Below are 71456 nucleotides of genomic sequence, written 5' to 3' on the forward strand. Positions count from 1 at the left end.
TAAGCTTAGGCGTATTGCTAGCGGTTCTGTCGTTTCGGTAAGTATCGCTTTAAATAAGTTTTGTGATTTCCTTTAGAGATTGTTTAAGAGGGATTTTGGTTGTTGTTTAGGGAATATCCACGGCTCTGTAGATCAGTAATTGAGTTCTAAACTGTAAGGAAACACCGTTCTTCATTAAAGGTAAGTAGATCTCTCTTTAGGGATTTGGCAGTACTTAAGGATGTCGATTTAAGTGACTGATTTTGGGCTCGATATTGTCAATGTTAGGCTTTAGAGTGCTCGTGGTTGGATTATCAACAAAAACGAACCAGGTGTGTACTCTGATTACGCAGAAAACGAGTTTCAACGAAAGTCGAAAAGTATCCTGTCGAAGCCACAGGGGCGTGTCACTGACGAACCAGGCCGTACGCGCGCCACACGGGCGTGACGGATATGGGCGTGTGATGGTTTGTAGGCTATGTGCGAGGCACGGGCTAAGGCAAACGGGTCGTATGGGCCACACAGGTGTGTGGGCCCACACGGGTGAATCACACGAGCGTGTGGAAATTTGGGTCAGGCTGTGTGATCCACACGGGCAAGGCCAACTACGGCCGTGTGACCCACACGGGTAGGGCACATTGTAATGACCTGAATTTTACTGTTACCAGAAAAGTATATTTTCAGGTCTCCGTTTCAGAAAAACGGATTCGTAAATATTTAATAAATATTTACGAAGTAAAATGAGTGGTTAATTAGAGTTTAATTAAGTGAATTTAATTTAATTAAGAGTGATTAGGAAAAAATATTAAATTGAATATAATGTGAAAGTTTAAATATAAAATAAAGAAAATTGAATGGACTAAATAAGTAAATAAGCCAAAGTAAATGCCAAGTGTGTGATAAAAATAAAATACACGTGTAATAAATATTGTACATATATTTGTAATACATGTATGTATTTACTTATTATTTAAGTAAATATTATTATTTTATAATTAATTAATTAAAGTAAATAATTAAATAAAGACAAGTGTGCGGTAATAATAATTTATATGTGTACCAATGATATATATACATTTGTAATATACATGTATACTTACTTATTATTTAAGAATAATATTATATTATAATATAATTAAAACATAAAAGTAAATGAAATAAAAGAAATAAAGAAAAGAAAAAGAGAATGAAGGAAACAGAATGTTTAAACGAAAAGGGGAAGGAAAGGAGAAAGAAAGAAGAAAGGAAAAATTAAAGGTTTAAAGCTTGAAAGTTTAATAGGTAAGTTAATTTAGCCATTTTTACTTAATTTTAATGTTTTAGAAGCCTTGGAACAAGGTTTTGATGAAGTTAAGTTGATATTTTGAAATATAGTTAATTATTAGACATTGTTCATGTTGAATAAAAAGATGAATTAAGGGCTAAATTGATAGGAATTCAAGTTAGAATTGATTAAAGGATTGAATTGTAAAGTAATTCATAAGTTTTGAATAGTAGGGACTAAATTGAAAGAATTTCGAAATTATGGTTTTGTGCTGAAATTAGAGAGCTGAAATTAGTTTAAAGCGAAAATTGAATGAAAATATTAAGTTAAATGTGAAGAATAAAAGTTAGTCTCGGTTTGGGACTAAATTGGAATTTAGACAAAAGTTGAATAAAAATTGAAACATTCAATGTGAAAATTTTACTGTATTAATGATTATAAATTGTATTAATTTCGGAGCTAACGGGGTACCGGAAAATCCTCGGTTAAGAAAGGAAAAGACGAGGTCAATGAGGGTTAGCTCGAAAATCACGGTTTGTGTTTCTATAATCCGAACTTAATATTTAATTATTGAATTTTTTATTTAATGTATAGGGTGATGCATTGAAAAGTGAAATTTAATTGTTAATTATTATATTTTGATTGAATGTTATGGTAAGTAATTAAGGTAAGCATTATTGTGTTTTATGATTATTGAAATGAATCAAAATGTATATTGTATTGCAATTGAATTGCATGTAAATTGATATGGAAAAATGTAATAAATTGAATTGAAATTAAATTAAATTACGAATGAAATTGAAAATTTGAATGTTTACTGAATACCGTATTAACAGTGTAGGGCTAGTCAGATATAATTGGCATGCCATAGGATTGAAAGTGTTCAGGGATATTTCGACTGTGCGTCGATGAGACACTATATGTGTGACTACTGTGACTGTTCCAGATTTGTTCCGAAAAGGTACTCTGTACCTGACTGTTACTGTTACTGCTACTGTTACTGTTACTATTATGGTGTATTCCGGCTTCGGTCGATGAAACACTGTATACTATCTCCGGTATGTGGGTTGGATCCGTGTATCCGTCCAGGTCCGAGTCATGTTAATAGGGGCAAATAAAGGTACTGAAAAATTTACTGCTACCGAATATTTGACTGTTACTGAATAAATAAATGACTAATACTGAATAATAATGATTAAATGATTGTTATTGAAAAATATTGACTGTCATCGAATAATTGATTCATATTGAGTAAAGGATCGCTACTGAACGAGTAATCGTTACTGGATAACTAATTGTTATCGAATGACTAAATGTTACTGAAAGAAACTGATAAATTAATCGATACTGAAATATGTTTACTGATATTGAATAGTGAACAGAAACATAAGTAAGAAATATGAATAGAGAATATTATTGTTATGAATTAAATGGAAAAGCTAATTAAGTTATTAGATGATGAAGGTTGAATGAGTTGTAAAGAAATTATCTATGAAATGAATAAATGAATATTTATGATTATTATAGGATAATAAGTGTATGTTATGTTTTAAATGTTCGGATTATAGAAATACCACTGAGTTCATACTCAGCGTACGGTTTGTTTCAGTGCGCAGGTTAAGTTAAAGTTGGATCGTTGAATCAGCATCCCAAGCTGATCCCGAACTCAATAAGGTAAAGTATGTTAATTGTTGATAATGGCATGTACCTAGGATGTCTTAAGTGTGTTTAATCATGTTTGGACTGATGGAATAGAGAAATTTTGAAATGCTTGTTGTCTACAATTTGCAGGATTGGTAAATTTTAAAATACAAGGTTCATTTTGAGCTCACATGGTTTGTTACATGGGCGTGTGTCTTGGTTGCCACGGCCATGTCTTAAAGTCAGTTTAGTACACGGGCAGGCCACACGGACGTATGTCATGGCCGTGTTTAAAAGTCAGTGTTGCATACGGGTTGAGGACACGAGTGTGTCCTAAGCTGCACGAGCATGTTAAACTAGCCACACGGGTGTGTGGTACAGTTCAAAAGAAGAAAATTTAAAATTTTATGAAAAAAATTTATAAGCTTCCGATCGAATCTCGGTTTGTTTTAATTACACTTGTAAAGTACTGTGGACCCATTAAAGTTATATTTAGATACTTGTTTAATATGCAAATGTACTGTAATGACTGGTAATACTCTGTAATCCTGTTCCGGTAACAGGACGGGGTTAAGGGTGTTACACACACGGCGTGTGAGCCCAATTTTGCTGATTTGTTTTGTAAGGTTGCATGGGTCGCCTAAGTCGACTGTGACCTGACTGTAGGGGCAGTAAGCGTTACTTAGTCCCCATACTCTGATTGGTTACTATAAAGTATATTATTATAAGCATGTGTATCATTCTGATTCTGTAAATCTGCTTTGACATGATGTTGATTTGATCTGTTATCTGCATAATAGCATGCCATGATATTTATGATGCATTGCATAGGGTTGGGATTGTTGTGAAGAGAAGAAAGTCTGAGAGGCGATTAGCCTGTTATCTGGCAGCTAAGCTACATACTTATGATATGTGCTGCGATGCGGTACTTTATGGTGTGTAGGGTTGGACGGGTCGATTATATCCCCATATACAGTGTGCAGGGATGGGTGGGTCGATTTTATCCTTACATGGTGTGTTGGGCTGGACGAAGATGGTGTGCAGGGTTTGTGGGCATGTTTTCTGATATTTGATCTGTTATGCCTGCGATATCTGTATGGTTAAGGCCGAATAACTGTACTCTGCTATCTGTTTGTATGCATGTTGTTTGTGGGGATGTACACATTGAGTTTGCGAAAACTCACCCTTTTGTTTATTTTGTTTGTCAGGTAATCCCTAGCAGTAGATGGAACGGTGCAACGGAGGGCTCGATGGTGACCACTGGTAGACATGTAATGGATTTTATGAGTAATATTTATTTTCCTGTCTTACCTTAAAAGTTATTTTTGGGGATTGGATATGTATTCAGACTCAAACTGTTTTTGGGTATATTTTGGGATTTTAAATTGATAGATTATTGATTTAAGAATTAATGATGTTTTAGCTTCTGCGTTTATGAAATGTTTCCACTTGATATTTGGAATAGGGATTTCACGACCTAAGTAAAGATGACAAACTGGACAAATTTTCAACTCTCTGAGGTTTTCTAAAAAGTATTTACATGTAACGCCGTCAAATTCAGCCATAATGTCTAGGACTTATTTGGGGGTGTTATATTTAGTGGTATCAGAGCCAGGTTCAAAACTTGACTGTAAATTTTGAGTTTCAAAATTTGGTTTAAAGAAAATGATTTGTGAAACGATTCGAAATATTTTGATAGTAAGTATGTGGTACACTGAGCCTCCAGCACTGATCCTGTAAGTTTTTTGAAACTCTGATATGTACTGTTGGAGAGCATGTTTATACTGAAAATTTTGTCTATATCTATCTGAAATACTGTGTATGTGTTATGAAACACTTTAGGTAGTGTAAACTGAAAACCGTAGTTAGCTTACTACTCGCGATAACTGACTCTAAAACTCTGATACTATTTTGCATAAAACTTCTAAATATAGATTAATTCGATAATTATGATGAGCACACGTGGTACTCGTGGACGGGGTACTAGAGACTGAGGTAAAGGCCATAGAGGGATTCGAGCTAAGCCCTTCGCATCTTATACGATCCCTAATCTGGACACTAGCGAGACGCTGATGTTACCTGTTACTAAGACTGGTGCTGAGTCTCAGGACCGTGCAGTTGGGGACGACGCATTGTCCCAGGCCATGCTGTGAATCCTGGAGAGGATCGCTAGGGCTAATGTTGGATCTGGAGGCTGTGGGTCGGTTTCAAAATGACTCCGATCCAATGGGGCCGAGGTATTCAGGGGCATTGCTGGAGTTTCTCCTAATGTGGCTGAGTACTGAATGGAGGCCACGGAGCGTTCTGGATTTCACTGCTGAGCAGAAGCTCAAGGGAGCTGTTTCGTTGCTTAGCGATGAAGCGTATCAGTGGTGGCTGACGGTTAGGGATGACACTCAGCCTGATAGTCTGACGTGGGATTTGCTTAAGACGGCCTTCTAGAGCAAGTATGTGGGGCCCAGTTATATCAACGCTAGGAGGCATGAGTTTCTGAATCTTACTCAAGGAGATCGTTTAGTGGCTGAGTATGAGGTCGACTATCTTAGGCTGAGCCGTTATGCACGAGGCTTGGTGGTGACTGGGTATGAGCGCTGTGTTCGTTTTGAGGACGACCTTTGGGATAACTTGAGGGTCTTGATAGCTCTACAGAGGGAGCGTGAGTTTGCAGTGTTGGTCAAGAAGGCCAAGATTGCGGAGGAAGTCAAGCACGCTGAGCGCTAAAACCATGAGAAAGGAAAGGTTAAGAGGGATTCTAAGTCTTTTAGTACTGGGATGAGGCCTAGGAAAAAGGACAGATCTGATGGGCCCATGAGAGTTGGGCCTACTGTTACACCTGCTGGGGTGGCAATTTGTCAGCATTGCAACAGGACGCCATCCGGACGAGTGTTGGAGGTCTACTGGAGCTTGTCTGAGGTGTGGGTCAACTGAGCATCGGGTTAAAGATTGTCCACTGAGGGGTAACCAGATAGCTTCAGCTAATGAGACTGCATAGCCACCGAGGGTAGTTCAACAGCCATCTAAGGCCCGAGGCCAGGCTAGGGGTGGTAATGGTATGTGCCAAGGACAGAGAGCACCAGGCCGAGGTGCTGGGCCGACTGAGGTGAGGCAGCTTACACTTGTCTATGCTGCACGTCGTCGTGAGGATAGAGATGCTCTGGATGTCATCACGGGTACGTTCTTAATTGTTAATGTACCTTATGTTGCACTGATAGACATAGGCTCTACACGTTCCTTCGTTGCATGTTCGGTGTCTGAGACTTTGGGAATACGGTACGAGAGCACTTCTAGTGAGATTTCTATGGTGAGTCCGTTGGGGCAGTCTGTTAGGGTTAGTAAACTGTTCAGAGGCGTTCCGTTGGAAGTCTAAGGAATGGTATTTTTGGCTGATCTGATAGAATTTCCGTTTGGGGAGTTAGATTTAATTCTGGGTATAGATTGGCTGGTGAAGCATCGTGTAAGTCTGGATTATGCTGAAAGAGGGTGTTTCTAAGGACCGAGGAGGATAATGAGATAGCCGTGATTGGAGAACGACGAAATTATCTGAGTAATGTTATATCTGCGATGGCAGCAGAGAAGTTGGTGAGGAAAGGATGTAAGGCGTTTTTGGCCTACATCAGTGTCTCGAATTCTAGAGACTCTTGGGATAAGGACATTTGAATGGTGAGGGGCTTTTCAGATGTTTTCCCAGAGGAATTACCAAGATTACCTCCGAGCCGTGAGGTAGAATTTGGGATTGAGTTGATTCCTGGTACAGCTCCGGTGTCTATCGCTCCTTATTGAATGGCACTGAATGAACTAGCAGAACTGAATGCTCAGATTGTGGGTTTATTCGTCCTAGTGTGTCTCCGTGGGGAGCACCTGTTCTGTTTGTAAAGAAGAAGGATGGTACAATGAGGATGTGTATCGACTACCGTCAATTGACCAAGTTGACGATTAAGTATAAGTACCCATTTCTGAGGATAGATGATTTATTCGATCAGTTCAGAGGGGTTTTAGTTTTTTCTATAATTGATCTATGGTCAGGTTATCATCAGTTAAGGGTGAAAGAGGCGGATGTGCATAAGATGGCATTTGGGACTCGTTATGGGCATTACGAGTTTCTAGTCATGTTTTTTAGGTTGACTAATGCTCCAATGGCATTCATGGACTTGATGAACCGTGTGTTTTAGCCCTACTTGGATCAGTTTGTAGTAGTGTTCATCGATGACATTTTGGTGTATTCTAAGTCTAAGGACGAGTACGATGAGCATTTAAGAATAGTTCTACAGATCTTTTGTGAGAAACAGTTGTATGCGAAGTTCACGAAGTGTGAGTTCTAGCTTCGGGAAGTGACATTTCTAGGTCATGTAGTTTCTACTGAGGGGATTCGTGTAGATCTTCGAAAGATTGAAGCTGTGTTGGATTGGAAACAGCCAAAGAGTGTGTTAGAAATTTGCAGTTTTTTGGGACTAGCATGGTATTACCGACGTTTTATAGAGGGTTCACGTTGATCGCAGCGTCGTTGACTAAGTTGTTGGGCAAAAGAGTTCCTTTTGTTTGGACTGACGTATAACAGGAGAGCTTTGTGAAGCTCAAAACAGTTTTGAATCAAGCTCTAGTTCTGATATAACTTGAGCCTGGTAAGGACTTTGTGGTTTTTAGTGATGCGTCACACGTGGGTTTGGGTTGCGTCTTGATGCAAGACGGTAAGGTAGTTGCCTATGCGTATCGACTACTTAAGATTCACAAGGCTAATTATCCGACGCATGATTTGGAGTTGGTGGCAGTTGTCTTTGCATTGAAGATTTGGAGGCACTACCTGTACGGTGAGAAGTGTACCATCTACACTGATCATAAGAGTCTCAGGTATCTCCTCACTCAGAGGGAGTTAAATCTTAGGCAGCATCAATGGGTTGAGCTGCTCAAGGACTACGACTGCAATATTGAGTATCACCCCGGTAAGGCCAATGTGGTGGTCGATGCATTAAACTTTAGGGCTGTGACCGATCTGAGAGCAATGTTCATTCGATTGAGTCTTTATGACGAAGGAAGTCTTCTGGCAGAGCTACAAGTGAAGCCGACATGATTGAATAGATTAGAGCTAAGCAGTTAGAGGATAAGAATCTCGATATGCAATTTTGCCAGGTTGAGACTGGGACTACTATAGATTTTGGGCTGAATAATGATGGGGTATTGTGCTTTCAAGGTAGGATCTGTGTACCAATGATGAGGATTTGAGGCTGTCGATTTTGAGGGAAGCGCATAATAGTCTGTACGCTATGCATCCTGGTAGGAATAAGATGTGTAAAGATCTCCGAGAGTTGTACTGGTGGCCAGGGTTAAAGCGTGAAGTGACCGATTTTGTTGCTCGTTGTTTGACTTGTCAGCAGGTTGAGACTGAGCATCAGTTACCTTCGGGTTTGCTACAGCCAGTTAAGATACCAATGTGGAAATGGGAGCGAGTAACGATGGACTTCGTTAGTGGGTTGCCCCTAACACCCACTAAGAAGGACTTTGTTTGGGTCATTGTAGAACGATTGACCAAAACTGCACATTTCATTCCTGTTAGGACAGACTTCTCTTTACAGAAGTAGGCCAAGCTGTACATTTCTGAGATAGTGAAGCTGTATGGGGTACTTGTCTCGATCATATTTGATAGGGATACTCGTTTTACGTCTCGATTTTGGCAGAAGCTTCATGAGGCTTTGGGTTCTCGTCTTGACTTCAGCACTATTTTTCATCCTCAGACAGATGGTCAGTCAGAGAGGATGATTCAGATATTGGAGGATATGTTGAGAGGATGTTTATAGATTTCCGAGGAGGTTGGAAGGAGCACTTGCCTCTAGCAGAGTTCGCTTACAACAACATTTATCAGTCTAGTATATAGATAGCACCTTATGAGGCACTTTATGGTCATAAGTGTCGCACTCTTTTGTGCTGGACTGCGTTGGGTAAGCAGCGTGTTCTGGGTCCGGAGTTGGTTTTAGAGACTGAGGATAAGGTTCGCTTGATTCGGGATCGACTGAAAGTGGCTTTTGATAAACAGAAGTCCTATGCGGATTTAAAAAGGAAGGACATCGAGTATTTTGTGGGAGACATGGTTTTTCTTAAGGTTTCACTATGGAAGAATGTTTTGAGGTTCGGCCGTAAGGGCAAGCTGAGTCCTCGATTTGTTGGGTCGTACCAGATTTTGAAGCGAGTGGGGCCAGTCGCATATCAGTTGGAGCTACCTCTAAAGTTGGATCGCATACATGACGTGTTCCACGTCTCGATGTTGAGACGTTATCACTCTGATCTCACACACATTGTGCCTTTGGAGGTGATTGAGGTTAGACCAGATCTGACATTCGAGGAGGAGCCAATTCAGATTTTGGGTCGGGACGTTAAGGTTCTGTGTAGGAAATCTATTCCCTTGGTGAATGTGCTGTGGCGGAATCATAGCACTGAGGAAGCTATTTGGGAGCCAGAGGATGCAATTCGGCAGCAGTATTCTCACCTTTTCTAATCAGGTAAAATTCGAGGATGAATTTTCTTTAAGGAGGGTAGAGTTGTGACGCCCCAAATTTCTATGGTTTCGGCTTTTGTGCTTTTTGGTCGTGAAAATATTGGAACTTTTGCTTGGTTTTATTTTTTTCTTAAAAAAATATAGTGGTTTAAGTGATTAAGTGCTCTAAGGTGTGTTTGGGAGGTCCCAAGATCAAGTTTTAACTTGGGCTAAATTTTGGTTTTTATTTGAGTAAGCCTGACTCTAGGTTAGTGGACTTTTAAGGAATTGATGGTAAAAACCTAACAGAATGGGCCTGCTGGTCTAGTGGTTAAGATGTGTGTTGGTGTGTTAGAGGTCTGGAGTTCGATTCCCTGTAGTAGCGTTGGGATTATTTTTGTTGTAAGTTTTGGCTAAGAGATAGGCTTTATCAGGAATCTGAGTTGGAGTTTAGGGAAAATTAGGGCTTATTCCCTTCTTTTTAACAAAAGTTTTTTTCTGTCGTTTCTTTTTCCCAATTTCCCCTTGCTGCCGAAATTCCCTTTCTCTTTTTCTTCTTTCCCTTCTTTTTTCTTTTTTTTTTCTCGATAAGTTTAGGCTTATTGCTAGCAGTTCTGTCGTTTCGGTAAGTATCGCTTTAAATAAGTTTCGTGATTTCCTTTAGAGATTGTTTAAGAGGGATTTTGGTTGCTGTTTAGGGAATATCCAAGGCTCTGTAAATCAGTAATCGAGTTCTAAACAGCAAGGAAACATCATTCTTCGTTGAAGGTAAGTAGATCTCTCTTTTGAGATTTGACAGTACTTAAGTATGTCGATTTAACTGACTAATTTTGGGCTCGGTATTATCAATGTCAGGCTTTAGAGTACTCGTGGTTGGATTAGTAGCGAAAACGAACCAGGTGTGTACTCAGATGACGCAGCAAATGAGTTTCGGCGAAAGCCAAAAAGTGGCCTGTCGACGCCACACGGGCGTGTGGCCTGCCCGTGTGGTAGCCTGCGTCGCGAGCCATGGGTGCACCACTGACGAGCCAAGTCGTGCGCTCGTCATAAGGGTGCGACGGACATGGGTGTGTGACGGCTTGTAAGACGTGTGCAAGGCATGGGCTCTGGCAAATGGGTCATGTGGGCCACACGGGCGTGTGGGCCTATACGGGTGAATCACACAGGCATGTGAAAATCTGGGCCAGGCCATAAGATCCACACGGGCAAGGCCAACCTAGGGCGTGTGACCCACACAGGCGTGTGGGCCCATACGGGTAGGGCACACGGGCATGTGAGCCCAATTTTGTTGATTTGTTATGTAAGGTTACACGGGTCGCCTAAGTTGACTATGACCTGACTGTAGGGGCAGTATGCGTTACTTAGTCCCTATGCTCTGATTGGTTACTGAAAAGTATCTTATTATAAGCATGTGTGTCTGTCTGATTCTGTAAATCTACTTTGACATGATGTTGATATGATCTGTTATCTGCATAATAGCATGCCATGATATTTATGTGCATTGCATAGGGTTGGGATTATTGTGAAAAGAAGGAAGTCTGAGAGGCGATTAACCTGTTATCTGGCAGCTAAGCTGCATACTTATGATATGTGCTGCGATGCGGTACTTTATGGTGTGTAGGGTTAGATGGGTCGATTATATCCCCATATACAGTGTGCAGGGATGGGTGGGTCGATTTTATCCCCACATGGTGTGTTGGGTTGGACGGAGATGGTGTGCAAGGTTGGTGGGCATGTTTTCTGATATCTGATCTGTTATGCCTGCAATATCTGTATGGCTAAGGCCGAATAACTATACTATTCTATCTGTTTGTATGCAAGCTATTTGTGGGGATGTATACATTGAGTTTGTAAAAACTCACCCTTTTGTTTATTTTGTTTGTCAGGTAATCCCCAGCAGTAGATGGATCGGTGTGACGGAGGGCTCGATGGTGACCACTGGTAGACATTTAATGGATTTATGAGTAAAATTATTTTCCTGTTTTACCTTAAAAGTTGTTTTTGGGGATTGGATATGTATTCAGACTCGAATTGTTTTTGGGTATATTTTGGGATTTTAAATTGATAGATTATTGATTTAAGAATTAATGATGTTTTAGCTTCCTCGTTTATGAAATGTTTCCGCTTGATATTTGGAGTAGGGATTTCACGACCTAAGTAAAGATGACAATCTGGACAAATTTTCAACTCGCTAAGGTTTTCTAAAAAGCACTCACATGTGACACGGCCAAATTCGGCCATAACGTCTAGGACGGGTTTAGGGGTGTTACATTGTGGACAATTCGTAACACAGTGCACTGCAGACCCACTTCTTAGGCATGTTCCTGACTTTTTCAACACTCGCTTGAATAATGCTTATTACAAAACTTACAAAAAAAATTCTCGCTGATTGAATAGAAACTCCAGTATGAGCTTTTACAACATTCTGTTAAGGTTTGTCCTCTTTGGCTCACTTTAAATGTCGTGAATTTAGGCTAATATAAGTAGATTTCCTTTTATTCCTTTCTTCATTCTTTTCCTTTCTTTCATGTTCCAACTATTTACTCTTTTCTAAAATATTGTTCTTCTTAACTGTAGTATCAAAAAACTTTTTCTTCAATTTCCAGCATTGCTTGGAATATTGCATCATCTCTAGTCTCTTGACTTCTACCTTTAGCGGTAGACGCATTAAGGATGTAATTTGTCTCAGAGTTAGACACAAGTCCTTAAAAAGCTAATGACTAATCTTGAGCTACTTGATGTTGCGCTCTTCAAAATCACTTACCAATAGTCCATATACCTTGGGTTTTCATTTCGCTTATTACTAAATTTTATGAATTTTATCTGACAAATTTTAAAAACAAATTTTATGTTATCACTTGAGTGTTTTCAATCAGAGTCTGACTATCTAAAAGTATATTATCTTAAATCTAAGCTTTCATAATCTAAAGTTTAAGTAAAAAGAAAACTTATCTTGGATCAATTTCGGGAGTCTCAGAATTTCAAAGTTTTAAATCCTTAAATTGAATACAAAAAGGCTTTTCTAAAAATATTTTAAAATATGCATGTAGATCGATTTAAAATACACAGTCTAAATTTTGAATCGGACTCTGATACCACTAAAAGTAATACTCCAAACCCGGCTTAGACGTTATAGCCGAATCTCGGAGGTTACATTAATGATGCTAAAAAAAATTTACTTTTTGAAATTATTTAGGTTGGAGTTGTTTTGTAAAAACTTGCATTCTAGGTTGGAGTGCAATTCACAGAATCAAAATGGCCTACCACATGGTCGTGTGGTAGCCCGTTTGGCTCACACGACCGTGTGGAATGGTCCAGCCCATGTAGCTATTGTAACTCGCTCCGATTTTTTGATTTTCACTCATTTTTTGTTCCTTTTTCCCCAAATGCTCTCCTAAGTATAAAAGCATGGATTTAAAGGATTAGGAGCATAAAATTCAACATTAACATCGAATAATATCCCAAAAACGCATTAAGAATGAGGCTAAAATATGTTACTTTTAACACCTATCAAATATCCCCATACTTAAACGTTTGCTTGTCCTCAAGCAAAATCCTCAACCTACAATCAAGTTAACTCTCTCAATTTATTATTTCCACCGATAATGTCCTAGAATAATCTATAGATAATCATGAATTGGAAATTCACACTAAAATGACACTAAACAACATAAGCAATCCAAGCAGAGAATTTAAAGCTTTAAAAACATTAGGCATCTCCCCTATCTAAAAAATTACCTGAAATTCAAACTCAATAAGAAATAACATCCTCACTAAAGATTTACTCAAAACACTCACTCAAAGTGTTTAAGGTTCAAGTAATATGCACTCAATAGTCAAATGAAAAATGTTATTACCATAAGCTTGCTTGAAAATCAAATCTCCACCACTGTAGAATGAGATGACACACCAATTAAGAGGTCTTTACAAGGTTGTAATGGAGCTTAGGTTGAAGGTATGGAAAAGGTTAGAAAAGTTGGTTATAATCGAGGATCGAGTTGATAAGGTACCAAATTAGAAAAGAAACATTTGTTGAATTAAAAGAATTTTCATCAACAAGAAATAAAGAATAAAAATGAGCTTTTTAACACAGTATGAAGCTAATGATTCAAGCTCAATCAATTTTTTTTATTTTTTATTTTTTTCTATTTTTTTAAGAATAAAGTAAAATTCAGCAATGCAAATAATGAAACATAGTTTGGTAACTAACCAAATCAAATCTTGATAAAAAAGGAGTCAATAAAAGGGATAATTTAAAACATAAATACAAGTTACATGTTAATATTAACGGGTTAAACAAAAAAAATGTGATAGGATCAATGAGGTTCACTAAGGGTTAATACAACAAGTAAGCTGATTAAATGTTAGGTGAGTTAAATCCTAAGTGCTTCTATCATCTTAGTATATCAAATGAATAATGTGGTCTTGGCATGTATAACCGAAGTAAATTCTAGGATAATAGATCAAGTCGACATACTCACAACTAAAAATAAAATGAGCATGAGAAGATTTATGCACTATAGGCTCAAAAACTGAAAAAATTATGGTTTTGATGTCAAAGTTGTAAATTTAAAATTTCAGGATAGTTCTTCAATTCAGGGAGACAACCTAAAACAATAATTTCTGAAAAATGGCTTATCTTGCTTGAATCTCTTGTGTCTTAAAGTATAAATCACACAATTCACAAAAATCCACAAATAAATCCCAAAACAGAATCAATAAAAACTCTAGATTAAAAGAAATTACTTCAATGGTAGTTGTGAGAAAATTACTTAAAACAAAAAATAATTCAAGGATTTTATCACATTAGTATATAAACAACCTCTCCACACTTAAGTTATATTATCCTTAATGTACAAACAGATAGAAACAGAGTAAGAAAAATATCATAAGGGAGAGAGAGAACTGAAACTGCCCAGAATTTGGATTAATTTTCTAGAATAGTGAAAACCTAAATCGCAGGCGATTTTAAATGAAGTACATGTTTCAAAGAAAACTATTAAGAAAATAGACAAAAAAAGATAAAGAGATTACGAACTAGAAGAAAATAATTGAAAAAACATAAAAAAAAATGCATAATAAAAAAAGTAAAATAAAAGATATAAATCCAGAAAATAAACTAATAAATAAATATATATAAATTTAGAAAATAAAAAAATAAAATAAAAATAGGGATTGGTATAGGGAGGAACAAAGGAATAAAAAATAGCTTTAAAGAAGAAAAAAAAACAGTACATGGTCATGTGAGCCACACAGCCGTGTGGAATTAGTTAGTCCTTGTGTGATGAAAAATAGGTAAAAATAAGCCCAGTATCCATAGGCCTAAGACATGCCCGTGTGTCACACACGGCCGTGTGCAATGATCATTTGCTTCTCCCACGCACGTGTGCGAGGGTGTGTAGGTCACATGGTATACTGCATGCCCATGTTCTAGGCCGTTTGTCTCACACGGCCATTTCTCTAGGCTGTGTAACTCTCTGTGCCCGTGTGGGTTAAAATAAAATTGAAAAAATTAGCTTCAGTATGCACACGGCTGTGTGGATCACCCCAAATCGTGTGAACCTTTTTTTTAATTGTTTCAAAAGTTTTTTTTTTATTTTTTTATTTTAAAAAAATTCTTTTTCAAGAATTTTTTCTTTTCTTTTTTTCCAAAAGTTTTTTTTCTTTTCTTTTTCTTTTCAATTTTTTTTAAAATAACATGAAATTAAAATGAAGAAATAAGTAAAATAAAACACTCTAGTTACCTTGCGAGAAGCGCTTCTTAGAGTCTAAGTTTGACTTCCCTTTTTAAGCTAATTCTTAAGACGGATATTGGAGCCAAAGCTCATTTCTCTCGTTGTTAGTATTACCACCAAAATAAAATTTGAGACGAAAATTGTTTACCTTGAATGTGTTGTAATCAGGGTGTGTTACCTTAATGGTTTCGTATGGAAATACATTTTGTACCACAAATGAGTTCCACCCTCTTGACTTAAGCTCCGAAGGGAACATTCGTGGATTTGACTTGTCTAGCAGCACTTTATCCCTGACTTTGAATTGGTTCGTCCTCTTTGCATGCACATCATGGCGTTGCTTTATTACTTCCTTGTGTTTTCTCAGTTGCTCATTAGCCTTTGTTCGTCATTCATCTAGTTCATTAAGCTGCACCATTCGGTCTTCACTCATCCCTTGATTTTTATCACTATTAGAAGGATATGGTTTGAACACGCATTCATTAGTGAATTCCTATTGAACCGCATGATTACTAACATTAACAGAATGATAAGTATCATCTCTCTCACTAAGAACTCTAACAAAATCGCGTGCTTGAAGAGTAACATTTTCATCACCTACACTCAGCACAAGTTCACCACTACCCACGTCAATAATAGTTCTAGCAATGGCTAAAAATGGTCGACCTAAGATCATGGGTATCTCAATATCCTTATCCGTGTCCAATATAATAAAATTAACAGAGAATATAAATTTATTGACTTTAACAAGTACATCTTCAATAATACCCCTAGGATACCTAATTGAATATTCATCCCAGTGGGTTTTTGTTCCCCGAGACCAAGTTGTTTAAACATTTTATAGGGTATAACATTTATACTAGCCCCCAAATAAACCAAAGTTTTTTCAACATTTAAACTACCAATAGGAAAAGGAATAGTAAAACTCCCAAGATCTTTAAGCTTGTTGGGTAGTTTATTTTGGAGAATGGTCGAGCAATCCTCATTGAGCTCCACAATTGACAAGTCGTCTAATTTCCTTTTCTTTGTTAATAACTTCTTTAAAATTTTACATATTTTGGGCATCTACGAAAAAGTTTCAACAAAAGGGAAGTTAATATGTAATTTTTTTAAAAGCTCAAGAAGGTTACCATATTGTTCTTTTATGCGGTCTTATTTCAATGCTACCAGATATGGAATTCATGGTTTGTACTAACCACCGGCTTATGCTTTTTCTTGCTTTCCTCAACCCAATCATTTTTTTTAATAGCTTCTAGATTTACCTTCTTTTCAGGCTTAACTAACCCTTTCATGCTTTTAACAGTGATTGCGTGGACTTGCTCCTTTGGGTTAGTTTCAGTGTTGTTAGGTAAGCTACCTTGATGTCTCTCCGGAACCAGTTTAGCAAGCTGTCCAATATGATTTTTAAGCCCTTGAATCAATGCTTGCTGATTTTTCAAAGCTATCTCAGTGTTTTGAAATTGAGTTTCAGACACCGAAATAAATTTGACTATCATCTCCTCAAGTTTTGATTTCTTTTCTTGCTGATATGGTTGTTGAAAACCCAGAGGGGGACCTTTGATTTCCTTGACCACCCCAATAAAAATTTGGATGGTTCCTCCATCCTAGATTATAATTACTGCTATAGGGGTTATTTTGAGGTCTAGAATTGTTACCCATTAAGTTAACTTGGTCATGCTCCATGCTAGAATCGAAGGGTAAACATTCTGAATTAATCATCCCCGCTCCATTCGCATCACATTGCACTATTGGATTCACCTGCTTAGAAAAATTCAAACCATTAAATTTTTTTACCTAAAGCTTCAACCTAACTTGCTAACATAGAAACTGCATCAATATTAAAAACACCTGCTACTTTAATCAGTTTCGTTCTCATGACTTGCCACTGATAGTTATTCAGTGCCATCTTCTCAATAAACTCTTGAGTTGCCTCAGGTGTCTTATTATTCAATGTTTCGCCAGCTATTGCATCAATTAGTTACCTAATTGAATGATTCAAACCATTGTAAAGGGTTTGAACTTGTAACCACAAAGGTAACTAATGATTAGGGCACCTTATCAAAAGATCCTTAAATCTCTCTTATTCATCATATAATGCCTCCAAATCAATTTGAGCAAAAGAAGAAATATCGTTCCTCAACTTAACTTTTTTAGCCGGTGGGAAGTACTTCAACAGAAACTTTTCAATCATCTGATCTCAAGTCGTGATAGAACCTTGTGGAAATGAATTCAACCACTGTTTTGTCCTTAGAAAGTTAGCCAAATGAGCATCTAGATCTTCATTTTACAACCCATCAAATTGAACATATTGTTGTACCATCTGAATTGTGTTCGGCTTTAGCTTAAATTTGTTTGCCGCAATAGTCGGTCTAACGATACTCGATTCAGCCCCAATTAGAGTAGGCTTAGCACAATCAAACATAGAACGACGAGGAAGAGGCTGCTGATTATTTTGATTATCATCCATTTCCACAGTAATATCTTTTTCCTCTTGACCGTCTATTAAAATCTATTAAATTTGCCTGGCTTTTCTAACTTCTCTTCGATTTTTGTGAGTAGTTTTCTCGATTTCACTATCATAAACTAACGATTCTAAAAGGTTTCCTCTAGTCATAAACCAAAAGAAACTGTCAGAATCAAACAAACGAAAAATTAGAATGTAACAATTAAATTAGAAATAAAAAATATTAAAATAAAAATATAAAATGACTAAATTAATAGAATAAAATTTTCCTAATATTTTAATCCCTAAGAATGACGCCAAAAACTTGATGTCCACGAAACTAACAAAAATTTGACTAAGGCAAGTGTACCTATCAATTAATAGTATAGTAACGGTGAGCAAAGATATCGTTCCCACGAAGACTAAAAGTACTAGTAATTACCATCTTTCTATTATTTAATCTATAAATTCGAGTAATTGATTGATAACAAAAATTAACTACATTAATTAACTACGAACGCAACAAAGAATAAATCAAGAAAATAATCGAGTAAACAACCAAGAAGCTAAACAATACCCATAAAAGAATTCACCTAGATTTTATCTGTCATTATCAATCTAAATTACGCAGTTTCTTCACTTAGTATTTTGATCCGTAGAAATCCCTAAATTATGCTAATATCTTTTTTCAAGAATAAGAGCAACTGACTCTAGGTTGATTAATTGAAATTTCTTTCTAATTTAAACCTCTATTATCGCATTAACTCAATTTATGGATTCTCCTATTAGATTTGAATCTAATGCGATAGATTTATGTCGTCCTATTTCTAGGATTGCATGCAACTTCACTCAATTACGTTAGATTTACTCTTAAACATGGTTCCTTCTCCAATTTAAGCACACAAAATATGGATAAATAGTCTAGAAATATTAAACTAAGAATTAAGCACACATAATTAAGAACAAGATCTAAGTATTTATTGCGTAAAAAAAAACTCGAACAGTAGAATCCATCATAGGGTTCATCTCTCTAGGTGTTTAGAAAATTAGTTTATGCTTGAAAATAAAAACATCCAAAACACAATATAACCATAAGAAACAAAGAAATCAAAATGGAATCCTCAATTTTGACAGAAATCTATTTTAGAATCGGCTTCAATGGTGTTTTTCAAGTTGTTTTCTTGACTATTCTATGACGGTGAGTCCTATCTTCTTATTTTTTCATATATAGGTCTAAGAATGCCTAAAAAACCCTTAAAATCATGTTTTTCTGCTATTTTAAGTGTAATTCGTGAAATTGACACGGCTCGCCACATGGCCGTGTGGCTTACACGGCCATATGGAATGGTCCAACCCTTGTAGCTCTTGTAACTCGCTCCAATTTTCTAATTTTCGCTCGTTTTGCTCCAAAATGCTCTCATAAGTATAAAAACATAGATTTAAACGATTAGGAGCATACAATTTACCATTAACATCGAATAATCACCCAAAACCGTATTAAGAATGAAGCTAAAACATGTTACTTTTAGCACCTATCATCATACTTGTGTTTTCGGCTTAGTAGATATTTGTTGTTCTCGGCTTTCAACCAGACGATCTTCTCTACTATTCTTGTACCATGAACTTTTTCGAATGTGGACTTGAACCAATTGAATTGAAACATAAAACTAAAAAAAAGATATCTCTATTTTATTTGGGGTGAAAATGGAAATATTCTCTTCTTTAATAGAAACCGGTAGAATTGTTATTTTAGAAATATATATTTATTATTTGAAAATAAATTATATCTATTTTTCGAAAGAGTGTCAATCTTTCTTAAATTGTGTTCATAACTCTACTAGTGCCATTTATTTATAGAAAGAGAAGGTAATTGTTGAGTTGTAATGAATTATTTCAAATAGAAAAACAACTTCCTACTTAAAGTAGGAGGGGGTGGATGACATACTCTAGTATTACTACTAGGATTGGCATCCCCTTCCTGTTATATGAGGGGTTTTGGGACTCTCTCACATCGAGTCCAATGACGAGTACTTTTTTGGCCTTTTAATATGATCTAACCTGGTTCAGTTTTCTATTTCCCAAAATAAACTTTAATATTCTATATTAAATAATTTTCTCATCCCTGTTTTACCCCTATTAAAATTTTGACGATTTTAGTCTCTATAATTTTTTTGATGATTTTACCCTTGGTGAAATTTTGAGAAAATATGTTCAATATTTCATAACTCAACATGTTCACTGTGACTAAATTATTTATTTTTATTTTTTAGCTTTAAAATAGCTAAAAAGGAAGCTCATTCTTCTGATCATTTTTAAGTAATACATATAGAATTATAAATGGATCATTTCCATTATCATTTTTGGAAACCTATAATCATTTCCAAATGATTCCATTTTTCCATTTCAAAAAAAGTTATAATCATTTCTGAATGTTTTTCATTTCTCTTTTCCTATTCATTTTGTTCATTTCTATTCAAACTTGTAATTTATTTCTGGTTTCAACAAGCTAGTAGAGGGACCGATTAGACATATATAATTAGGGCTCAAATAATTCATAATTAAGTTCCAACTTTTCACCTATTATTTATAAACTCATTTAGTCACGAAGTCATTCCAGTATAGTATCATGACTGAGCTCTCCCTAACCACATACCTTTTTGAAAGCAACTACTTAGTGCTCGTCCAATGATATTGTCATAAGTATGTTACCCTCATAGGATATCCTTGATCTCTTTAGGATAATATCCGCTCTCCCAATATGATCCTATTTTATCTCATGGAAACCATTATATCTTTTCCACGAAAAGTCAATTAATATCGAATAGCAATTAAGTCATTCATCACAAAGTCGAAAGACTAATGACCATGTTTACTTTTCATCAACCATGTAATGCCAATAAGAGGATATCATTTACCCATGTCTCAGGCCATGAATTCTATTGTTGTGAATAGCGCTATGTACTACAAAAGTCGTAGACCCAACGAACCAGCTTTTGGTTCCTTATCTATTCGAACTCAGGCTTTTACTTACATCAAAGTGTATGAGTCACATATATATAGCCCGTCATCCAGTCAATATTTAGGTATGCCATGATATAAACTTCACAAGTGAATAAATTCATAAACAGATTCAGTATCTCTTTTGTTTGGGTCATATTCCATGTACTGTCAGTTCAGTAAATCATATTTATGTCTTTATCGATAGCCAAGACAAGGCATCTCCATAATTGGACTTGATAGACGACATATCAGTATTAAAAATTAGTTTGCTTATTTCCGATTAGACTAAGGACATGTTTAGTTTCATTTACTAATACAACCCGTCTTTTTTTATTACAATCCAACCACACAATACTGCTTAGTATAAGTTAAACATTGGACAACCAATGAACAATATTTTTTTTTATTTTGCACTGTATGCAAAAACCATTTGAGGAAATAATACAAAGTATATTAATTGTAATCAATGAATTTATTTTATTAATTAATCTATTCAAAAAATTACAAATTTATAAACAAATATACTACACTCAGGGTACCAGATCCAACAGAAGCTACCCCAACTCATCAAAAAGTTGCTCAAAGAGAAAACCTTCCATTCAAGCAGAAACCAGCTTGACAACCAACCACTGTTAGATGGATGTCTTCTACTCAAAAGCAATCTATCTCAAACCCATTGATGACACTGTGAACCAAACTTGCAAGATGGAAGTTTAAACTTAGGCAATTCCTTATTGTAAATTTGCCTATTATTGCTACTGATATCTAAACTTAGACAGATAGCTACATTGATGCTACTGATATCTAAACTTAGATAGATAACTACATTGATGCTACTTATATCTAAACTTAGACAGATAGCTACATTGACGCGACTGATATCTAAACTTAGACAGATACCTACATTTTTATTTTTTTTTTGTAAATTTGCCTACAATTTAACTAAGTTCAATTGTATTGTAGGCAAATTTGGAAACAATTTGACCTTCTAAGCATATGTAGTTACAAGTCATACAATATGATCATGTTTTTGTAAACAGTTTGGCCTTAATTAATGAAAGAATTACAATGTTTTGCCATGTTTTATGCTTTTGTTTCATTTGTACAAAATATGCTTGTTGTTTGTAATCCATTCCATAAAGCAAAAATTAAAATATTCTATAAATTAAACTTTTCAAGATCCAGTACATAAAACAAATTACAGATAACATACTTTTAACTCACACACTAAACCCCTTTAACCATTTAACACTGCCTCCTCCTTGCACATAAGTTGGTTTTTGAACAATACCAACAGTCACTAAAAACATTGATCCAAAAAAAACCATAAGCTGGTTTTTCATTTCAAAAACCACAACAAAATTACAAATAACAACATCATCAACCATATTTTTCTCTCCCTCATTCTTGCATCTTCTGCTATCCTGACTTTTTTCAAAACACCCAATAACACAATTCGTGAACAAGGGGTGTCAATGGTGGATCAAACCAGGTGAGAAAATAACATGCATTTTGAAACCCACTCCCATACTTCTTGCACCAAGAAAACCTCCTACCTAGGTTGTCATTCAACCAAGAAGTCCTTAGATTGGTTGGGTTTCCACAGTAGCATGACAGAATTGTAGTAGATATCTTTATTTCTTCTTCTTCTTCTTCACCAATTACCCCAGTTATGGTTCTTTTAAAATAGGTGGGCTTCCACCGTAGCTAGTTAAATATGATGTTCATCATTCCATGGCTAGTTAATGGGCCACGTCAACTCTCCGTTACATCTGTAACGAAAAATACTATTAGTGACATATTTTTAATTTTCATAAAGTTTAGTGACTAAGTTGTCACTTTTGAAAGCTTATTAACTGAAATATTATTTTAACCAAAGTTGAGTGATTGTTGGTGTACTTTTCCTTTATTTAATTGAAACTAGATCAGTCAATAGAGAAATTGAGGGCCTAATCAGTTCAACCAGCGATCTGGTTTCAAAACATCATTATAGATGCTATTGTTGGAGTTGATGACGACTTACTAGCTAGATGTAGTGTGTAGTGATATCATTAGGGCTTTTCTAGATGTTGTGTGTAACAATATCATTAGGACTTTTCTTGGTAGAGTGGAAAAAAATTGGAAAAATGGAAAATTATAGAGATGGAAAAATAAAAAGATAAAAAATATAAAGTTTCTTTCCATAAGTATGATTGGTAGGAAATATGGAAAAATTGGAAGAAAAAAGCAATTTTCTTTTCATCAATTGCTTGGTAAAGTTGAAAAAAATGAAAGATAGAAAAAAAAAATTTAAAAATACATAATTTTAAACTAACATACACATCTCTCTCATTTTCTCTCATCTTTTTTTTTTTTCAATTTGAAAATATTAGTTTTTATGCATTAGGAGGAAAAATGACTATTTCCCTTGTTTTCTTTTCTTTCACTTTTCTTCCCAACCAAACACATTCTTAATTTATTTTCTTTTCACGTTTCCATTCCTTCCTACAATCTCACCTTAAAATTTGGTCATCTCTTTAATAATAACAATCTTAGGGCCTCTTTGGATGGGCATTTACCTCTAGTGCGATGCGTTTAGCTTTCTTTTTGTCTCACGTTACAGCATCGCTATAATATTTAATATCAACGTTACCACAAATTTTACACTAACTACAATCAAACGCACTACCCATCTAAAAGGACCCTTAAATGTATTGTAAAGAAGAAAAAGGAAATAAACAATGAATTACAATGTGGAAATGGTATATGATAAAAATATTAAATAGTGATGATCTCTTTAAATCTAAATAAAATCAAAAATAAATATTGGGCAGAGTTTTGACCTATAAGTAAAAATATTTTCCATTAATGGTAGCCCAACAACAAAATAGAAGCTACTCTTTTAAGATAAAATGGGTTAATGGGCCCATTTTTCAAAGTAAACAGTGACCGTTCCTAAGGATTACGGTGACGATATATTATTTTATGTTTTAAAAGTAGGGTGGACGATGGATGGGCAGTTGCAGACAAAAAAATCCAACTATCATTTTGGGCCCTTCTAAAATGGACGGCTCTACATGTCACGTCTGTTAGACGTTTTCTGAGACATAATAAAATTAAATGTTGACATTGCCATTAAATAATTCTATGAATAATAGAAAACCCGATTAAAATTCACTCCCAACTGTCATTGTGGTTGAGGGCTACGGTGATGCCTGCATAGGGTATAGAAGTTAGAATTATATCATTTCACGACGAGGCCAGCCAGCGTTGCTGCCCCTTCTGCTCTGGGCATGTAGATGTTAGGGTTCTGCCGCCGCTGTTCAGGGCAGGCAGTCCCCAATTGCTGCTCCTCACATTAAATTTGGTTTAGTAATTAAATTACAGGTTAAAATAGGTGATAACTTATAATTCTATGTATTTCACAAATTTAGAATTTTATCCCGAAAATTTAAATTTTAAAATTTGATAAATAAAAAAAACTAAATCCTAAAAAGTAAAAATACAGGGACTAAATTCTGAATTTACCCATAACACCATATTCCAAAACTAGGTCGAATCAAACCAGGCAAGCCATCCTTCTCAATTCAAACTAAAACCAATATTTCACATGGTAAAAGGGTCCCATTCCAATCCCATGCAAGCGGTGTCTGATTAAATAATTATTTATATCAATCAATGATTACTTCAATCATCTGGATAAGCCATCCATATCAATGATTATTATTATTATTTTTTAAAAATCAAGTTCTATTATATCAGGTAAAAAACCTTTCTTCTAACCACCTTGTACACCAGCTCCAATAACTAACCCCAGGAAAGCTGCATAAATTATGTAAATGGAATCCTAAGAAACCCTGATAATGTCATTTGATTTCTCCTTCTCTTTTTTTTCTTACATCATTGAAATTTATTATCTTTGCCGTATAAATTATAGTACTCAACACGTTCTTTAAACATGCATGGTCGGCCCTTTTATTTACATTTTTATATTCCTTCATAATCTTTTGGATCTAAAACTATTTCCCCTCTATCCCCTTCTCTTTCTTTCTGCTCCACATAGAGTAAGAGAAAAAAAAAACAGACACAAATGGAGAGAAACCCTTTTGTCCTCCTTGTTTTCCTCATTGTTTCATCCATGGTAGCAGCTCCAATTCATTGCAAGAAGCAAACACAAACTCTTGGCCATTTTTATGAGAGGAAGATGAAGAGGAGTTCTGGGATTGACAAGAGTGGTTTCAAGGCAGTTCATTACATAAACAAGAGCAGGGTTCATACACAGCAAGGGATGAAAGAAAAAGACAGAATTGAAAAGTTGCCTGGACAACCTGGTGTCTTGTTTCAGCAGTATGGTGGGTATGTAACAGTTGATAAAGCAGCAGGTCGTGCACTTTATTATTATTTCGTTGAGGCTTACCATTCTAAGGAGTCTTTGCCTCTTCTTCTCTGGCTTAATGGAGGTAACTCTGCATACTGAATTCTCTATTTTTGTTGTTATATGATGAAGATATCCTTCAAATGATAAGAATCTTATCTGGAAATTTTAATATCCGCTTAACTAGTTATTTAGCGTGGAATGGTAAAATATTTGTGTTTATAAAAAATAGTAAGTGGTAGGATCTTCTTCCATTACTTTTCAATGCACACCATTAATCATCATTTACAGTTTGAGAGAAAAAGATTATAAATGCTGAAACTCGACCCTGAAACTGCTAGATCCCAAGTCCATTAAACCAATAGTTGAGCTTTGCAAATTAAATACAGTTATATTCTGACAAGAAGTAGCTTCATCTTGTTGGCATTTTAACTACCAGATTTTGCAGGGTTGACGGTGTTTTGGAATCCCAGAATTTAATCATGTGGAGGATTTCTCGGCATGTTGCTGTACCAATTAAATCTTTTAAAATAACAAGTTACTTGATGTCTTGTTGGACCAAGATATTATTACAACCACTATTATTTATTATTACAATAATAATAATTATGTTTTCTAGAATCCCCAAGTTGGTTGAATGAGTGATGTCAAGGTTTTGCATGATTAAATTATTGGGTTTTACTGTTATAGTCTCTCCATATGACTTCACATTGCAACTGAAACTGGCTTTCTGCTGAAATGTCACTGTGAAATAATAATAATAATTTGATAGAACGAGTTTGCTTGATTTTGTGACCAGGGCCAGGCTGTTCATCTCTAGCCTATGGAGCAATGGAAGAGCTTGGACCCTTCAGAGTCCATAGCAATGGAAAAACACTGTATAGGAATAGATACTCATGGAACTATGGTAAACATTATACCATTTACCTTTTAAATCTTAGTAGTTTTTTTATTCTTTCAAGGCATGTCCTTTTTTTTTTTTTTGCAGCTGCAAATGTGTTGTTTCTCGAGTCACCTGCTGGGGTGGGATTTTCGTACGCCAACACAACATCAGATTATGATGATAGTGGTGATAGTAAAACAGCTGTCGACAATTATGTTTTTCTGTTAAACTGGTTGGAGAGGTTCCCTGAATACAGCATCAGGAAATTTTACATCGCTGGAGAAAGCTATGCGGGGCATTATGTCCCTCAACTTGCTCACACCATTCTCCAACACAACAAGAACGCTAACACCACCATTATTAATCTCAAAGGAATCCTAGTATATCTCTCTGTCTGTCTTTTTTCAATCAATAATTGAAAACCTAAGCAGTCTTTGATACATGAGTTGAATCTAGACTTGTTTTTGCCAACGTGAAGAAATGATTGAAGTTAAGTTCAGACATTATGTACTGCAGGCATTGCTTAACCTATTTTATGAAAATTGCAGATTGGGAATGCTGTGATCAATGATGAAACTGATGTTAAAGGAATGTATGATTACCTAGCAAGCCATGCTCTCATTTCAGATGAAACTGCAAATGGGATTGAAAAACACTGTAATTTCGCACCCGAGGATGACTCGGAGTCCAGTCGCGAGTGTGACGCAGCCACTGATGAGGCAGGCCAGGATATTTACTATGTTGATATATATAATATCTATGCCCCTTTATGCCATAATTCCAGTCTCACGATCCGTCCCAAGGAGCCTTCCGTAAGTTGACTTAAAAACATACAAACAACAGTTAACAATGAACATTATTGAACAATTTTATACCATAAGTCTAGTAATGATATTCCATTAATATGATGCAGGTGGCAAATTTCGATCCATGCAGTGACTACTATGTATATGCTTATCTAAACAGGGATGATGTTCAAGAGGCCATGCATGCCAATGTAACAAAACTTGACCATGATTGGGAACCCTGCAGCGACATCATCAGAAGATGGGGAGATAGCCCTTCAACAATCATTCCCCTTTTACAAGAGTTAATGGCTAACGGACTAAGAGTCTGGATTTTCAGGTATTAAAAGCATTGCCGTAATCATTTTTCATAGGTATCATCGTCTTGTTGTTTACATATGTTATGTCTTTTATTGGATGTAATGCAGTGGGGATGCAGATGGAAGAATACCAGTTACTTCAACAAAGTACTCCATTAAGAAGATGAAGCTTGCAGTTAAAACCAAGTGGCATCCATGGTACCTTGATGGGGAGGTAAATTTTCTTTCTCTCTAATATCTCCATCTTTGAATTTTTTGAACTTGTGTTTGCCATACATGATCAGATCTAGCTTCTGTCAAACTGCAAACAATCACTGAGTGAGTATTGATTGACACATTTGGCTTTGGAATTGTCTATTTGTACGGCAGGTTGGAGGTTATACTGAGGTATATAAGGGAGATTTAACATTTGCTACTGTAAGAGGGGCCGGGCACCAAGTGCCAAGCTTCCAACCAAAGAGGGCACTTTCATTGATCAAGCACTTTCTTGATGGCACACCTCTTCCGGATACCTTAAATTATAACTGATTTCCTCTCCACGTTTTAGATATCTTTCATCGTTTCATCAAATGCCTTGATTAGGTTTCAGTTTCGGTTTCAAGAAAGTTGTGTATCATATCACATTATATCCCCATATTCTTCCCTCATTAAAGGGTATTAAACTTTAGAGATATATATACACACAAATAGTAATTCTAAATTATTCAATGGAATACACAACTTTTTGCATCTGGAACAAAGGACCCAAGTATGGACATGATTCATGTGCAGTTTCTTTAGAGATGTGATGTGAAGCCCTGCATGTGAAACAAAGGTTACTCCTAGTTACCACCAAAATCTAAAATTTTCCAATTTTTTAGTTGAAAGATAACCACCTTGTTTTCAGTAAATGACAAATTATAAATGTGTATAGCTACAATGAAAATGTAAAAGGCTCATTCTTTTACCATTAAAAAGGGAAATGTAACAGGCTCATTTCCTACGAGACATGCAAACACACAACTCTTAACAAAAATATTCATGACTGGACTTCGTAAGTGTTGTCTTTGATCTTAGAGAGTTCTAAAAGACTTCATTAATCATGTCTTCACAGTTATAAGCTACCCTGAGTCCTCTCATGCTCAATATAGTTAAGCCAAGAAAAGGATCTTTCTCAGATATTTCAAAAGAGTGGCTAAGACTTGCTCATTTCCATGTTCTAAGAAGGGCCACAAACAACTGGTAGTCCAATAATTCAGCAACAGCTGCAAGATAAGGCTGCTATGAAGAATACGCAGCCACAAAATTTTAATTCAAAACAGTGTCCCAATCAAGTTTAACAAGGACTGATCATAATTTTTAACTCAAAAACTTGTAAAAAGAAAAGAGAAGAGATGACAAATCTTTGTGCTTATCAAGGTGGGTTCTATCATCAATCAAAGCCACATATAATCAAGGAACAGAGAACCTACTTGATTTTTCTCTGCGCCAGATCCAAATTGCAAATGCATTAGCAGCATAACTTTCTCCTGAGTCACTATCAATGGCTTGAATAATGAGAATGATCCCAACCTGTTGTTATTGGCAGATAGGAATCTATTTTAGTCTTAAGAATGTTATCCGTAAAGCTCCTCAATATAGAGAAATTAAATGCGTTGCAAGTAATCTCCTAGTAGAAAGAAAAATTTTAACACACTAATAAGCATAATGAGTTCATAGAGAATACCTCGATCCCAATAGATGGTTTTAGAAAATCCATGGTAAAGTTTTTTGAGAATTGTGAAAAATGCTTCATATTTATTTTTGCGAAGCTGAATCCCTATATATACACATAATATCCTCTACATATAGAATATCAGTATTTTAGATAACTAATCTCCTAAGAATCAACTATACAGTGTACACTAATTGAGCATGAGTTGTTTTACCCACCCCTGCCATACCCACAATGGAAACCACACTACTATCACCAACACTATCATCACTATCGTTCATCAGCAAATGAAGAACAATCTCTTTATCACATTCCCTACCGTAGACGCAAGACTCATCAACAAGAGAATTAGTTCTTGGTCTCTCTCTTATCCCTCTATCATTCTCGACTAGACTCAAAGCATCCTTCATTGCAACAGCCTCTTCCAATCTAGCAGTAAGACTCTTTAATCTGAACTCCATTTTTGTGCTAAACTTAGCAGTGGAAGGATTCAAACGAAGAAAGCAAGCTGAAAATATCTCCCTACCTTGCAGGTGGGCGAAGCGGCGTCCGGATCTTCCGTTATTTGGCGACGCCGAGCCTCTGTGGTGAGCTCGTCGATGATATCCTCAGCGTCGTAAGCAACGTCTCTTAAATCACTAAGCCACAGCTCCAGTAAGCGGCTCGAGGTTTGCTTTCCTTCAGCATTTTCAAGGGAAGCATTGATGATGCGCAGCAGCGTTTGCCATTTCTTGAGATACGATGAAAATTTATCTTTGTCAGCAAATCTCATAAAAAAGGGTCGAGGAGATAACCTCCATCAGCGAACGAGTCACAACGGCGTCACCCAGAGAAGCGGATTTACCTTTCATCACTGAGAAGCGGCCCCGTTTTTGAACTTGCATCAGTGTCTCTTAACGAAAGTTGAATGGTTTAAAGGAAAGAAAAGGAAAGCCGGACTGTTCATATTAGATATTAGATGCGTGCATCGCCCGAGCAGAGTTTACCAAAAAAAAAATTCAGGAATATTTATTAGGATCAACTCCGGCATGAAAAATAGACTTAAAATCTGAATGTATCTTATTCCTTAGTTGATCTTTTTAATAAGCATAGAAGAAGAAAGATTCATCTTGCTCTCCTTTATCAATTTAATAGCTATCGAACAGTCACTCACCATAATATAATATAAGAGTAAATTTTATTTATGGTTATTCAACTATATTTTAATTACTCAATCATAAAAATTTACAATTTAATTACTTAACTATTTAATTTTGATTATTTAAGTCACTCTTCTGGTAAGTTGTCAACTAACATTAGGCCGTTAAGCTACCATTCCTCAAACACAATGTTAGACACAGGGGCGTAGCTAGGGGCTGGCATGGATCCCGACTCCCCCTAAAATGTAAAATTATATTTTACACCCTTAAAATTTTTTAAAAATTTTAAATTAATAAAGATAAAATTACACTTTGACCTCCTAAAATTATAAAAATTTGATTTAATCTTTTACAAATTATAAAAATATAACTATAAATAATTAAAATTTCATCCGGTCCCCTAAAAAATTTTTCTGGCTTCGCCCCTGATTAGAAACTTAATAATTAATAATTTTTTTGTTTTGATTACTCAACCATAAATAAATAGTTACTATTCCTCATAATAATCACTAATATTATTGATTTATAATTTTTTTGACACATGTCAATTTTTAATTGATTATCCTTTTCTTTTTAAATGGACTCAATGGTCCTAGCTATTGAACTAATAGATGTACCAACTTAGGAAAAACAAGAAGTTTAGATACTAATTATAACAAAAAAAAATTAAATATTAAAATGAGAAAAATCCATAGATTAGATACCAATTTATGGGTTAAGTTTTTTTTAAGATATATTTAACGGGTTGACTAATAATTTAAAAAAAAATTGAAGCGGTAAAATGGGAGAAATGGTATGGTTTAGCTGAGTTTTTTTTTTTCTTTTTTTTGGTAGAGAAAAGGTTTTAATCAAAACATAACATAAAAATTACACAACTCATTAAACTGCTTAAACCAGAACCTAAACTATCGAGAATAGATGCAATAGATTTTCCATTTCCTTTGGAGCCTGAACAACAATTTGCAGGCCGAATTCATCTGTCACTAGGCTGAAAAGCCCGTCGACAAGGACACTTCCACGCTGCCATTCACCCCTTCGCCACCATTGCTAGAGTCATTCTCTTTTGGTTCAAGAGATTCAATAATAGCAGCCATAGCTTAATTGATTGGAATCTCATCAAACAGTACATGTCAAGATATAAATGTTCTCTCATTTGCATCAAGACACTTATATCCTCTATGTAAAGAGCTGAAACTAAGAAAAGTACAAGGTGCTGACCAGCACTGTAATTTGTGATTGTTGAATGGACGCAAGTGAGAAAAGCGTAAGCATCCAGATACCCTGAGTCGTGAATAGTCTGGTATGCAAGAATAAAGCTTCTGATGAGGAGTCAGTCCATCCAAAGCTTTGGTGGGAAGCCTGTTAATCAATTAGACTGCGGTATTGAATGCATCTGACCAATATGACAGAGGTAATGAGGCTTGAGCTAACAAAGTTAATCCATCTTCTACCTGTTGTGATTCCTTTCAATTATTCCGTTTTGCTCCGAGGTATAAGGACTTGGATTTAAGAGAAATCAGGAATTAGAATAATTATTCAACTTACTTTCAATGAGCATAATGCATAGAAGGCTGAGGTTAACAAACTTAGTTACAACTGCTGTTTAGTTACAAACACACTTAAACAGACTGCAATTGGCTCCTTTGCTGGTACATAGTTGATCTCAAGCTTCCCATCGGCTACATGATCTCTTACAAAATGTTAGTTAAGCTCCACATGTTCGGATCGACCATGCAAAACAGGATTACTGGACATGGCAACAGCACTTGTGTTTTCACACCAAAGTACTGAACTCAATTCCAAGCTCAACTAACAATTATTCAATCCATATCAATTCAGAAACAGTACAAGCCACAGTTCTATATTCAGCTTCTGTTGAAGATGGCTGCTTCTTAGAAGACGTTGTCTTGTGATATATATGTGAAATTTATTAAATTTTATTTATGGAAGGTGTAAAATTTATTAAATTCTATTCACTAAAGCTATAAAAATATCTTAACCCAAAAATACTTAATTCCATCTAAAAATTCTTCACAAGTCAATTAATTTTTCAAACTTAAAAATTAACATTTTCCATAAATAAAATTTAATAAATTTCACCTTGCCTCTAAGAAAAAATTGATGTAGCTTGAAGTAGATCTTCTATCTTCAATGATATAAGACCCCAAAATTTCTGATCTTAAAATTCAGGCCGTCTCGATGCCTAGGTGAATAAATTCCTGAATAAGAATGCTAAATTTGAGCAAGAAAAAGCTATTCCAGTCTTGGGTTATTTAGTTGATGGGTTGAAGATAGCTTGGGATATGGGTTTTGGGAAGGTGCTGGTGGAAACGTACAATGCCGCAATGGTGTGTGTACTGAACACTGAACGTGTTGATCGACGCCCTTTCAACCTTTAAAGGGGCATAGTTGATTTAAAGAGAAGACGGTAGGAGGTGCTAGTCTCTTATATTTATCCACAAGCTCTAATTTTATGACAGCTATATCATTGTAAGAGGCTTTGGGATGGAGAATTTCGTGGGTTGGGTCGGGTAGAGTCAAATTAAATTTTTAGGTTCATTTGTTAGGTTTGGATTTAATTGGATTTGAAAAGTAAGTTTAAAATTTTATATAAGTTTAGTTTAAATAAAAATATTAAAATTTAATTTCGGCCCGTATTAATTTTTATATTATTTTTATAAAAAGTATAATATATTAAAAATATTAAAAAATATTAAAATAAATTTTTTCCGAAAAATTAAAAATAAATTTTAAAAAAGATGTATACTTAAATAACAGCACGATATGTGCAATTTAATAAGCAAATACGTTAAAAATAGTAACAAAATTAATAATAAAATAATATTTATACAATATCCAAATAATAACAATAAAATAGTAATAATATAATTATGAAATAATAGTAAAATAGTAAAAAAATAGCAACAAAATAATAAAAAAATAAAAAAATTTGTATTTTTTGTATATTTAAGCTGGGCCGAACCGGACTCAAACAAAAAAGCCTTACTTAAAGCCCAAACCGTTTTTTAAACGGGTCTTATTGTTTTGCCTAAACCTATTTTTGAACTTATACTTTTTACTGAAATTTTTCCACTTTTTAAGTTGACCCTCGACCTGACCTGACTCATTGACAAATTTACTTTACGAGTCCACAAATTTTAGGAACCACCTGAGAACATCAAATACATTCTGTGTTAGAGGATGCAAAGGGAGCTACTTTACTAGACTTGGTTCCCTCAAGAGTGATAAACTCTCTTTGTTCTCATTATAACATCAACAAAATATTATTATATAATATTTGTCTATTTTAATTTTATTTATTTACATGAATTATTTAAAATATGTATAATATAATATTTTATAGTAATAATTTGATGTAAAATTTTTGAAAACATATCTATATAATTATGTATAAAAGGAAGGTAATGCTGACATGTGAAATAGCCTTTTTTATTATTATAAGAAAATGATAAATATTCAATTTTAATCTTTAAAAATTTATATTATATAATAATGATCAAATTTCAATTTTGATCTCTTCGTTATATTTAAATTTAAGATTCAACTTTTGTTCTTCAACTTTTTGATATAATTTGCTACCTTAATTTTTTATATGTCATTGATTAGCTCAAATACTTTATTTTAATTAAAATGTTGATGTAATTTTTAAAAGTTATCAATACTATTAAAATTATTTGTTAAATTTAAAAAATAAATAGGCTAAATTTCTAAAAATAAAAATACAATTTTAAATTTCAAATATATAAGGAGTATAGAGATTTAAAGTATATACTAATATTCAAATATATACCTTATAATTTGACTCAATCAACGGTACTATTTATTATTAATTTAGTTGTAAGTAAAGGTTTGAAATTATAATCTTCAATATAAATTCAATTAAATGCAATAAAAATGATGATATTTATAATATATATATATAAAATTTTTAGTTATATAAATTTGTACTATTATTTTTTTTATGTCATATTTAGCCATGATATCTTTTGCTACTATACTAAAAACTATTTATCAAAATTATTACCCATGTAAACTGGAAACCATAGTTTCAAAAATAGTTACTAAAATAATCCATCACAGCTTGAACACGGAAATGGAAGCGTTTCTTTCACTATACATCAGCTTCTCTTCTTTTCTCATATCCACTGTTCTAGTTTGCAGTGGCTTTCCCCTGGCTTTCCCCGAGAAAGCAAGAGCACCATCAAATGGTGCATTAGTGATACAAACACAGATAGTAGTTCTAAATTATACAATGGAGTACATAACTATCAGCAAGGGCCCCAACTTTAGACATGATTCAACTGCAGTTTCTTTAGAGATGTGTGAAACATGATTTCTCCTAGTTACCTCCAAAATCTGAAAATTTCCAAGATAAACCAGCTTGTTTTCAATAAATGACAAATTAACTAAATGTATATGGCCACCATGAAAAAGTACAGGGCTCCTTTGTCTGATTCATTCTTCTATCATTAAAAAGGGAAATATAAAAGGCTAATTTCTTATGAGATTGAGACATGCAAAATACACAACTCTTATACACAAATGTTCTCAAAGAAAACGTATCTTCTAAGATATTTCAAACTAGTGGCTAAGACTTGCTCATCCCTAATTCTTGGAAGGTCCACAAAACAACTGGTAGTTCAATAATTCAGCAACAGCAGCAAGAAAAGGCTGCTACGAAGGACATACAGCCCCATAAATTTAATAATACCAGTGTCCAATCAAGTTTAACAAGACTGACATACTCGAAAACTTATAAAGAGGAAAGAGATAAGCGAAGACATATCTTTGCGCTCATCAACAAGTGTACTGCCATCAATCAAACCCCTATATAATCAAGGAACAGAGAGCCTAGTTGACTTTTCTCAGCTGTGAATCCAAACAATGCAATAGCATCAGTAGCAAAACTTTTTCCTGAGTCAAATGCGTCAACGGCTTAAATAATGAGCAAGATCACAACCACTTTCATTGGCAGATTAGTCAGGAATATGATTCAGCAATATATTTACCTCAGCTAACTGCACCAATGATTGGAACCTTTGTTGGTGTAACAAGATTCTTATCCATTTCTCTCTACAAAGTAAGTGAGAAATTACATCATTGTTAAAAGGATAGTCTGATACTAGGCCAATGAAAATTGATGGCATCTGAAGAAATTTACCCAAGGAAAAGGAGGGGAAGGCATCCCTATGCAGTTCTCACTTCTCCCGTAGAAAACTCAAACTGATCTGCCAAAGCCCACACTAAATATCTGTAGCTACTATCTCAATACAAGGGATGTGGGCTATCAACGGCCAATATTCTCCTTTATCTCTTGAACATCGGTTTTCCAGAAGTGAACAGTTCCTAATACAAAGTCTTCCAAGTGTTGCAGGCAACCCTTCCCTAGGCAAGTTTCGAAGCTTAGGACACTCGACAACCTCTAGCTCTTCAAGAGAGAGTAGATTTTGAAGGCTCACAGTTAGGGATTTGAGATTATTGAGACTTGCCATATATATTGAAACTAGAGTAGGGAGAAGCAGGCACTCATGTGGAAAGGAAACCATATCTGGTCCACCAGCAATGCTGAACTCTCGAAGAGAGGTTAATGTGTGTAGGTTCCATTTGAGACTGGATCCTTGAGTTCTTTACAATACCAAATCTCAAGTGATAATAGATTAGGAGGCAAACCCCCTCTAGGAAAAGAAAGTCGTGGACAATCACAAATTGTTAAATATTGAAGGGAAGTGAGATATAGCATCTGATCAGGTAAAGACTTGAGCTTGTCACAATTGCAGATATTTAATGTTCGCAGGTTGGGAAGTGGCAAACCTATATCTGGGAAGCATTCCAGATCTTTGCAATTGTTTATATTTAATTCTACCAGACACATGAGATTCTGTAGAGACTCTGGCAAGCTTTCTAGATTTGAATACTTCAAAATATCAACGTATTCAAGCGACGCATTATCTGGCAACATCCTATCTAAAAGGGGTTTCAGCTGCCAGCAATCCCAAATCCTAAGCACTTTAAGGCTAGTTGGTAATTTACCTTCTGGGAAGTTTTTAAGTGATGGGCAACCAATGATCTCCAAATGCTCAAGATAAGAAGTATATTTGTTGTTATCAGCCAGCATCAATCCCTCAGGTAGAGAACATAGACTTGCGCAATCTTGGAGTTTTAACCTTTTTAAGGTAGGAGGTAAACGCCCACTTGGAAAGCGTGTGAGAGGAGGACATTCTTCAATTTCCAAATCTTCAAGAAGACAGCTGGTAAATTGACTTTGTTGGAGCTAAGTGCAACAAATAGCAAGGTTCAACAAAAAGCTTGCCGAGCAAGAATCGAGACTTGTGACAGAAACAAAGAAGAAAAATGAAATAAATTTTAAGCAAAGCTAAAATAGAGAGTATATGGATGAAATCTTGATTGAATTCATTCATTTTGTTTAAAATGGCATAAAGCCTATTTATACAAGCTTACAACTTGACAACTTAATTGGAATACAACTAAGTTTCATCATTACATCCACTTAAAATAAATCACCACCTACTACCACTAACAAACTTAGTTGGAATACAACTAAGTTTCATCATTACATCCACTTAAAATAAATCACCACCTACTACCACTAACAAACTTAGTTGGAATACAACTAAGTTACATCATTACATCCAAATAATAATAATAATAATAATAAAACATGTGATTGCTACATGCTAACCATTGCTTCAATACTCCTCCTTGGTTTGCATGGAGCAAACACCTAGCTTCCTTCTTAGACATTCGAACCTTGTGACATTAAGGGCTTTAGTCAAAATGTCTGCAAGTTGATCCTCAGAATTACAATGGATCAGCTTCACTTCCTGAGTTTGCTCCATTTCTCGAACAACATGCAACTTGATGCTGAAATGCTTTGTTCTTCCATGGAACACTGGATTTTTAGCAATTGCAACTGAAGATTGGTTGTCACAGAAGATCTCAGTAGCTTCCTTTTGATGCACTTTCAAATCAGCTAAGATTTTCCTTAGCCAAATGGCTTGGTTGACAGCACTTGCAGCTGCCACATATTCTGCTTCAGCAGTAGATTGAGCCACCAGACTTTGCTTCTTCGAGCTCCAGCAAAACATGGCTGAACCAAGGTTGAAAGCATACCCTGAGGTGCTTTTCATGTCATCTATCGAGCCAGCCCAGTCACTATCAGTGTAGCCAACCAGCTTCAGATTTCCTTCCTTGCTGTACCTTAAACCATAGCTCAAAGTGCCTTTGACATATCTAAGCACTCTCTTAGCAGCTTGTAAATGCTTTTTATTGCAACAATGCAAGAACCTTGAGAGCAATCCTACAGCATACATTATGTCTGGTCTAGTGGCAGTTAAATATAACAGACAGCCAACTAGACTTCTTTAGGTTGTTTCACAAACCTTCTCAAAATCACCTTGGCTCGATAGTTTTTCTCCAACAGCAACAGGTGTTTTAGTTGCTTTACTGTTTTGCATGGAGAACTTGGTCAGAATCTTTGTGGCAAAGTTTCTCTGACTTAGAAATATCCCATTTTGTGCTTGAGTCACCTCCATTCCAAGGAAATAAGACATTTCCCCTAGATCAGACATTTCAAATACTTCTTGCATCTTGGTCTTGAAATCGACCAGCACTGCTCGATCTCCTCCTGTCACCAGCAGGTCATCAACATATAGGGATACAATGAGCTGTGTTTGTGTCCCTTGCTTCTTGACATACAGTGTTGGCTCACTCTTGCTTCGATCGAATCCCAAATTAGTCAAGTAGCCATCGATTCTGCTGTACCAGGCCCTTGGAGCCTGTTTTAAGCCATATAGGGCCTTCTTCAGTTTGTAGACCATATGCTCTCTGCCAGCTATCTCAAACCCTTGTGGTTGTTCAACATAGATCTCTTCATCTAAGAAACCATTCAGAAAGGCTGATTTTACATCGAGTTGATGGATCTTCCACTCGAGCTGTGCTGCTAAGGTAATCAGTAATCTGATGGTGTCTAGCCTGGCCACTGGTGCAAAGGTTTCCAGGTAGTCCAGGCCATACCTCTGACTGAACCCCTTGACAACTAGCCTTGCTTTCAGTTTGTTCAAGGTACCATCAGCATTTTGCTTGGCTTTGTACACCCATTTCACCCCAATTATCTTCCTTTTGACTGGCCTTTCAACTAATTCCCAGGTCTGGTTCTTTTCAATCATGCTAATCTCCTCAGCCATTGCCTACTTCCACTCTTGCTGAGCTTCAGCCTCTTCAAAATTGCTTGGTTCAGCTATGGCTACATGAGCTCTTTCATAAATCTCAGTCAATGGTCTTGTTCCTCTAACTGGTTCATCATCAATGTCCATTTCAGGAACATTTTGATCTGGCTCAGCTTGATCTGCTGTAAGTCCTTCTGAAACTTCCTCAGGTTCATGTTTTTCCCAGTTCCAACATGACTTTTCATCAAATACCACATCCCTACTGACTGACACTTTCTTTGTTGAAGGATCCAAGATCCTATAGCCCTTCTTAACAGTGCTGTAGCCCACCAAAATACCAGGTCGAGCCCTTTCAGACAATTTGTCCCTTTTGACAGCAGGTACATGAGCATAACAGATGCATCCAAAGACCTTCAGATGAGCCAGTGATGGCTTGAATCCAAACCAGGCTTCGAATGGAGTCTTCTGATCCAAGGCCTTGGTTGGAAGTCTATTTTGAATGTAGTTTGCAGTGTTAACTGCCTCTGCCCATAGTGCTTTAGGCAGATTCTTCTGAATCATCAAGCACCTGGCCATATCCATCAAACTCCTATTCTTCCTTTCACTTACACCATTTTGCTGAGGTGTATATGTGTTGGTAAGTTGATGTTTGATGCCTGCCTTATCACAGAAGGCTTGGAATTGAGCTGAGGTGTACTCAGTCCCATTATCAGACCTTATGGACTTCAGCTTGCAACCTGTTTCAGTCTCAGCAGCAGTCTTGAACTTCTAAAACACTGAGGCTGCCTCTGATTTCTGTTTTAGGAAGTAAAGCCAGCAATATCTTGAAAAATCATCAATGAACAGTATGAAGTACCTGTTTCCACTTAATGACTCAGTCCTCATAGGGCCACACACATCAGTGTGCACCAGTTGGAGTTTTTCAGAGGCTCTCCAGGCTTGATTCGAGGGAAATGGGAGTCTGGCCTGCTTTCCTAGCTGACACACTTCACACACATCATCATGATCCACTGAGTTGATGAAGTTTTCAGCCAAGTCCTCTCTGACCATTCGAGCCATCGATCTGAAGTTGGCATGTCCCAGTCTTTGATGCCAAAGCTTGGATTCATCTGATGTGACTGTGTAGGCAATGTCTGACTCCCTGGTCCAGTCAACTACAAAGCTCTTATTAGCCATAGGAACTGCCATCAGCTTGGATCCACTTGGATCATTGATTTGGCATTGGTTGTCTTTGAACACAACAGAATAACCTTTCTCCAGCAACTGAGCTATGCTGAGCAGGTTTCTGTCAATTTCAGGCACCAAAAGCACATTTGAAATCACTTTGGCACCTGTGGGGGTGCATATCAGCACATCACCCTTGCCTTCAGCTTGAATAAAATGTCCATTTCCTATCTTGACTTTAGTTCTGCAGCTTCTGTCTAAAGACTTGAAGATTGCAGCATTAGGTGTCATGTGGTTGGTGCATCCACTGTCTAGAAGCCAACCAGATGAGAACCTTTCTTGAGCAGCTGAGCATAACACAGCAAAGACTTGCTCCTCTTGGTCACTGTCCTCCTTAGCTACTCGAGCCTCAGCTTTCTTCTGTTGAAACTGACTCTGCCTTGATTTGGCCTTGCTCTTGCAGACTCTCTCAACATGACCCTTCTTTTTACAATGCTGACATACAGCATCTGGATTGAACCAGCATTTTTCTTTTGGATGACCAGCCCTTCTGCAGTGCTTGCAAGTCTGACCCTCTTTTCTTGCAACATCAGTCATTGGCTTGTCTCTCCAGGCCTTCTTGCCTTTGTAGGCAGTGTTTGTTCTTGCCTGAAAGGCACCTTCTTGATGCTCCTCCAGTCTGCTTGCTCTTCTTTGCTCTTGAGCATATAAAGCATTGATCAACTCTATCAGGGAGATGGTGTACAGGTCCCTTGAGTCCTCGAGAGATGAGATTTTTGCCTCATACCTCTCGGGCAGAGTTGCAATAACCTTCTCCACTATCCTAGCTTCCTTGAGCTGCTCTCCAAGGAGCCTTATGCTGTTAACCATAGCCATAATCCTGTCAGAGTACTGCTTGATAGTTTCTTCTTCCTTCATCTTCAAATTCTCGAAATCTCTCCTTAAGTTCAGCAACTGTTGCTGCCTTGTCCTCTCTGTCCCTTGAAACTCCTCTTGCAACTTGTCCCAGGCTTGTTTTGGTGATTCACAGGCCATAATCCTTGTGAAAATCACATCTGACACTGAGTTCTGGATGCAAGACATGGCTTTGTGCCTCTTGGTCCTCTCATCAGCATGCTGCCTGATTTGAGCCACTGTTGGATTGCCTCTAAGTGGCTCTGGTTCAACATCTGAGTTGACTACCTCCCACAGATCGAAAGCTTGTAGGTAGGTCTTCATTTTAACCACCCATATGTGGTAGCCTTCTCCATTGAAGACTTGAGGTGCAGCTGGTGAAAAGCTTGATGAAGCCATGAATTTGTATAACAGATCCCTTAAGAAATAGGCTCTTGATACCAATTGTTGGAGCTAAGTGCAACAAATAGCAAGGTTCAACAAAAAGCTTGCCGAGCAAGAATCGAGACTTGTGACAGAAACAAAGAAGAAAAATGAAATAAATTTTAAGCAAAGCTAAAATAGAGAGTATATGGATGAAATCTTGATTGAATTCATTCATTTTGTTTAAAATGGCATAAAGCCTATTTATACAAGCTTACAACTTGACAACTTAGTTGGAATACAACTAAGTTTCATCATTACATCCACTTAAAATAAATCACCACCTACTACCACTAACAAACTTAGTTGGAATACAACTAAGTTTCATTATTACATCCACTTAAAATAAATCACCACCTACTACCACTAACAAACTTAGTTGGAATACAACTAAGTTACATCATTACATCCAAATAATAATAATAATAATAATAATAATAAAACATGTGATTGCTACATGCTAACCATTGCTTCAATAGACTCATTATCCAAATGGGTAGGTTTGTAAGCACAGGACAATCTCTGAGCCGCAGATGCCTAAGTGTAGATGAGAAACCTGTCTCTGAAAAGGATACGAGCTTTGGGCATGATTCGATATGTAATCGCTCAAGAGACTTGAGAAAATGCTGACTTTTAGGCACTAGATTTTTTCCATTTTCAGCTAGTGATAAAGGGGGAGAACTTCCGTTAACTTTTACATATTCAATGGAAGCAACGTTCTCACATTCAGTAACCTTCTGCCTCAATGATGTCAATCCACTGCAATTGGAAATGAGAAGATGCTTCGGTGCTCCTAGAAACTGTTGAAACCCATCTGGAAGGCATTTAAGGTATGGCAGACCTCTGATTCTCACTGTAACTAGAGAAGTAACGCCAACCAGGCTCACTGGAACCATATTTTTGCAATCTTCAATATTTAGTTCATGAAGAGATGGGAGGTTCAAAACTGAATCGACCAGGTTTGGGCAGCCTTTGACTATAAGCTTCACTAGAGAAGGCAGGTATCTGGGTAATTTCTGATTCAAGTTTGGACAATTATGAATCACAAGCTCATGCAGACTTGGGAATTCTCCATCTTCGTAAGGATGATACCAATATTCCCATTTCAACATATTTTGAAACTGTAGAACTTCCAAAACTGGGAAAGGCTTAAAACCCAATTCTTTGACTCCATCCATGCCTTCTATTGACAACTTCTTCAGTGATGGTAGTCCGCCGAGTGCTGGAAGGGACATAACATTTCTACAATTAGAGAGGTTCATATCCACAATATTAGCCAGTGAAGAACCATCAAACCAGCATGGAAATTGTGTACCACCATAAAACGCAACTCTAATTTTTTAAAGATTTTCATGAGGTTGTAGCATGCTGAAAACAGGCAGTGCATCAACATCAAGGAATTCTGGACTCCATTGCATATCTAAGCTGTCAATCCCCTGCTTATCCTTCAGAATGTACTCCCCAGCATCCCGAGTACCAACAACATTTTCCAGTCCACGAATTGAAATCTCCTTTCGCAAATGTAGCAAGCTCTTCAAATCTATGAAGTTAGGTCTCCTGTCCTTCTGCACAAAGAATTTGGACAAAATCTGTAGATTTTTTAGATTACCTAAATGCATAGGCATCTCTGTCAAATTCTCAGTATCAGTAAGATCCAGAACATGAAGATTAATCAGGTTCTCAATAGCCTGAGGAAGTTTAACAAGGTTCTTGCACCCATGCAGTATCAATGTCTGCATGCTGAAAAGAGAACCCACAGAATCAGGCAATGATTAATTCTGGTGTAAGATAAATTAAAGTATCGTAGATGAATCAAACCACCAATTTGATGCGGTAGCTCTTCAATGCAATAACCGCTCAGACTCAGAACTCTTAAACGCACTAACCTTGGCAACAACTCCTGTAAAACATTGTTACTTAAATAAGAGCTTGCTGCCCAAGGCGATGTATGAATTGGTAATGCCATGAAAGTTCTTAAACTTTCCATTTGATGCAAAATTTCAAATCTTTTTGAAATGTCGTACTGGTGACGAAGGAATGAAAAATGGCGAAGCTTTTCAACTCTTGCATATAATTTGTCTCCATCAAAATTAAAGCAGGTTTCTCTGGAAACATACTGAGCCAGGTCATTTATGAGATCATGCATCACAAAACGAGCTCTGTCACTAGTTGACTGTTGGAAAAAAGATCTTGACTGCAAATCACGAAAATACTCGGTTCCTATATCCTTCATTTGCTTCCCTCTTGTTGTCTGTTGCAAAAAACCCTCTGCCATCCACAACAAGGCCAACTCATCCTTCTCAAATTCATAATCCTTTGGGAATAAAGCACAATAAGAAAAACAACGCTTCAAATGGAAAGGAAGGTAATGGTAGCTCAATCTTAGAGCTGGAAGGATGCTGCTTCTTTCTTCTAGCAAGCCCCATATCTTGCTCTTTAAAACATCTTCCCATTCTTCTTGATGGTTCCCTTTAGTACGCAAGAGTCCTCCAAGCGTCTTGGCAGCCAACGGCAACCCTTTGCACTTCCTTGCTATTTCCTCACCAATTCAAAATCCGAAGTCCCAAGGGCATGCCAGGTAAACAATGAGAGACAATCATCATTTGTCAATTCTTTCAAACGATAAGTACCGCAAGTAGTCATGATGGATGCAACACGTTTATTTCGAGTTGTCATAAGTATTCTACTTCCAGCTTCTGCAGCAATGAATGGCATACGAAGAACTTCCCATTGCTCGTAGTTCTCATTCCAAACATCATCTAAAACAACAAAAATTTTCTTCCCAAACAGCTTCTCCTTTAGGCTAACTTGGGGTAAGTTTAGATCCTTTAAATTGCAACCCTCCATACTAACAGCCTAAAGAACTGTGGCTGTCACCTTAACAATATCAAATTCCTCAGACACACAAACCCAGACTCTCAAATCAAAAAAGATTTCAACATTGAAATCATTGTACACTAACTGAGCCAGAGTGGCTTTGCCCACCCCTGCCATACCCACAATGGAAACCACACCAATATCACCAACACCATCATCACTATCGTTTATCAGCAAATCAAGAATTGCCTCTCTATCTCTTTCCCTACCGTAGACATGAGATATCAACAAGGGAACTAGATCTTAATCTCTCTTTCATCCTTTCATATCTCCCTCTATCATTCTCAGCTAAAGTCAAACCATTCTTCACCGCAACAGCCTCTTCCAGTCTAGTAGTAAGACTCTTTAATCTAGATTCCATTTTGGTACTAAACTTAACAGTTGAAGGATTACAACTCAAAAAGTAAGTCGAAATATATCTCCTTACTTTCATATAAAAAGAAATATGTCTCCTCACGTTGTTGGTGGATAGAAAGGAGTTCGTGTCTTCCATTTTTTGGTCGCGAAAAGCTTCAAAGGTCAACTCGTCGATGATATCCTCAGCATCGTAAGCAATATCTCTTAAATCTGTTGAACATGAACTGTAAAGCAACAAAGGAGCAACTTGGTGCATTTTGTTTATTTTGTTTATTTTTAATATTTGTAATGATAGCTATAATTGAAACAAGTTCATATGCAACTTGGTTTCATAATAATAACTAATATGCTTTCATAATGATAGCTATAATGCTTTCATCTTTTTAATTATTAATTGGCAAGTTGCCAAATTTAGTGGAAATTGTTAGGTAAACATTCCACTTTTGTAACTCTATATTTTGAAATGAAATGAAAATGGTATCATCATTCGGTTTCAATCAAACATATTTTTTTTCCTTTTGCTTGTCAACCGAGAGCTTATGCTCTTGATGCTTTGTGTTTTTCTGCTTGCTGTTTGAAGAGCTTATGCTCTTAGTGTTTCATTGTTTGGTTGTTGCTGCCATTTTATCTAACAAATGGTAATCAGAGCATCCTATCTTTGAGGACCTTTGTGGTTTTGTTTTAGTTTTCAAAACAAAGTCAGTTTTGCTTCTGTAAAATCAGTTTCAGCAACATGAGCTTTGCACCTCCTCCACCACCAATTTTTGCTGGAGAAAACTACTACATTTGGATATTTAAAATGAAAACTTACCTCCAAGCACTTGATCTGTGGAGTGCAGTTGAAAATGATGTCGAGCCACTACCATTGAGAGCAAATCCAACCATTGCTCAGATCAAGCAACATGGTGAGGAGCGAGCCAAGAAGCATAAAGCCATGGCCTGCCTACAGAATGGAGTGTCTGATGTAATTTTTACTCGCATCATGGCCTGTGACTCACCCAAACAAGCTTGGGACAAGCTGAAAGAGGAGTTCATGGGATCAGACAAGACAAGGCAGCAACAAGTAATTAATCTTAGAAGGGAGTTTGAAAATTTGAAGATGAAGGAGTCAGAAACTATCAAGCAATATTCTGATAGGATTATGGCTACTGTCAATAATATTAGACTCCTTGGAGAAGATTTCAGTGACAACAGGGTTGTTGAGAAGGTTATTACCACCTTACCTGAAAGGTTTGAGTCAAAAATCTCCTTATTGGAGGACTCGAGAGATCTCACAACCATTTCTTTGTCTGAGTTGGTTAACTCACTTTATGCACTTGAGCAGAGAAGAGCAAGTAGGCAGGAGGAAAGTCCTGAAGGTGCTTTTCAAGCAAAGATCAGATAAGGCTCCAGCTCAAGTCAGAAAGCTAAGAAGCCTTGGTTTGAAAAGAGGGAAAAATCAAAGAAAGATGTCGGTAGAAGGAGGTTTCCACCATGCGTTCACTGCAAGAAGACTAACCATTTGGAGAAGTATTGCTGGAACAAACCAGACATCCAATGCAAGAGCTGCAAGCAGTATGGTCATCATGAAAAGATTTGTAGAAATCAAGAAAAGTCACAAACTCTGCCAGTACAAGCCAAGACTGCTGAAGATCTTCAAGCTCAGGAGGAGCATGTCTTCACTGCCTCATGTTCTACAACCACAAGCAAATCCAAATGCAGTTGGCTTGTGGATAGTGGCTGCTCACATCACATGGCATCAAATGAGAGCCTGTTCAAGGATCTTGACAGGAGTTTTGCTTCAAAGGTCAGAATAGGCAATGGGAATCTGATTGAAGCTAATGGCAGAGGTGATGTTGTGATCAACACTAGTTCAGGTAACAAGGTTATTTCAGATGTGCTTTATGTACCTGAAATAGATCAAAATCTACTTAGTGTAGGTCAGCTGGTTAAGAAAGGCTACTCTCTAGTTTTCAAGAATGATTCTTGTGTTATTAATGATATTCTTGGTAGAGAAGTTGTTTCAGCACCCATGGCAGATAGGTGTTTTATGTTGGATGTGAGCCAACTTGAGAGAAGAGCCTATACAAGTTCAGTTGACAATGCTGATCTGTGGCATAGAAGATTTGGCCATGTCAATTTCAGGTCACTCAATTTGCTGCACAAGATGAGTTTGACAGAGGACATGATTAAGGTTGATGCAAATGAGTCTGTTTGTGAAGTATGTCAGCTTGGTAAACAGGCCAGGTTGCCTTTTCCAGTAAACCAAGCATGGAGGGCTCGAGAAAGACTTGAATTGGTGCACTCAGATGTCTGTGGACCAATGAAGACTCCTTCACTGAATGGCAGTAAGTATTTTATACTGTTTATTGATGATCTGACCAGATTTTGCTGGGTTTATTTCATGAAACAAAAGTCAGAAGTGTTTGAAGTTTTTGGAAAGTTCAAGGCATTGGCAGAAAATCAAAAAGGCTGCAGGATTAAGGCATTGAGGACAGACAATGGTTCTGAATACTTGTCTGAAAGATTTCAGAAGCTATGTGAGCAGGCTGGGATTCATCATCAATTGACCACAGTGTATACTCCTCAGCAAAATGGAGTATGTGAAAGGAAGAACAGAACAGTGATGAACATGACCAGGTGTTTGTTGTTTCAAAGCAAGCTTCCAAACATTTTTTGGGCTGAAGGTGTCAACACCTCACTGTACCTGCTCAATAGGCTGCCAACACATGCTTTAAATGATAAAACTCCTTTTGAAGCATGGTATGATCTTAAACCAACAGTTTCCCATTTAAAAGTGTTTGGTTGCATGTGTTTTGTACTTGTCCCTGCAGAAAGAAGAACCAAGCTTGAGAAGAGATTAGTTCCTGGTATATTTGTTGGCTACAGTAGCTGCAAGAAGGGCTACAGAGTATTTGATCCTTCAACCAAGAAGATTTTGGTAAGCAGGGATGTCAAATTCGATGAAGGAAGGTTTTGGAGTCTAGATGGCTCTAACACAAGTCAGTTTGAAGAAGAGCAGATTGACAACAATCTGGAATTGGCAGAAAATGAAGTTAGTAATGCCAATGTAGATGATACTCCTATGAGAGGGACCAGGTCTATTGCTGATATCTACCAAAGATGCAATGTGGCCATTATTGAGCCTTCAAGCTATGAAGAAGCTGCAAGAAGCAAGAGCTGGAAGAAGGCTATGGAGGCTGAAATCGACATGATCCATAAGAATGACACTTGGGATCTGGTAGACAGACCTGATCAGAAGAAGGTCATAGGTGTCAAATGGGTTTTCAGGACCAAATTCAATGCTGATGGCTCTTTGAACAAGCACAAGGCAAGGCTTGTGGTGAAAGGGTACAATCAACAGTTTGGCATTGATTTTGAGGAGACATTTGCTCCAGTAGCAAGGCTGGACACCATAAAGCTCTTGTTTGCTTTGGCTGCACAGAAACAGTGGAAGGTCCATCAGCTTGATGTCAAGTCAGCTTTCCTGAATGGCTTCCTTAAAGAGGAGATTTATGTTGAACATCCTGATGGATTTAAAGTTCAAGGAAAGGAGGACAAGGTTTACAAGCTGAAGAAGGCACTCTATGGACTAAAACAGACTCCTCGAGCCTGGTATGACAGGATAGATGCTTACCTGTCTAAGCTCAATTTCGAGAAAAGTTTGAGTGAGCCAACTTTGTTTATAAAGAAGTCCAAAGATGAGACTTTGCTGATTGTCTCAATATATGTAGATGATCTATTAGTGACTGGAAGCAGGGTCGATTTGATTCAGGAGTTCAAGAAGAATATGCAAGACATGTTTGACATGACAGACTTGGGAATCATGACTTACTTCCTTGGTATGGAAGTAGACCAGTCTGATCAAGGCATTTTTATCAGCCAGCATGCATTTGCCTTGAAAATTCTCACTAAGTTTCATATGGAAAACAGCAAACCAGTGAGCACACCATTAGCTGTGGGAGAGAAACTAAACAGCTTTGGAAATGAAGAAAAGGTAGATGAAAAGGAGTATAGAAGCCTGATTGGATGTTTACTTTACTTGACAGCAGCTAGACCTGACCTTATGCATTCAGTTAGTCTACTGTCTAGATTCATGCACAGATGCAATACAACTCATTTGAAAGCAGCAAAGAGAATACTCAGGTATGTCAAAGGTACTTTGAAGTTTGGTGTAATGTTCAAGAAAGGAAGTGAGCTGAAATTAACTGGCTACTCAGATAGTGACTGGGGTGGATCAGTTGATGATATGAGAAGTACTTCAGGCTACTTCTTTACACTTGGTTCGGGAGTTTTCAGTTGGAGTTCAAAGAAGCAACAAACTGTTGCTCAGTCTACTGCTGAAGCCGAATACATAGCAGCAGCTGCAGCAGTGAATCAAGCCATTTGGCTTAGGAAGTTGCTATGTGATTTGAATGAAGAACAGCTCGAGCCTACTGAAATTTTGGTGGATAACCAGTCAGCAGTTTCCATCTCTAAAAATCCTGTTTTTCATGGCAAAACCAAACATTTTAAGCTCAAGTTTTACTTTGTTCGAGAAGTTGTCCAATCCAAAGAAGTGAGTCTAATACATTGCAGCTCACAAGATCAATTGGCTGACATTTTGACAAAGCCTCTTGGCACAATCAGGTTTGAATTTCTAAGGAAATCAATTGGTGTTTGTTGCCTACAGTCCAAGGAGGAGTGTTGAACATGAACTGTAAAGCAACAAAGGAGCAACTTGGTGCATTTTGTTTATTTTGTTTATTTTTAATATTTGTAATGATAGCTATAATTGAAACAAGTTGATATGCAACTTGGTTTCATAATAATAGCTAATATGCTTTCATAATGATAGCTATAATGCTTTCATATTTTTAATTATTAATTGGCAAGTTGCCAAATTTAGTGGAAATTGTTAGGTAAACATTCCACTTTTGTAACTCTATATTTTGAAATGAAATGAAAATGGTATCATCATTCGGTTTCAATCAAACATATTTTTTTTTCCTTTTGCTTGTCAACCGAAAGCTTATGCTCTTGATGCTTTGTGTTTTTCTGCTTGCTGTTTGAAGAGCTTATGCTCTTAGTGTTTCATTGTTTGGTTGTTGCTGCCATTTTATCTAGCAAAATCGCTGAGCCACAGCTTCACTGAGGCGCTCCTGGTTTGCTTTTCTTCAGCATCTTCAAGCGAAGCATTGATGTTGAGCAGCAGCTTCTGCCATTTCTTGAGCTCTGATGAAATTTTATCTTTGTCATCATATTTCATAAAAAGAGTGGAGGAGATAATATCTACCACCGAACGAACCAAAGCAGAGACGAGGGCGTCACCAAGAGACGCCGCAATAACTTCCATCAAGGAGTCGCAGTAAAAAGTTCAAAAATTCGAAGCACTTTTAACTTTGAGCACTAACCTTTTTATTTTTTATTTTTTTTGAAAGTTGCAATATTGCACCCTGTTAATGAAAGTGGATCGACATGTTCATGTTAGTTCAAAATAAGTAAAAAATGGTGGAGGATAAATCTGCGTTCTAATGAGTTCGTTTTTTAATCAATCGAGTTACTTAACCAACACTCGAAATTTGAATTATTTATTGAAATTAAATTCAATTTTTTAAATAATTTAATTAATTAATTCAAAATTCGAAAAAAAAATAATTTTTTTTAAATTGGATAGAATTCCACGTACGAGAAGAGATTGTATGAAACTATGATTTCACGTATCATTCTCCTATTAAAAAAAATAAAGATGACGTGAAATTACAATTTCATACCATATTTTCTCTCTACTTACCCTAAATTCCAATATAGAAGAGTAGCAGATTATAAAATTTAGTAAGAAACTTTTTCTTCCCTCAAACTTCAATTATAAAATATGTATAATCTTTTTAATATTAGATTAATATCTTATCTTATTTTGGGCCTTTGTGGCTGTGTCAATTATAGTGAGATTTTTTTTTCCAACGGGATCCAATACAATCTACGACTTAGAATAATAGGGGAATAATGAGGCCTTTGCAGCTGTTGGATGAATCCATGTTGAATTGTTGCAGGAGACATACGTAAACCGTTTCACCTAACATATCGGTTAAAAAAAAAAGGTGAGAGAGAAAACGAAAGCAAGAATTGCATCGAAAGCATTTCCATTTATGTGTTTGAGATCAACCAAAACAAACACTATAAGTGTTGCTATCAGGGTGAAAGGGGAATGAAACTAAAATAAAATGTAGCAAAGCACATGTTATCTGAGCCTAAAGATATAAGTCAAATGAGGATGTTTTGGAAATATTTGAAAGATATTTGATTTTTTTTTTAATTCTAAGTATTTAAAGTGAAATCAACCATCTTCATCAACGAATAGAGGTCAAACACTTTTTTGGTTTAGGGTTTAGCAGTATTTCTACAATTTTTTACCTAAATTCTTGAATTTATAATTGATTTTAAACTAATGTTTGGAAATGAAGATTTTGTGCTAAAGCATTAGAGAAGAAAAGGTGTAAAAGACCCTTGTAAAAGGTCAAGCCAAAATCCAACAAAGTAGAACGACTGGAAGAAAAGGAACTACACATGTTTAAGATGTGAAATGGTTGGATACAATTTTCGTACTTTTCATATGTTAAGTAACGATGGTAATAACTTATCTGCTTCTACAAAAGTTAGTGATTCTAAGTACAATACATCAGATGAAGAGTTAGTCAAGGCCAGGTGAGATTGGGCTGATACAGAGTCTGATAAGGTACCATTGTAGTGAGTATTAATAGTGAAATGATTTGTTAAAACGATAAGTAAATTTAAAATGTTAATTTTTAGGTGAAAGGGAAGGAGTGCAACAATAGCGCATATGCTGGTTCGATGGATAACAGAGGTTTTAGATTCACCAAAGACGACTGCTGGCCTTTCGACTAATGATAGTGGTAACTTTTGACAGTATACATTATGTTCATGAATTTTTTATGTGGATTTAGTCATTGTAATATATATTCATTAATATTGTGGTCCTTGATTTACATTAAATTAATTGGTTGAATGTTATTGAAATTTATGTTGTGTATGTAAACACATTGACATTAAAGTTTTTCTAATTGACGACTTTAGATTTGTTCTAGGTTTTAAAGAAGTGAACTCCTAGTAAATGTGGGTTTCTTTTCCATTTGATATTGGATGCATAGTGTAATTTTTAGCCTATCTTTAGTCCTTCTGTTGTTCTTGGTAATGCATTAGATTGGGCACTTTAGTTATATATTTTTTAATTGATATGGGCAAATGCGTATTGGGTCATTTGATATTGAATGTTCAATATGAACTCATACAATTTTTAACCAATTTAATGGATGAAGGTAGTGCTAAAGTGCTTTAATAGTCACATAAAAAATGAATAGAAGCACAACAGGTGAACTTGTTAGAAATATTATATTCAAGCAAGAAATATATTTAAATAATTTTAACTTGATAGCAATAGATTTAAGTAATATTGTCACACTCGGTTTTATTGGTTTGGTATTTTAGAAAAATTTGGGGATGTAATTGGAAGAAATTAAAAGATAGGCGAGCTTTAATATGAATTGGAGAAATTATTAGACTAGGTTAGCGAATAGTTAATTTTAAGATCTGGTTTGGTTGAGTTAGAACCACCTAGTTCTTAGTGGGAGACAACATAATTACAAACCATTGGTTGATACTCATTGAATGAATGTTAGTAAACGTGCGAGAACAGCTATAGATATAGAAGGAATGGACATTTTGAGGGAAGTTCTTTAATATTTGTTTTCATTTTCTTTCTTCTACCCTCTCCTCTGGTTTGTTGGTAAAGAAGAAGGATTAAGGAATTGTTTACATGGAGATGTTAAACTAAGGAGTCTGTTTAAGTGATTGAAAATATATCAAGCTAGTAAGCTTTCTAACCTTTCTACACTCATAGATTTAAGAAAGTGGAGAAAGTTAAAAGTTTCAATTTTCATCTGTTGGTTTTGTACTGAATTATGTAAGGTCGCAATAAATATTTGAAAAGTCCTTGCAAACGAGCAATATATGGTTTATTTACATATGGGTTTCTAATACGGTTAATATACTTTGAAAAATAGTTGTTGCTGAAGAAATTTCAGGTGTGAAAAGAAAGGAAAAGTAGGTATTAGCTTTCAGGTATTCTACTAGTGAGTTCCTGAACTCCGCTATTCAATGTTTGGTTGCTTTTGTACTGTTTGAATGGTTCATAGTGCTATAAGTTCATGTTCTGTGACTCCTAAAGAAAGTGTATGTTTGGACTGCTAAGTTAAAGGTTATGCATGCATGATAATGGTGTGTAAATATATATGGCCGGTTACAAGCATGCTTTTTGTTGTGTTAATAAGATCGTGTATAGATAGAATAAATGAAATGTTGGAGTGTTCTATGATGCATTATGAAATAAAAAGTATTAGTCAAAATGTTGTATGTACGTAAAACGCATGTATATGAAATATGGAGTAAGGAGGAATGTTTTGGTTTATTAGATATGGTGAAAGTCACGTTGTGCACTCTATGCCACATGCTAATTGGCGTTATAGAGGTATGGGCGGATTGTATGTGAAATGGATAAATAAAAATATATGAAATTGACCCGGTCTTGGGGGTGAACACTTATGTTTGAATTATCAATGAGGATTTGTAGAGGTTCGGATGGGCTATGGATCAGAGAATATGCATGTGTATATGAGAGCCCTTTTAAGGGACGTAAGAGACTCTTCGAAGTTAGAGGCTTTAAGCCGAAAAATGAGAAAGACTATGGCTGGACCATGGCATAATATGGGAGAACCGCAGTACGATTCGCGTGATTTGAAAGTCCGCCAGGACTATAATATGGGAGAACCACGATATAATTTACGTGATTGAAAGTCTGCAGGGACTATCTTGTGTATGGAAGTCTATGGGGAGTATCTTTTTAATGGAAGTCCACAAGGACTATCTTATGAATGGAAGACCACATGGACCATCTTGTGTGTCGAAACCATTTTTAAATCGAGTTTTGGAAAATGGGAATCGCCTTTAAGAAAAATGAAAACGGGAGTCGCCACCAATCTTTTTAAGTGTGATTGGATCACCTTATAAAATGTTTTGTTTTAAAACATTAATTTTGGTCTACGGAAGTCGAGAAAACGGATTCGGGAGTCAGTTACGTACGAGGAAGGGTTGGCACCCTCGTAACGCCCAAAAATTGGTACCTAATTGATTATCAAGTCTCTTTAATGTCGGAAATTTGAAAGTTTTAAGATGCAAACCTCTTTTAATTAGAATGTCTCAATTTTGAAAATTAAGGCTCACTTATTTCAAACGAGTCAAAACATCACATCTAGTAAGTTAGGACGCAACATTTTAAAACCTTCGAAACTAAGCTCGTCTTTCGAAAATTTCTATCTCGAAACAACAAAACGCCATATCCAGTAAGTTAGGACACTATGTTTTGAAATCTCGAAATAATTGTTTAAGTTTTGAAAACTCAAAATCACTTAGAAGGGTGCTTGACTATTCGAATTCAACGAGAAAAGTCACAACCCAGTAAGTTAGAGCATTACCTTTCTCGAAGTTTCCAAACATCAAGCATTGCCTTTTAATTTTTTTTAAAAAAAACCTTGGAATATTATTTTTAAATGACGTTTTAGGATGACATATTAATGCATCATGAAGCATAGATGTACAAAATATTCTAACATTTCCATACAAACATAAATAATATCATTATGACAAAACTAAATAACATGAACATACGTTTAATGAAAAAAATCATATTAGGGTAAATATAAGATAATAAACAAATAAAAACATGAGTAAACTAAAAGAAAAACTTAATACATGCAAAAATTATACAACAATATATATCATAAAATAGCACATAAAAGAAATAATTAAACATAGCATATAAAAAATGAAACTATGCACAAATAAGATAAATGACATACACAAAAAAAAATGAATAAATAGAACATTTACAAATTATAAAAATATAATGCAATAGTTCAAAATACATGAAATGATAATATAATATATATATTTGAAAATAAACTATATAAAAAGGTTAAATATTATAATACATAAAATACATAATCAAATGTATAAAAGATAGGAATAAATATACATATTTGAAAAATGAAGAAATTAAAATAAAAAAAGGTTGAAAAACTAAGATAGACGAAGAATAAAATAAGAACAAACCACAGAGAGTAAGAACACAAGAGGGAGAGAAATTTGAGTGATTAATGCTTTCAAGAATTCTTATTGCTTCCCAAAACTCAAGTGATTTACAATGAAGGGAGATGCCTCTATTTATAGTTGAGCCTCCTCAAATCCAACGGTACAGGTTAATTACATCAACGGTTAAGATTAAAGGATATCTACAAATTAAATCTCCAAGATTACAAGATCATATTTTCAAGATTGCATATCATATTTAAGATTGTATATCATATCTAAGATTGTATCATTTCTAAGATTGCATATCATATCTAAGATTGCATATCCTTAAAGATTATATTTCCATATGAGTCAAGCTTATAGATGGACCTTAAATCTTTTCAAGTAATGGGCCATTTCGATTGGGCCAAATTATATGTTTGTAATTTTGTACTGGACTTGGACTTTGTTTTATTTTTATTTTTTGGGGGTTTATTATTTTAAATACTGAAATGGGCCGGGCAAAAATAAGCTATTACATTGTGTATAGAAGTTTGCCTGGACTACTCTATGTATGGAGGTTTGAGTAAACTATCGAATAAGTGGAAAGTCTATTGAAACTATCTTACAAACATGATTTCGTAAAGAAATGTTTTACTATTATGAGTTCGCCAAAAAGGTGAATGTTCGCAAAACTGCCTACGTTTGGATTCAATTCTATATAGTCTTCTAAATTAAATACACGAGCTATGAATTTTATAGTAAGTCAATAGCTAGAAGGGATTATCTTTCAAATGAGAAATTGAAAAAGGGTAAATCCGCTAATAGGATTCATTGGTTAAAGAAGTTTTTGAAAGATTGGCTCAAAATAATGATCAACGAGTATGAGTTCGCCAGTATCGTAATATGTTCTTATGTTCACATAAGTGGTGGCGTGTCCACTAGGGCAAACAAGTGAGAAATTCAAGGTAAAACCAAAACAAAGGCTTAACAGATGTCAAGTTTATTGTACGAGTTCTCAAGAATCATTGATACAGGTTAATCAGCCATGAGTTTATCTGCTAATGATATGAATTGAATGAGAATTGTCTGCGCCAGATAATTTTGCAACTGTTCATCCTCAAACAAAGCTTAATTATATTTAAATTTAAAAAAACTAAGGAAGAGGGAAAATCTGTAAAGATTTGAGGTATGATCACTCATTAAGTTTATTTGAACTTATACATGTTTTTGCTATGTTTGCAGGATCAAGGGTAGATCCTGTGAATCGAGGTGGAGCCAAGCTAGAACTTGTCAAGCCAGGCTGACTTGCGTTGTAGCAGTATCATGCATTTAGCGAGGCAACCTTTGAGGCTACGCCTCTGGGTTAGATTATTGTAACTAAGTATGAATTTTAATAAGAGTTAAGTAATCTAGTATCATTAATTGTGTATAAGTATTCAGAAATAAATCAGTTAGGGATTTATATCTGATTAAGTTCATTGTCAAACTCTATTTATTAAGATTTGATGAAAATTTTTATTGTAGAGCAGGAAAATTATAAATTGCTTGGTTGAGTCTAAAAGTTTAAGGTAATCAATTTATGTGAACCCCATATGCATATTTGTGATGAAGTTAATTGGCGAGACAATTTTCGTAATGTATAATTGAAAAATGACTTAAGTTTTATTATCGATTATTGACAGATAGAGCAGAATCAATATTATTAAATTGGTTAATATTAATATCATGAAATTCAAATTATCTAATTGTGACATTCTGTATCCAGATTCAGTGATCGAGTCGAGTATTGGGTGTTATAAATATATTACAAATATATTTAGGAATAACAGATTGAAAGAAAAAATGCTTTAGAAACAATAGATTCAAGTAAGAAATATATTGGAATAAAAAATTACTTGGCGTCTATATCAATAAAATGTAATTTCTTCATGTCATCTCTTGTTTAGTTAAGCTTGTGGCATATAAACTTGCCAGCCAATTGAGGACGACTTCTTGGTTTGTAATGCTTTCAAAAAATTTATTTCAGTCAACTATATTCGAACATCTATTACGATTTAATTCAATACAGAACCAATATTTTTAGGGTTTTACCATTTTGTGTTAATCTTTTAAATGCATTCCGGTTATTAAAATTATTGTAAACATATTGCAATCATAAACTACAACCAAAGAAATCATTTACATGTACATAATTACATAAAGAAATCATTGTATTGTTTAAAAAAACTCTAACCCGTTTTGTTGTCTTGGAGCATCATCATGTAATTTCAATTGCATATGTGATATGTTGCCAATGTAACGAACACCAAAATTGTAATTCTCACTCATTAGCAACTTGTTACAAAATTGTACTTGGGGAGTATAAAAAGCTAAATAAGAACGCCCCTACACCATATTAGGGTCCTATATTCTACAAAAATAGGTCAATCGACCATCCCATTAGGTATGATCTATTGGTTCATTTTTTAGTTGATAATTGCAGGTCCCAAAAAAACACCTGATTATACTGAGGATTGAACCCAAGAGAGTTCCAAGAGTAAGTGATTTCAAAATAATTAACATGCAATCAAAGAGGCTAGCTAACTACTCACTAAGTTTTACAAATCATATTCAACATTGATTATGCTAATTACTTACCTAATACAGGGAAGCATTAAATTGTAAGGCAAGCAAAATTATGAAATTAATAAATTAATAACAAACAACGATTGGTTGACTTCCATGTTACCAATTAACTTTTGGATTAGGGATCTAAACCACTTAAACTCCTAAATTGGTTCAATTTTACCTCTCTGTATCTATTTTTCCAACTAGAGAAATTAGTCCAATTTATCTCTCGGCTTCACCAACTAATACAAGACTAATGAATTTGTGCTAAATAAGATATCCTTTCGATCTCATTTATCTAAATTTTCCTTTAGGGGTGTTAATCTAAAGTTTTGAAGTTCATTCAATTTAATCTAATTTTTATGATTTAGTCCCTGTATAAAAAATTAGCTAGACAACATTTTCATCAACCAACCACCTTAGATTTAGCTACTCATCATCAGTTTCAACAAAGCAAGAACCCAACATTCAAGCAACATATTCATTAAAATAAAGACAAAAAAAGTTGTGGAAAGCTTAGGCCTTTTTTGAAAAAGCTTGAAAAACAATGGAACAATGGTGGTAAAGATCAATACTAAAGGTCAAATTTTTATAAGACAAAGTAAAATAAAGTTGACCTATATTAGGTATAAGGATTAAACTGAAAATACAATAAATTTTGAAGTACTAGTAAATAAAACTAAGTTACAATGTTAACTAATTATTAATTTAAAAAAATCAAAAAATGCCTAAACCTTAAAAGATGAAGAAGACAACTCCAAAAAGACTAAGCTAAAAAGATGATAAAATATGATAAAGTGAAAGTATCCTGTTATTATCAACCAAAAATATCTAATTACAATCCAATTTTTGTGACCAAAATGCCCCTCAGCGCCTAATTTTGATTGGTGCTAAAGTTGGACAAGGATTACCCCTACAGTAATCTTTTGTCTTTGTTTGACAGTGGTATTGTGATACTCAGGCTCTGGTATTGTGATACCCACAGTAGTATTGAATTAGAGGGTCCTAGGGTTTCCCGATATCGTGGTACCCATGCTTGGTATCGTGATACCACTAAAAATGGCCTCACTTCTCTTTATTTCAACACTGTCAAGGGTATCACAACTTCCATGCTCCAATATCACGATACCCATTTTTTGGGTGATGTTTTCTTCACGTTCGAATCACCATTGACTCCTTACAACACTCAACCAACTTGTTAGTTCCCTATGATGCATTTGACTAACTCGAGTCTCGGAAATAGCATAAACACACAAAATCAATTATTCAAGCAAAAAGCTAAAACTAAATAAAAATACGAAAAAGGAATCAAATTTGCTCGAGAATAAGCTCTTCAAGTGTAACAGAGAGCCTAATTTGATATATCAAATTACGACAGATATTTAACTATCATTGCCAAATAGCAGTCAACGTGGCACCACACAATTGGTTAGCGTTGCCATGTCATTAAAAAACAAACGGCGTTAGAGAAAAGTATCAATTTAGTTGACGAAAAAAATGTTCAAGTACAAATCTGGAAAAAAAAACTTTAAGTACCAAGCTGCGAGACGTGGACAAGTTCAGATGCCAATTTTATATTTAAGCTAAAAAAATTATTTAACTTGAAATTAAAACGTTGAAAATAAATTTTCTCTAAAAGAACCAATTTACCAAAACTTATAAACATTGGAGGTGATTTTTTATCATTATGCCAAAATATAATTCTTAGTCCTTATGAATAATTCTCATCTTAAAACGAAGATAACGTGACATTAATGGCCTCATTTCTTTTGGTAAATTAATAGAAAAATCAAACTGCCCTTATTTTAAGGGTAAAAATTTGATCGAATTGTATATCAAATAAAATTTTGAATGATTTGAGTGTAAATTTTTAAGTTAATTAAGTTGATAAGGCTAATTTTATAATACTAACTCAATTTTATTTTTTTTCGAATTGATTCGTGTGAAATGAGTCGAATTGAATCGAATGAAATTGTTCGACTTATATTAAAATTTTAAACATGTTAATTTAAAATCTTATTACAAAATAATTAATTATATGTTAAAGTATATAAATTTAAAACTACATATATTTAAAAACTCTTTCAAAGTTTAAAAACAAAATAAGAGAAAAAATAATGTACTTTAGTAATATAAATTTTAACCATTTATTTATTTACTTAGGTCCCAAAACTATTATTTTAGATTTTTTAAACTTATTCTAAAACATTCTTTAGATTTTTTTATATTTTATATTTTTTATAATTTCTTAAAAAACATAAATTTTTGAATTTTTATAAATATTTTGAATTTTTAAAAATCATTTTGATTTTTTAAAAGATATTTTGAATTATTTTATAATTTTTGTTGCGATAGATCAATTTGCTTATTTTCAAAATTGGCAAAGACCAAAAGGGTATTTACACCAATAATTGATTTGAGTTATTTGAATTATTCAAGTTATTTGAATTGTGAAATTCAACTCGATTTAAACTTGAAACTCAAATTATTTATTCGAGTTTACTTGAAAAAACTGAATAACTCGATTCAATTAATTTGAAATTTAAATTTTTTTCGATTCGAATTGAATTTTGTTCGCTCCTAATTATTTTACTATTTTCTCCTTATGTAAATCAATTGCAGTTGAAATATTTGAAACTATAATTAAGAGAAAACCATTTCATCAAAGAAGAAAACTAAATCTTAAAACCACTCTCCTAAAATAATTTTGTAAAATATTAGAAATTTTAGATAAGTAGTAATTCTTCATTAAATTTTTTACAAAAATATTAGAAATTTTAAAATATCATAAAAATTTAGAAAATTATAGAAGAGAAAATTTATATATTTACGATTAACTTCAATGTTTTGTAAAATATGTGGTAAATTCTGATTGTCAGCGTCTGCCTTCAGCTTCCATCATTCTCGTAATTAGAGCCTTAATTTACTCAAATGTTTTTATCATTATAATCAACATGCATGCATGCATGCATGCACTTTCCTTGTAGCTTCTCTTTTTGATCTTATCTGATGTACGTGGCTCTTTGTTGGAGGGCCTGCGTTTGGCAGAATTAAGTGTGGATCCATTTTTTTTTATTGTTTGTTTTAATCTTTTTGAAGATTATATTATAATTTTTTATTAGTCCAATGACTGATTGATGGCAGCCCAAGAGTCTGCAGTTTGTATTTTGTGTTTAAGGTGCTGAAAAATGAAGGCACCGCCACTCATCACGTGAAAGATGAAGGTTTGAAAACTCTGGATTGTGTTCAATGAATTCCTCGTTTTTATTAATAATCCAAAAGACAGCAAGCAGAGACTATCTTGAAAAAAATGCAGGCTTTCGACAGAGTTGATAGCCTGCGAGCTCATCTGCAATGTATTTAAATTAATTTGTTAAGTTTGGGTCCGATGGATTCAAAAAATAACCTTTTTTATTATTATTTAAGTTTAGCTGTAAACTCAAATTTATTTTAGTATCTCTATATTTGATTTTTTAGGTTAATTTTTATTTAAAAATAAAATTTTAAAATATAATATATTAAATATATTAATTTTTTTAAAAATACTATCATAAATATGATAACTTTTTTTGTTATATTAAAAACACAAATAAATATAATAGATATTTTATTGTATTAAATATAATTTTTAAAATTTTATATTTTGAATTGGGTTATTTAATTAGATAGTTTTTTTTAGGTTTTGAGCAATGAATTTAATTGTTATTAGGTTAATGGTTTAATATAAATAAAATTAAAAAAAATATATAATTATTATTCAATATATATAATTAATATTATTTTTATTATATAATATAATATAATATAATATATTTGTGCTGGACTGAACTAAGGCCAAAAGAATATTACCCAAAACTCAATACATATAAAAATGTGCTTAAAATTTTACCCAATTCTATTTTTTGAAGAGGTTTTTGAACTTGAGTGAATTGCGGAAACCATGAGCAATTCTAATTGAAAGTCTACATCTTCTTTTGATTTGTAGCTTGAATTCTTGATCCTTCAAGCCAACTAAGAACCTGTTCCATAACATAAAAAAATTTGAATTTTGTAAAAGATTATAAATTTATTTTTTAAGATTGAACTCTATGAGATCTAATCTCTCGTTGTTCTTTAGTAGCTCAACAATAGAGTGGTCGTCTGTTAATTGATTGGTCGTAGGTTCGAATCCTATTTGAGGAGATTTGATTTATTCCGAATTAAAAAATTCAGAATGTTAGAATGAAAAGCTGGCTTGAGTAGTGCCTTGATAAGAACATCAACAATTTGATCAACAGCATGGGCATGACAAATTTCAAGCTCTTTATGATCAATATGGCATCGAACAAAGTGTAACTTCTAAGTGCTTTATTTTGCTATGTGAAAGAGGATGTTGGCAACATATAGTAGTACATAAATTGTTGTAGAAGATGATAGGGGAAGCATAATAGGAACCTGGAGTTCTTTGAGAAGCTGATTGACCCTCAAAGTTTCACAAGCAACTGAAAAATACAAAGTACAAAGTTGTAGAGGTTTTGTACTACTATAAATAAGAGTTGTTTCTCCATCTTTGAATCATTCCCAAACTTGTCACATTCTTCATAAGACAACTTTTCCCCTCTTTTTATTTGTAATATTTCAGTTGTATCTCTTGCAGTGAAATATATTTGGTACCGTTTGAAGGCGAAGGCGTAATTTGTTGAACCTTGTTAAATTTCTGGTGTTCTTTATTACTTTTTATTTATCTTTCAATATTTTGTAAGCTTTGTAGTGATATATTGTGCTATTAAATTACATTATAAGATGATGCTGTTTAAGATGTTGAGTTTTAAGTGGGACTGTTTGTGACCCCTTCAATCTTTACTGGAAATTAAATCTAGTGTGGTTTTTTAGTACAATATACACTTTTTTACCCTATTGGCACAATAGTTTTGTGGAAGACCAGTTGGTAAGAGTGAGACCATGGAAAAAATGTATCCTAGAGTTTAGACAAAATAGTTTGGATCACTTGCCCAATTGACATCATTTTACCTATAAAGACTATAATCACATTGTTTAGAATACAAAGACTAAAGGTAATTGTTTGTTGTAAGTAGCAAAGAAACCACTTGATTGCTTTCCAATGTGTCTCTGAACGGTTGTACATGAATTTTTTATTAACCGAGAAACAAATGTTTGGCTTGATGAATGTTAAATATTATATTTTACAAAGAACTCATCTAGATTCAGTTGAATCAGCAAGTTGAGTGCTATCATTGATAATCAAAACTTGGTTGTAACTCATGGAATCCAAAACACCTTTACTTTCATGCATGTTCATCTCACAAAGAATATCATGAAAATACCTTGATTGTGATAAAAAAAATTGCCATAAGTAAGAATGACATCAATACGAATAAGAACTGACAATATCTTTGACATAAACTCATAAGTACAGACAATTACTATGACTATGAAAGGTAAACAATGAAGCATTTGATTGAGGTTGATGAAATACCATTTGTAGAAAAACTTTTGTAAGTTCCTTATACAATTGTTGAGGAGCTTGCTTAACCCATACATTGGTTTAGTTAATCGATAGATATGATTTGGATTATCCAAGTCCATAAATCTTTGTGGTTGTTTGATAAGAACATGTTCGTCAAGTCCTAACCCAGTTTGTTCGTCGAACCTGAGCTATAGGATGCCACCGTAATTAATAGAACAAATATCATTCATAATAATCTTTGAACTTAAAATAAATAGCAAACATTTTATACATTAATTTTTCAAACCATTCATAAACAAACTGAGTCTCAAATGAACTTACGAAAGCTCTAAAGTCAACCTGGGAACAACTAAGGACTTAATTGAAAACTCAACAAAAAGTATGAGAATTTTTGCAAACTTGATCACACAACCATTTATCTATGCCGTATGATAAGCTGTGACCATGTAGAAAAGGAGTCGCACGATCGTGGCCAAAATGCTAAAACTTAACAAATTCACACAGCCGTGTAACAAGCTAAGACCGAGTGCAAAACTAAGTGACCAAATCTACAGTACTCACACAGACGTATGGCCAGCTCGTGTGACCATCGAAAATCGTGTGGTACAATTACTTTCTAAATTCAAACAAGTACATGGTCGTGTCACCTACCTCTATGTGACACACAACTGTGTGTCAGCCCATGTGACGCAAAAACAAGCCATTTGATGCATGGTACAAACTAACTCCTAAGAGTGACCTAAAATGCACCTTTTAACCAACTTAAACTAGTCCAAAACTTGTTCATTCCATGGTAAAACATAAGTTAGAACATTTCCCTAAACATTCAACCAATATGCCACATTTGGCACCAAACACAACAATAAATAAGAATCAATATAAACCATTTTATAGCCCTTATCCACTTTATACCATAAGACATACAAAAGTACAAAACTTATTATGATCAACCATTCATGTTTGCATATCAGGGTACCAAAATATGAACATGACAATTCAACACATCTCTAATTTACTATCATCAACTTCATAATTCCACATTTTTTATCTTTTATTTTACCTAATGAAACCTCGTAAAAGAATTACATACACAGGTTTAAATAACATCTGATGTTTGTTTGAGCTAATTATATACATCAGTGTTAGGTTACCCATTTGGGCTAAACTTTTATCGACACAATTGTTGGAAAAAATCTAGTTTGAAAATGGTTTTCTTTGTAACACCCAAAAATCTCTATTTTGGCTAGTGTAAAAATATGAGACAAGTGTGTATCTGCTTTAGTGGTTAAGTGTTCTGGGTGTGTGTGGGAGGTTCCAAGCTCAAGCCATGATCGAAAAATTTTGGCATTTTTATGTATAAAGCCCAATCTTTGGACAATAGGATTTTATTTAATTATTGATAAGCTTATATTAGAATGGACCTACTGGTCTGGTGGATAAGTTGAGTGTTGATGTGATGGAGGTCCTGTGTTCAAATCCCTGCTTGGGCATTATTTTTGCGCAATCGTCGGGTTAGATTTTGAGTTTTAATAAGACTCTGAGTAGTAGGTAGTTAGGATGTGGATTGGTAGGGAGTTAGCAAAATCTGGCAAAACTGTTGTTTGCATCTAGAGAAAAAAATTTGATGTTAGTTTCTTTGTGTCTCCCTTCTGCCAAAAATCATTTTCCCTCATTCTCTTTTTCGAAAATATGCTCTCTTCCCTTGCCGAAATCTCATTGATTTTTCCTTCCCTTTGGTTTCTTCTTTTATTTCGTATTCTTTTCTGTACAAAGTTGGATTGTGCGGCCTTGGTAAGTTTTTGTTTTAGTAAACTCTAACATTACTCTAGCTAAGTGTTTAAGAGGGGTTTTACTTGTGGTTTAGGAGTTAATCGAGGGGCTGAAGATCGCCCATTGATGTTTTAAGGGGGTGGAGTTCCTATTCTTAATCGAAGGTAAGAGTTTGAAGATTTTGGGTTGAACATCTCATTATAATATCGATTGAGTTTTGTTAATATTATTGAAATTAGGCGTTGGAAGGTTTTGAAGTGCTTGAGAACCGTTTTAGCCTCAATTGAAACCAGGTGTGTACCTGAAATGCAGAAAATGAGATTCGATGAAAGCTAAAAAAAGTATTCTGTCGACGCCACACGGATGTGTGGTCGCTCGTGTGGTAGGCCGTGTGACGGAACACGGGCATGTGATCGATGAGGCTAGACCGTACGCATAAGACACGCCCGTGTGTGACACATGGGTTAGACAAATTTGGGCCATGTAGGATACACAGGCGTGTGGGATTTTGCAAGCCATGTGATCCACACGGGCTAGACTGATTTAGGCCGTGTAGGCCACACGGGCATGTGGGCCTACAAGGGCAAGCTACATAGGCGTGTGAACCCATTGTAACTAAAAAGTTTCTAAGGTTGCAAGGGTCGCCCAAGTTAACGTGAACCTACTGTAGGGTCGGTAAGCAACCCTTAGACCCTTATATATGTGAACTGTTTGTATGATATTTGTACTGAGCCTGATAATACTAAGCATGTATTGTAAACTGAATGTATGTACTAGTAATCACATATTAGCATGGCATTTATTGTATGTTGCATTGCATTGGGGTGGGTTAATGATATTTCGAGAAAGTGTCTGAAAAGCTCTTAAGCTTGTTATCCAGCAGCTCAGCTGCAAATTACTGAATATGTGCCACATTTCAGTACAGTGTGGTGTGTAGGGATGGGTGGGTGTTTTTAACCCCACATGGTGTGTAGGGATAGACGGTGATGGTGTGTAGAGGCTGGTGGGTAAGATTCTGATTTCTGTTACTGCATACTGTATCTGAAATGGGCCAAGGCCTTAATTTATATCTGAGACTGTATCTGACTGATTACTATTGAGTATCTGTATGCATGTTTTCTGGGGGGATTATACACTGAGTTTGCGAAAAATCACCCTATTTCGGTTTAATCTGTTTAGGTAATCCTCAGTCTTAGACGGATAGGTGCGGTGGAGGACTCGATGTTGACCACCACTGTTTCGTACTACTTTAATTCAGTTTTGAATTTACATTATTTTTGAGTATTTGTTGTGTAATTTTGGGACTTTGGATTGTTGTTTTGAATTTTGGATTTTTTAACTGCCTTACGATTTTATTACGGCTAGACGGTAAAAACTCGATTTTTGCTAAAAACAAAGGTTTTTCTCAACACGAACGGTTTTCCAAAACAATAACCTTTTCCAAAGCTTCCGCTAAAAGGATACGATTTTAGATATAATGAAGAACATGCATTTTACTTTGAATTAAGATAAAGCTAATTAACTGTAATGGTTTTAACTCGACAAATTTATTTTCAAATACCATTCTATGTGACATCGCCAGACTCACCTGTAACGTCTAGGCCGGGTTTGGGGTGTTAAATTCTTGCACAATAAAAAATTACAAATTTAAAAACTGACCCGGTTTGTGATATTTATAGAAATAGACCTTAGACCAAAATCATACATGTGTTTTCAGATAAGTAAATCCTTGAAGTTTTTCAGCTTTCAACCAAATTATCATCTTTGGTATTTTCATACCAAGAATTGCTTCGAGCGTGGGATTGAACCAATTGAATCAAAGCACAAAACTAGAAAAAAAAATTCTTTTCTTTTTGGGGTAAAAACAAAAATTCTCTCTAATAGAAACCAATAGACTTGTTATTCTAGAAAAAATATGTTTAATAGTTGAGAATAAATTCTCTCTATTTTTCGACAAAGTAATAGTCTATCAAAGTAGTGTATAATGCCCTGCCGGCTTCATCTATTTATAATAAGAGAAGGTAGAACCCTTATTGAGTTGTAGTGATTTATTTCTAATAGAAAAACAACTTCTTACTTAAAGTAAGAATATGGTAGATGACACAACCTAGTATTCCTACTAGGGTTGTTGCCTCCTTCATGTTACATGAGGGGTTTTGGGCTTTTCTTATATCGAGTCTAATTACGAGTACTTCCTAGGACTTTTGACCTAGTACTCTATAATATGATCCAACCCGATTTTATTTTTCTATTTCTCAAAATAAACTTTAATATTAATATTCAATTAAATAATTTTCTCATCTCAATTTTACCCTCAGTAAAATTATGATGATTTTACCTTTAGTAAAATTTTCAAAAAAATATATTTAATATTTCACAACTCAACTTGTCCACTATGACCGAATGATTTATTTTCATTTTTGGGTTTTAAAATAGCTCAAAAACATAAACTCATGCTTCTGATCATTTCTAAGTAATCCATGTACATTTGCAAATGTATCATTTCTTATTTTCATTCCTATTTCCATTTTGAGAAACCTAAATTCATTTCCAAATTATTTCATTTATCCATTTAAGATAAAACCATAATCATTCTTGAATGTTTCTCATTTCTCTATTTCTATTCATTCTATTCATTTCGATTCAAACACATAATTCATTTCTAGTTTTAACGAGTTAACGGAGAGACCGATTGGACATATATAATTAGGGCTCAAATGATTTAAAATTAAATTCCAGCTTTTCACCCATTAATTATTAACTCATTTAGTCATGAAGTTATTCCACTATAGTATTGTGTTGAGCTCTCCCTAACGATATAACATTACGAAAGCATCTACTTAGTGCTCATCTAATGACCTTGTCATAAGTGTGTTACCCTCATAGGATATCCTTAATCATTTTGGGGATAATATCCGCTCTCCTAATATGAACCTATTTTATCTCGTGGTAACCATTAAATCTTTATGAAAAGTCAATTACTATTAAATAGTAATCGAGTCATTTATCACATAGACGAATGACCCGTGGCCACATTTATTTTTTGTTAACCTCATAATGTCAATAAGAAGATATCATTTACCTATGTCTCAGGCTATGAATTCCACTATTGTGAATGACACTACGTACTGTAGAAATCATACACTTAGTGCTTCAGCTTTTGGTTCCATATCCAATTAAACTCAGACTTTTACTTACATCAAATTGTACGAGTCACACATACATTGTCTGCCATCCACTTAGGATTTAGGTTTGCCACACTATGAACGTCACAAGTAAATAAGTCCATATTAACAGATTCAGGATCTATTATGTTTTCCTACTTCTATGACCTTAGCTTTTCACAATTAAGGATTTCCCAAATCACTACTTTGAATTGTACCTTTCAAGAAAAATGTATAACATTTACGATCTCTATCTTCTTCCCAAAGGCTAAGATAAAACATTCCCATACTTTTTATGGTTTAATTAAAACCCTATAGCTTTTACAAGTGATAAGTGTCAAGAGTAACATTTTTTAATCCCATTCTTAATGCGTTTTTTAGATGACTAATCAATCCAAAATGGTGAATTTTATGCTCCTAATACTTTAAATTCATGTTTCTATACTTAGGAGAGCATTTGGGAGCAAAACAAGTGAAAACGAGTGAAAATTGGACAATTGAAGCAGATTTCAAGAGCCAGATAGGCTAGGCATTCCCACACGAGTTGGACACACAACCATTTGCTAGATTATGTGGATTTCGTGATTCGTACTCCAGACACACGAAAAAATGTAATTTTTAGGTTTCGGGCATTTTAAAACCTATAAATACCAAATATAAGAAGAGGAAAGGGAGCCATCAGAGAGGATTGAGGGAAACAACTCGGAAAACGCCATTAAAGTCGACTCTAAAGTAGATTTCCATCAAGATTGAAGATCTACTTTTAATTTCTTTGAAGTTCATTATGAGGTTCTTTATTTCTTGTGGTTATACTGACTTTGAGATGTTTTTATTCATGATTATGAACTAATTTTCCAAATACCTAGTGGAGATGAACTCTATGATGAATTCTGTCTTTTGATTTCTGTTTTAACAATAAATACTTAAATTTTGTTATCAGTTATGTGTGCTTAATTCTTGATTTAATATTTCTGGATTATTAATTCATGTTTGATGTGCTTAATTCAGAGGAGGAATAGACCTTGTTTAAAAGTAGATCTACCATAATTAAGTAGAGTTGCATGCAATCCTAAAAATAGGACGACATAAATCTACCAGATTAGAGTCAAATCTAATATGGGAATTCATAGATCAAGTTAATGCGATAATATGGGTTTTAATTATAAAAATTTTAATTAATCAACCTAGAGTAAGTTGATTTTAGTTTTGAAGAGAGATATTAGCATAATTTAGGAATTTCTACGGATCAAGATATTAAGTGAATAAATTGTTTAATTCAGATTGATAATGATAGATGCAGTCTAGGTGGATTCTTTCCTGGGTATTGTTTCACTTCTTGGTTATTATTCCATTATTTTTCTATTTTATTCTTTGTCGAGTTCTTAGTTAATTAATTTAGTGAATTTTGGTTTAATTCAATCACTTCAATTTGTCAGTTAAATAGAAAGACGGTAATTACTAGAACTTTTAGTCCTTGTGAGAACGATATCTTTGCTCACCGTTGCTATACTAGTTATCGATAGGTGTACCTGCCTTTGTCGAATTTTTAGTTGGTTTCGTGGACATCAACAAGACTTAACTAAAAATCCTTTTAATCCCCTTAAGGTTTTCTATCCAAAAACTTTACGTACACTATTTAATTACAAAGTGAAAGAGCAAACAAATGATCAACTTTCTAGTAGGTGTGTGTTTCCAAGTTTAAGGTCACTAAGAATAGAAATGAAGAAAATGAAGAACTGAAGTTCCTTCTCTTGTGTTTGATGGTTGGATATCTCTTTCATGTCTTGAAGTGTTATTGGCTTTTATTTATATCAAGGAAGTGAAATCTAGCCATTTGAAGTTGTTAGGAATGAATGAGAGCCATTGAAAATATTTAATTTTACACATTTAATGCAACTTGAAAGGTTAGGTATCGAAACCTAAAAAGGTGGTACCTATACCTTAAAGAAAAATAATAGTTAGAAATCCTTGGGTATCGATACCTCAATGCAAGTGTCGATACCTTTAGCCTGGGTATCGATGCCTTGCTTCATAGTTTTGCAAATTTAGCTATTAACTTACCATGTATCAATACTTAGACCATTGGTATCAATATCGAGTCCTTCAATTGTATCGTTAACATTTGGAACACTTGAAAACACTTTAGGAACAACTAAAAAACATGTGATAGTATAAAACATATAGAGAACACTTTTTTTGTTTATTTAACACTTAAAAATATTTAAGACTTATTCAATTTAATTTGTTTATTTTAATCTTAACGATTTGTTATACTAAAATACTTAGAAAATCAAAGGTAGCACTAAAGATGACAATACCTTGAGGGACATGTAGATACTTAAAAAATATATATTTCAAATTACGGTCTCACACCATAATCTAACAAAGTGGATTTGTTTGTGAGATTATCTTCATCCATATTGGATATTGGAATAAGTGAAAAACATGTGTTATGCACTGATCTCTTCTCTTGTTGTTATTGAGGTTGACTCATCATTGGATTCTCTTTTACTTGTAATATATAAACATTGACACATTTAAATTTACATCACTTTTTTTTGGATATATTACAAATCGAGAAAGTGGATATCACTGTGAAAGTTTGAACCTTAAATCTTAAGGTATACAAAACTTTAATTGCTTGCTCCTTTGATTTGTTGACCAAACACTACATTTCATTTATTTTATATATGATATACACATTTCATTTTCTTTTTACTCTAAAAAAGACATTTTATGGATAGGAATTAGAAGTTGCAAATTTAAATATGCATATGAGAGTCTATCTAACTAGGTTGTAGGAAGAGTTGTTGGCACAACAAAAGATATAAATGTAAGAAAACAATAGACACAAGAAATGTTTGCTTAGTTTGGACTTAACCTAGCGTAAAATGCCTTGCTTAGTGAATCAATCCACTAAAATCTTCATAGTACAGAGAACAATAATTTAAGCCCAACTCCTTATAAGAAAATCTGATATCGTATGTAGTATTAATATGTCAGTAACAATGATAATGCAATACAATGCAGTAGCAATAATACAATAGAATACTAGTAACCGAACATAGTTAAAAATTAGCAGAAGAAGTTTGTCGAGTCTTATATAAATAGTTTCCTTAAGACATATTCATCCTCTCCTTAGTGCTTTGAGTAACGTTGGACGTCTATCTCCCATGATACAATGACAAATAATCACAGTAGTAGCACAACAACAGTGATCAATCAAATACAATCTTGTCTTTCTCTATTACTAGGAGAAATGAATTTAAAAGGAATTTTTGATATTGATAGTTTTGATGATATGTTTTTGAAATCTCCTAACTTAGCTTTATGTAGAGGAGAGGAAATGAATGAAGAGATTTGTTGAAAAATTAATAGACATGAGTGAATAGAGATAATGAATGAAAAAAAATTCAATATTAAACCAAGAGATACATTTTTTCAAAAGATACAACTATATGGAAAAATGCACTATTAAACCAAAAGATACAACTATCATTCATTACTCAATAATTATTTTCCAACAATCCCCCACATGAATGAAATTGATGGATCAATAAGACTCAAAGACTCAAAGAGGAGATGGATTCTACGTTCAATATTTGTATAGGATAGATAGGCATCAACCCTTGAAACTTTCTTTGTGAAAGTATATTTATTTTACTAGCTGACTAGTAGACACGATGTCCTTGAACTATTCTGCCGTTTGTGTAAACGATTATATTCCTCACACAAATACCTCCCTGGCAAGATTTTTGGTTCTTATGGGTATGTTCATATGGTCGTGAACATCCTCTTGGTTCTACAAGAGCTCAGAGAATTATGCCCCAATAGGCTCTTTGAAGCGACCCCACTTCACTCTCACATAGGTGACTTATGTTGTCCGTTTCACCGAAACAGACAATGGTCATTAAAAGCATTGCTTAACCTTTTCCACATTTTAATCATTGTTTTCATCATAGGAATAGACTCGGGATAAGATCCCTTATAGTAACCTCACAAGGTCTATGCAAGTAGGTTGTCCCATTGAACCTAGATCTTGGGATCTGCAGTCAACTAGGTTGGGTTTTCCTTCACATAGCTCCTTAAATATTCATGGGCTTTAGTCTCATTCATTTCGATGTTTTATCAACTTGATCTCAATTTAACCATTTGGTTAGTGGATCCACAGTGTTATCTTTTGATCTTACAACATCAATAGAGATAACTCTAGTTGAGATCAATTGTCTAAAGGTATTGTGTCGACGATACATGTATCTCAACTTACCATTATACATTATGTTCTATGCTCTACCAATTTTTGCTTGGTTATCACAAGATATGCATATTGTGGGCACAGGCTTTGGCCATTTAGGAATATCTTCTAAAAATTTTCGTAGCCATTCTACCTCTTCTATAGATTTATCTAGAGCTACAAACTCAGATTCTATTGTGGATCTGGTTATAATCATTTGCCTTGAGGATTTCTATGACACAACTTCTTCTCATAATATGAAAATATAACCACTTGTGCCTTCGGTATCTTGAATATAAAATATCCAACTGGCATCAGAGAATCTTTCTAACACAGCAGGATCTTTGAAATAATGCAATTCATAGTTCCGAGTATATCTGAGATATCTCAGTACCCTTACAATTGCTTTCCAGTGGTTCTCCTCTAGATTGCTTGTGAATCTGCTTAAAGTGCTTACAATGAAAGTAATATCAGGTCTAGTGCAACTCATAA

At 34.9% G+C, this 71456-nt stretch overlaps 5 protein-coding genes, 3 long non-coding RNA genes and 1 other non-coding gene across 15 annotated transcripts; 3 read left to right on the forward strand and 6 right to left on the reverse strand.

The window, feature by feature from the left end:
• Positions 1–15572: 15572 nt before the first annotated feature.
• On the reverse strand, positions 15573–17546 carry LOC107929648 (uncharacterized). Its single transcript, XM_016861139.1, has 3 exons — positions 17397–17546; positions 16342–16467; positions 15573–15770 (listed from the first exon to the last, which is right to left on the reverse strand). The coding sequence occupies exons 1-3, from the start codon at positions 17544–17546 to the stop codon at positions 15573–15575; spliced, it is 474 nt and encodes a 157-aa protein (XP_016716628.1).
• On the forward strand, positions 17116–17222 carry LOC121205877 (small nucleolar RNA R71). The gene has a single exon (XR_005900950.1). It is a non-coding gene; the product is annotated as a small nucleolar RNA R71 (small nucleolar RNA).
• A 6652-nt stretch (positions 17547–24198) lies between the features above and the next one.
• Positions 24199–27600, forward strand: LOC107929677 (serine carboxypeptidase-like 40). Its single transcript, XM_016861170.2, has 7 exons — positions 24199–24961; positions 25676–25783; positions 25865–26139; positions 26308–26571; positions 26673–26884; positions 26973–27078; positions 27234–27600. Exons 1-7 carry the CDS (start codon positions 24592–24594, stop codon positions 27390–27392), a joined length of 1494 nt encoding a protein of 497 aa, XP_016716659.1. The 5' UTR covers positions 24199–24591; the 3' UTR covers positions 27393–27600.
• On the reverse strand, positions 26970–29538 carry LOC107929679 (putative disease resistance RPP13-like protein 1). 7 transcript variants are annotated; one of them, XR_005899415.1, is made up of 4 exons: positions 29402–29538; positions 29084–29287; positions 28316–28415; positions 26970–27661 (listed from the first exon to the last, which is right to left on the reverse strand). XR_005899415.1 is itself a non-coding variant. In XM_016861174.2 (3 exons), exons 1-3 carry the CDS (start codon positions 29327–29329, stop codon positions 27161–27163), a joined length of 351 nt encoding a protein of 116 aa, XP_016716663.1. In that variant the 3' UTR covers positions 26970–27160. The 7 variants fall into 7 exon arrangements, 5 of the variants coding, with proteins under 5 accessions (XP_016716663.1, XP_016716660.1, XP_040930290.1 ...); XR_005899414.1 differs by lacking the exon at positions 26970–27661 and adding an exon at positions 27784–28124; XM_016861174.2 differs by lacking the exon at positions 29402–29538 and having other exon boundaries at positions 26970–27165; positions 29084–29329.
• On the forward strand, positions 28583–29670 carry LOC107929680 (uncharacterized). The gene is made up of 2 exons (XR_001692875.2): positions 28583–28992; positions 29091–29670. It is a non-coding gene; the product is annotated as an uncharacterized lncRNA (long non-coding RNA).
• Positions 29671–30495: 825 nt separating this feature from the next.
• On the reverse strand, positions 30496–32181 carry LOC107929633 (uncharacterized). The gene is made up of 2 exons (XR_001692867.2): positions 31242–32181; positions 30496–31147 (listed from the first exon to the last, which is right to left on the reverse strand). It is a non-coding gene; the product is annotated as an uncharacterized lncRNA (long non-coding RNA).
• A 1582-nt stretch (positions 32182–33763) lies between these two features.
• Positions 33764–35971, reverse strand: LOC121203354 (uncharacterized). Its single transcript, XR_005899416.1, has 3 exons — positions 34879–35971; positions 34727–34790; positions 33764–34586 (listed from the first exon to the last, which is right to left on the reverse strand). It is a non-coding gene; the product is annotated as an uncharacterized lncRNA (long non-coding RNA).
• Positions 35972–40837: 4866 nt separating this feature from the next.
• Positions 40838–41646, reverse strand: LOC121205060 (putative disease resistance RPP13-like protein 1). Its single transcript, XM_041075984.1, has 2 exons — positions 41026–41646; positions 40838–40921 (listed from the first exon to the last, which is right to left on the reverse strand). The coding sequence occupies exons 1-2, from the start codon at positions 41644–41646 to the stop codon at positions 40838–40840; spliced, it is 705 nt and encodes a 234-aa protein (XP_040931918.1).
• Positions 41647–42035: 389 nt separating this feature from the next.
• On the reverse strand, positions 42036–43874 carry LOC107929646 (putative disease resistance RPP13-like protein 1). The gene is made up of 4 exons (XM_041075985.1): positions 43562–43874; positions 43262–43497; positions 43040–43210; positions 42036–42923 (listed from the first exon to the last, which is right to left on the reverse strand). The coding sequence occupies exons 1-4, from the start codon at positions 43872–43874 to the stop codon at positions 42111–42113; spliced, it is 1533 nt and encodes a 510-aa protein (XP_040931919.1). The 3' UTR covers positions 42036–42110.
• Between the last annotated feature and the right edge of the window lie 27582 nt (positions 43875–71456).

Source organism: Gossypium hirsutum, chromosome A08 (assembly GCF_007990345.1).
Source record: "Gossypium hirsutum isolate 1008001.06 chromosome A08, Gossypium_hirsutum_v2.1, whole genome shotgun sequence".
Lineage (NCBI taxonomy): Eukaryota > Viridiplantae > Streptophyta > Magnoliopsida > Malvales > Malvaceae > Gossypium > Gossypium hirsutum.

Coding starts and splice junctions, on each gene's coding strand:
- LOC107929648 (XM_016861139.1), bottom strand. CDS start 17,546: ATGGATGATAATCAAAATAATCAGCAGCCTCTTCCTCGTCGTTCTATG. Junction 16,468..17,396: donor AGCCGAACACAATTCAGATG/GTACAACAATAT, acceptor CATATTGGACAG/CTTGCTAAACTGGTTCCGGA. Junction 15,771..16,341: donor TAGTTAAGCCTGAAAAGAAG/GTAAATCTAGAA, acceptor GACACGGATAAG/GATATTGAGATACCCATGAT.
- LOC107929677 (XM_016861170.2), top strand. CDS start 24,592: ATGGAGAGAAACCCTTTTGTCCTCCTTGTTTTCCTCATTGTTTCATCC. Junction 26,885..26,972: donor CTAAGAGTCTGGATTTTCAG/GTATTAAAAGCA, acceptor GATGTAATGCAG/TGGGGATGCAGATGGAAGAA. Junction 27,079..27,233: donor CATGGTACCTTGATGGGGAG/GTAAATTTTCTT, acceptor TTTGTACGGCAG/GTTGGAGGTTATACTGAGGT.
- LOC107929679 (XM_016861171.2), bottom strand. CDS start 29,329: ATGAGATTTGCTGACAAAGATAAATTTTCATCGTATCTCAAGAAATGG. Junction 28,416..29,083: donor CCGCTTCGCCCACCTGCAAG/GTAGGGAGATAT, acceptor CAATAACAACAG/GTTGGGATCATTCTCATTAT. Junction 27,662..28,315: donor CTGGCGCAGAGAAAAATCAA/GTAGGTTCTCTG, acceptor TTTCACATGCAG/GGCTTCACATCACATCTCTA.
- LOC121205060 (XM_041075984.1), bottom strand. CDS start 41,646: ATGAACCTCTCTAATTGTAGAAATGTTATGTCCCTTCCAGCACTCGGC. Junction 40,922..41,025: donor CTGAAAATGGAAAAAATCTA/GTGCCTAAAAGT, acceptor ATCTACACTTAG/GCATCTGCGGCTCAGAGATT.
- LOC107929646 (XM_041075985.1), bottom strand. CDS start 43,874: ATGCACCAAGTTGCTCCTTTGTTGCTTTACAGTTCATGTTCAACAGAT. Junction 43,211..43,261: donor AGGAATTTGATATTGTTAAG/GTGACAGCCACA, acceptor TGCAATTTAAAG/GATCTAAACTTACCCCAAGT. Junction 42,924..43,039: donor TGACAACTCGAAATAAACGT/GTTGCATCCATC, acceptor TGAATTGGTGAG/GAAATAGCAAGGAAGTGCAA.